We start from the raw sequence: 72,089 nt of genomic DNA, 5'->3' as shown, positions 1-72,089 counted from the left end.
ACTGGCTGAAAATGCTCTAACAAGTCTTGCCGCGAGCCACAATGTCTCTGCTGGAGGTAAATTCTCCATTCTAGCAGCGAGGCTGTCTAGAGGTCGGGCCAAAGACTACAGCAACCGTACCTCACTGTAAACATGATGACCCCCCCCAAAGAAATAATGGATTCTCCCGCTCTAGGCTGCCCAATAACGTGGGGAACTTTTTCTAATCTCCACACATCAGCCCAAAGGTACATATAAGACATTGTTTAATGTTGAAAATGGGTGGTATTCCCCTTTAAGCCATTCAATCTGGGAACGCATCCGTGTCATTTTTAGATTTCTTTGGGCTATTCAAAAATAGCAGATCTACAAGCTCAATCTGCTATTTTTTATACAATCTTGAAGATTTGTGCACATCTTTGAATATAGATATATTTAAAGCGAACATTTGTAAAATATTTTTATTCCAGGGACCCCCCCCCCCCCCCCAGAAGCAAATATTTATGTTAAAAACGTTCGCTGTAAAAATATATATTCAAAGATTTACACACATTTTCTAGATTTTTCAAAAATAGCAGATCTACAAGCTCGTAGCGCGGCACTTCTACAAGCTTGTAGATCTGCTATTTTTGAATAGCCCAAAGAAATCTAAAATGACAGAGATGCGTTCCCGGATTGAATGGGTTAACCACTTAAACCCTATACACTTAATTGACCGGGATCCCTCAGGGCTCGATATACCACGTCCGCTCCCTTCTCCCCCTCTGCACCATTATCTCTTCACTGAAAATATAGGTAGCTAGATCACTTCAATGATCTGCTGCTTTCTACAAATGTTTTGAGTCTATAAAAGTTGAGCGTACAGACTACAACAACTTCTGGTTCTTCAAGTTACTCAACACAGGGACACCCATGTACCCAAACACACACAAGCACAACACCAGAGGGAGCTCCACTGATCTCGTTCAGCCCAGATTCGGCACAAACATGGGGTTAAATTTGTTCTACTTCTATGCCACCAAAATGTGGAATGCCCTAGTGTGACTCCGCCATAAAAGAGCACCTAGTAAAGTTTAAGCTTAACACTGGAAATGAACGAACTGTTTACTGTACACATATGTTTTATGGCTATAGTGTTGATGTCTTGTATGTTATTGTATGTCTTTACATGTCTCGATGAATCGAATACACACAGGACCACAATAGAAACAAGCCCTTAGGGCTTTTTGTGTTATCCTTTGAGCACCCTTGTATAATCGTATCACTGTACAATTTGAAAACTGTTAATGAAGTATTCAATCAATCAATCAATTTGCCCCAGAACACTATGGGTTCACGTGGTTCGCACACTCTCTGCACACATTCAACTCAGTCCAAGCCGTCTCAAGTCAGAGAGAAAGACGGAGAGAGGTATTACAACATGCCTCCTGGCTCACCTTTATAGTGTGGGGACTTGAAACTCCAATCAGAGTCTAACATAACACCTAGGCTCGTTATTTCCTGTTTGATCGAGGGAGTCAGGTTGCCAAGTTTTTTTTTTGGTTGCTTTGGGGCCAACTAATACGATTTCTGTCTTCTTGATCCTCGTTTAATTTCAGAACGTTATTACTCATCATTGCACGTTACAGGCACTTAAGGCATCTGCATAATTTGGTTCAACGGATTCTGTACAAATGTGTTGACACGTTCTATAATAACATTCATCTGGCAAAAGCATGCTAATGAGAACAAAGAGCAGGAGAGCAAAGGCCCAACACCTTTTCTGTTGAATTGGGTCATTATCCCTGACACGATTCTCTCCAAGACTAATGAAAAATATCATGTATTGTTCCGGAACCAGTTAAGAACATTCTGAGATGCAAACCCAACTTAGTGATGGGTATTGGCAAGAACCTCACGATACGATACATATCACAATACTTGGGTCACAATACGATTGTATCACGATATATTGGGATGTGATACATATTGCGATACTGTGATATATATTGAGATGAATCACTGGCGAACTAGGTATAGCACAGCGACATCTAGAGGAGCGGAGTGTCAGGACCGGACTTCCACCATTGATTTCTATGCATTTTCTCCAAAAGTATCGCGATACTACGGCCTGGAGTATCGATACAGTATTGGGAAATAAAATGTCGCGATATATTGCCATATCGATTATATTATATTGATATCTCTACCCCAACTCTTGAGCAACGCTGCACTGCACACTAGTATGGCCTGTATGAGGCTGTTCGGGCGGATGGCGCCCAGACAGAGATTCCGTAAACCAGTGGTTTTCAAACCTTTTCATATCAAGGTCCATTATTTATTAGGCATTTGAGCCACGGACAACCGTTTGATGAGATTTAGACTCTCAGACCCAAAACTTACAATATTGTGTTGTCGTTGGATACGATTTTGTCCACCATGCTGTATTGATGTGGTGCCAGAGGAGAGATAACAGGCAAACGTTGATCAAAATGACAATTCTTTAATTAAGTAATGCAGATGTTTAACCCATTGAGGCCTGAGGTTCCGATTCTGCAAAATGTCTTCTAAATCCTAACAGTTTTCTGAAAAACGTATGTTTCTATATCAGTGGTTTTCAAACCTTTTCATGTCAAGGACTCCCAAAATGATATGAATTTGGCCGCGGACCCCCATCTCAAAATATTTTGTTCCAGGGACCCCCAGAAGCAAAGATTTGAGTTAATGTTTGCTTTAAAAGAATATATATATTCAAAGATTTGCACACATTTTCACGATTTTTCAAAAATAGCAGATCTACAAGCTCGTAGCACGGCACAATAGCAGATCTACAAGCTCGTAGCGCGGCACTCGTGCCGTGCTACGAGCTTGTAGATCTGCTATTTTTGAATAGCCAAAGTGTAAAATAATGCTGCATTATTTAGCTAGGGACCACCGTGACCTGGAACCCCCTCAAGGACCACTGGCGGTCCCCGGACCACTGGTTGAGAACCACTGCCGTAAATGAATAGATAGATGCTGCACTGAAATCAAGAAGAACCCGAACAGATACCTTATTAGCATCTATTAGCATCAGTGCCAAGTCTCACATTTCAGTCTCAGGTCATTTCTATAGAAGACGGTTCTCATTTAGAAAGTATTTTTTTGGTCGAAAACTACTTTTTCAGTAACTTGTACATGTACAGAATATTGCTTGGATAGGGAAGGTTTGATATGGGTCTATATTTGCATAGAATTACAATATGATAAGTGGGTGAAAATAAACTATGACTGCTGTGTTACTTAAAGAAGTAGTTCACCCAAAATATGACTTTTTTTCTATCAATTACACACCCCATGAAGCCTTGAATTCATGGAGATCTGTTTGTTTTTGTCGCATTCCTGAACCAGTAATTTCATGAGGGTTTCATGGGGTGTGTTATTGATAGAAAATATGTAATTTTTTGGGGTGACCTACTCCTTTAACCACTCAAACCCCAGCATCCGTACTGTGAGGAAAGCTTTTGCAGAAAGTAGCAGATCGACAAGCTCACAACACGTCGCTTTGTTGTGGACACAGAGGCCGCGAAATACACCTACATTTCGGACAGACGAGGCTGCCTTCTTCAGGGTTAAGAGATCTAGTGTGAGTGACATTAAATACATACATCACACCCATTGCAGATCAGCAGGGTGTGACCACCACTCAATGGTGGTCACACCCTGCTGATCGGTGGACAATTACAGGGTTGAGATGGAGAACAGGTGAACACTCAGATTCACATCAATTCAGATTCATAATGTCACATGAGATAATATCAAATACAATAAATGCATGTCTATACAATCAAATAGCTAGTGCGAAGAACCTTTAAAAGACATTTACAGAAAAGCCTAATCTATTTCTCATCAAGTATATGATCAAGGGCCGCCAAAGAATGAGAAGAACAAAGGCAAAGTTAAGACACATTCAAAGGATAGGAAAAAGGAAAGGTCTGATATCAAAGTCAATATTAAGACCCATATAGGTGACAACGTTTTAAGAAAATAAATCCTTTAAGAAAACATATTTATGAAGCCTCTAGTTTGCCGATATAATGCAATGAGGAAACGGGATGATTGTCTACACCTTATACTGCGGTGCGCCGCAATACAGACTTTGAGTTCCCGTTTAGTCATGGCCATACCAGGCCTTACCACACGGGCAGTTCAACAAGTAAATAACACCAGTGGTGGTACATGTAATCACACCTTTAAATAGGATATTTGCACACAAGAGCCACAGTCATAATTACCATTGGGGACACAACACAAGCATAACAGGTGGAAACGATAATGGGAGACCGACCATTCTTTTCTGACCATCTCTGGAATAGCTACTGTATGATCGGGGTTTTCATAATGTTCTGGATAGCGTTGTTAATCAGAATTTTGTTGTACTCCTGTTCATAATGTCCGACAGATGATTAAAGTCAGATGATTTGTGGCAGATTATTTTCACTCTACAGAACTGACTATAAGGTAACAGTTTTTTTAGGGGAACGGGGTGGCAACTATAGGCTGTTGCGATCAGTAGTTTATTTTGTACAGGTCGCTGTAAAGGCCATTATCATCACCTCGGGTTATCAACAAATCAAAAGAAATTCAAAGAATGCAAGTCAAAACTCACCTCGAGTTTTCCTTTGCACCCAGATAAACTCCAGTGTCTCCTTAGCCGCGAATGTGACCACATCAACCACAGCAACTGTGGTGGCCATGCACGTTTCATCCATGTTTGAGTTCCTTAAGCACGTAACCCTATACTGTATATTATGGTAAGTTGACCAGGGCTCTAGACTACGTTTGCTTCTTTTCCGCCCTCAACACCAACTCTCTGTGCTGAAAATAGCAGATCTACAAGCTCACAATACATCGCATTGTGATGCGTTATGACACGTTGTGGTGCTTCTGTGAGCTTGTAGATTGTCTATTTTTTTACTGAATGTTGTTCACATGTGGTTTGTTTTGACAATATTGTTGGTACCAGTTCAGCATGAGGTGGAAATTTAGCCGTGCTGACTTAGTCAGTTGCCACATAATATGCCTCAGAAAGTCATGCTTTTAGCTTGCAAATATTGGTCCGCTGCCATATAACCCCTATAGGGTAGATACAGCCGCTGACCAATCAATGTAAGCATATCACCCTCTCACTCATGGCAAACACAGACTGGGTATGTGATATATTATATATATACACACACACACACACACACATACATACGGTATACAAAACAACCCGATTCATATCTTTCATTTTCAAAATTGTATGCTGTGTCTTATCCCATTCAATCCGGGAACGCATCCGTGTCGTTTTCGATTTCTTTGGGCTATTCAAAAATAGCAGATCTACAAGCTCATAGCGCGGCACCGAGTGCTGCGCTATGAGCTTGTAGATCTGCTATTTTTGAAAAATCGTGAAAATGTGTGCAAATCTTTGAATATATATTTTGTTAAAGCCAACATTCGTAACTCAAATCTTTGCGTCTGGGGGGTCCCTGGAACAAAACATTTTGAGATGGGGGTCCGTGGCCAAATACATATCTAAAAATGATTTCTAAATCCTAACAGTATGTTGCTATATCAGTGGTGCTGCAACTTTTCCATGTCAAGGACCACCCAGAATGATAAATTTATTTTGAGACCCCCATCTCAAAATATGTTGTTCCAGGGACCCCCTGAAGCAAAGATCGGAGTAAAAAAATGTTCGCTTTAAAACATATATATTCAAAGATTTGCACAAATGTTCCACGATTTTTCAAAAATAGCAGATCTACAAGCTCATAGCGCGGCACCGAGTGCCGCGCTATGAGCTTGTAGATCTGCTATTTTTTAAATAGCCAAAGAAATCTTAAAATGACACAGATGTGTTCCCGGTCTTATATGGGTTAAGTATAAAATGATGTTTATGTTCCTTAAAAGCATAATTTCTTTCCTCCGTCGCCGCCCCCTAAACCAGAGATAAGCGCAGAACTGAAAACAGCTGCAACAGACGACGACAAATTTGGGACATGGTCATTTATCATTCATAGCACAGCGCCGGAGCAAAACAATTTCTCTCTCCCACTTTATCCTTTCAGTGAACTGCTATGATTACCATTCTCATTCAACACGCAGCTCGCTTTGAAGCAATAATTTCCTCATGAGAACCCCAATGTCCGGCCGTTCGGGGCATTCTGTGTATTGGATAAGCCTAGTTGTGGTTACAAATATTGACTCGGCGTTCTAGGGTAAATCGTATAAAAATGTAGCTGCGTTATGAACCACAATAAGTATCGTTTTGCACCTCTGGCTCTGTCTTTTGTTTATACCCTCTTGCTGCGGACACACATTCATTTCTGACCCATCATGCAAGCTGAGGATTTTTGCTGGCAGAGAGATTCTTTTGCTTTATGCTTGTTTTTCTGTTGTTGTTGTTGCAGTAATATAGAATGCTTACCAATGTGTTACTGTGGGTCATGTAAACAAAGTATTTAGTTAATACAAAATTATCAAATAAAAGAAGAAAATAAGGCATTGTTGAAAGCACAATGCACAAGCACGCACGCATGTGTGTGTGTGTGTGTGTGTGTGTGTGTGTGTGTGTGTGTGTGTGTGTGTGTGTGTGTGTGTGTGTGTGTGTGTGTGTGTGTGTCACACACACACACACACACACACACACACACACACACACAAAGGAACAAAAGGTTTCCAAGGCTGACTTCTCACTCCTGAACAATTCATCATGCACATGAATTAATCTCTCTTACTCATTAGGCAGAAATTAACCGTGTTACAAATTGCCTCACATATAGCCATTGCACAAGGTGCAATAATAAATCACTCCCTTACATACAAATGCCATCCACCTGAATTGACACTTTTGCCTCGTGCACTATAATACCTCACCTCGTTTAACTCCAGGCTATGCGCAATTAAAAAAGAGAGACACGCTAAAAATTCTTGTTTCACTGTTTACAGTGGAAAGGTTTTTCGCCAGTGTGAACACGCTGGTGTATCTTCAGATGATGTAACTGAGGGTGTGGTGCCTGGTGTTGAGTCGTTTTGATAGGCAGTCCCATAGGGTCCTTGGGGTACCAGGGGGTCCCCAGCGAAATGTGTTAGTACATTACAATCATTCTAACCACTTTATCCATTTATATGTTGGCTATTCAAAAATAGCAGATCCACAAGCTTGTCCATCTGCTATTTTATACATAATATATCTTCTCTTCTGGGGTCCCTGGTACAAAACCTTTTCAAATAGGGTCCGCGGCCAAATACATATCAATTGTGTGAATACGCTGGTGTTTCCTCAGATTATTTGAGTCACTGAAACTCTTGTCACACTGTTTGCAGAGGTAAGCTCTTTCATCAGTGTGGATACGCTGGTGTCTCTTCAGATCTCCTGACTGACCGAAACTCTTGTCACACTGTTTGCAGAGGTAAGGTCTTTCACCAGTGTGAACACGCTGGTGTCTCCGTAGATCTTCTAACACGCTGAAACTCTTTTCACACTCTTTACAGTGGAAAGGTTTTTCTCCAGTGTGAATTCTCTGGTGCATCTTTAGGCTACCCGACCTGGTGAAACTCTTGTCACACTGTTTGCAGTGGTAAGGTTTTTCTCCATTGTGAATTCTCTGGTGTATCTGTAGGTTACCCAACTCGCTGAAACTCTTGTCACAGTGTTTGCAGTGGTAAGGTCTTTCACCAGTGTGGTTACGCTGGTGTCTCACCGAAACTCTTGTCACACTGTTTGCAGAGGTAAGGTCTTTCACCAGTGTGAACACGCTGGTGTCTCCGTAGATCTTCTAACACGCTGAAACTCTTTTCACACTCTTTACAGTGGAAAGGTTTTTCTCCAGTGTGAATTCTCTGGTGCATCTTTAGGCTACCCGACCTGCTGAGACTCTTGTCACACTGTTTGCAGTGGTAAGGTTTTTCTCCAGTGTGGACATGATGCTGGTGTCTCTTCGGAGTTTGTAACCGACTGAATCTCTTGTCACACGTTTTACATATGTGGTGGTCTTTCCTGTGTAAGTCATCGGATGTATCTTTACTTCTTGCGGCTGAGTTAAGGTCTTGGCATGATCTTGGGTGGCCCGTGTGGTCTCCTTGTTCCTGGCTGGCTACAGAGCTGGACATTTGAACCTCTGCTGGTTCATTGTCAAAGCTGCTGTTTTCCATGTGTGATGTGGACGGAAATATATCTCTTCTTCTCTTCTCTTCTCTTGGAGATTCGTCCTTCTATATTCTCTCTTTTCTCTCCCTAGTTATCTATCGATACTGTATATCCCTGTCTTTCTCACCTAAAGTGTCTTAGTAGAGTAGGCCGAGTAGGCCTGTGGACATCACACCTCTTGGTTGTACTCAGACTAATGCCATGTCTAAAGACAGCTTCACATCTTATATAGGCAGCTCATGGTCTGATGTCAAATGCAACACAAACCGTTGCCAAGCATTCCTGCTTCAATGATTTATGCAGACACTGGTGCAATCAGGGTTGCCAGATCTGCTTATTATAATTTCCCCGCAAGATTTTATTTGAAAATAGCCGATCTACAAGCTTACAACGCGTCGCATCGCAACGCGTTGTAAGCTTGTAGATCTGCTATTTTCAAATAGCTGATGTATATGTTAAAGTGCTCATGTGGCCCATATTCGCTTCTTTTGTGCTGGTTTTCCTAGACCTGGTTGCTTGTTTCTCTCACAGAATCTGGCAACACTGGTTGCAATCAGTGTGGTGATTCCCAAATATTTGAATTTCAAGGCCACAGTCATAGTTCACTGGTGTTGAGTCGTTTTGATAGGCAGTCCCATAGGGTCCTTGGGGTACCAGGGGGTCCCCAGCAAAATTAGTTAATACACTACAATTGTAGGAAAGGCTTTTACATAATACAGGTTTGTTGGATAGGTCGCCATAGTTACGCGGTACTAGGTCCGACCACGTCACTGAATGCTTGGTACCCCATATGGAGCTAACGGACATATCCAAGTCCGATATCACGGAAACCTAACCCTTTGGGCATATTGGGACTCCATATACGGATATGACGGTCTCGTATTGACATCTCCAGGATGACACACGCACCGTAGCCAACGCTATAAAGGCAAGGGAATCTCAGAGTTGGTTCAGATCCCAGGATGATCCACAAATGATTCTCCTTCTCCCTCTACTGCCCAGGGTCATATTATCGGTTTAGTTTCCCGCTTGGATACCATCACAGGGTCTTGGGTCAGGTCTAAACAACCAGTCGAATACTTTTATAACAATCATTTTACCCACTTTATCCAGTTATACGTTGGCTATTCAAAAATAGCAGATCTACGAGCTTGTCCATCTGCTATTTTGTTTACATTTTGAAAAAAATATATACTTAAATCTTCTCTTCTGGGGGTCCCTGGTACGAAACCTTTTCAAATGGGGGTCCGTAGCCAAATACATATCAATTTGTCCTTGACTTGAAAAGGTTTGAGAACCATGTGCTAAAGAAGTGGAGAGACAGGGAGACCCCCTGTTACTGAACAAACACAGAATCAGAATATAGAGCTACAGCAGGGGTGCTCAACAGGCGGTCCATGAGCGGACCGCGGGACAACTCTCTGCGGACCCTGGGCAAATTATAGGTTTTTTAAAGAGATATATGTTTGGGGGATTCTTGGAGGGGGTGTGAAAAAGTATTTGAATTGTTGTTCTGTTGTTTTCATGTTTATTTTCATGTATGTTTTCATACTCTGCACCAGGCGAGGAAATCCCGGGGGGTACGGGGGGAGATTTGTCTCAGATTGGACGCCCACCAAGTCATCCTATACTACTTTAATTGAAACGACCTCCAAAATGTGTCCGGGGTTGCTCAACACACAGTCACTCCATTCGCCCCGAAACTTGCCACAGACTGTTGATCAGAGCTCTGGCTATAATATAGGCTTCTTTCCCCGCCTTCAGTGTACTTACATATTGTACGGTTAATATAAAACTACATTTCCTACAACATCTTAACATTTTAGCCACAGCAGCATTCCTTCTTTCTGGCCGCAGTATCCATATTATTCGATTAGATGATTACCATGATCAGTCATAACCATAAGGACTTTCCAATGCAGCTACCACTGCCAAATATGGACTGTGATGGACTGTGATATGATCGTTTATAATAATACAAATAAATGTTAAAATAATTAAAAATACTTATTTAATAAAACCTGAACCCACTTATGCATCGTAAGGCTGGGAGGGGATCCCATTTGATAAGCTTGGCTCGATTGACCGACTTAAACAAACAGACCTTTGCCTTATTCAAAAAATGATTTGTGAACCTTCAAGATTGGTATTTGAGTACCCCTGAGCTGCAGTATATAACACTTATTTTAATACCCTCCCTTCAGTCTTAGTGTGAACCAGACTTGAGTTTACAACTGTCCTTTGACCGCATTCTTCCGTCTATACAGAAGACCAATCTCCTCTTCACTAAAAAAGAGCCGATCTACAAGCTCAAGACGCATGGGATTGCGACGCGTTTTGAGCTTGTAAATCTGCATTTTTTTGGGGGGCAAAATTTTCCCTGCAGAAGAAATAGGCATATACTGGGGTTCAAGTGGTTAAGGATGGTCTGAGCCACAGTAATCCCCTGGAGTGTCTGTCTGTTCAATGATCTCAGTGCTTTAACCCATTAAGACCGGGAACGCATCTGTGTGTCATTTTTAGATTTCTTTGGGCTATTCAAAAAATAGCAGATATACTGCCGTGTCATGAGCTTGCAGATCTGCTATTTTTGAACATTTGTGCAAATCTCTGAATGTATATTTTTAAAGCGAACATTTGTAACTCAAATCTTTGCTTCTGGGGGTCGCTGGAACAAAACATTTTGAGATCGGCGGCCAAATACATATCTAAAAATGTGTTCTAAATCAGTATATGTTGCTACAGTAGATCAGTGGTGCTCCAACTTTTCCATGTCAATGACCCCCAAAATGATATGTATTTGGCCGCGGACCCCATCTCAAAATATATTGTTCCAGCCAGGGACCCCCCAGAGGCACAGATTAAAATGTTCACTTAAAAAAAAAAAAATGTCACGATTTCCCCCCAAAATAGCAGATCTACAATATGCTCTTTTTTAAAATAGCTTTCTCTGTCTTAATGGTTTAATGGGCTCTTCTCTCCACACCACATGTCCGCATGTCCTCCTTCCATTTCCCCAGGCCCCCCCAGCCCACACCAGGTCCCACCGGACCCCCAGAGCACTGCTGGAGGAAGAAGACGTCCTCAGGTTTCCTACTTAAGTAAAAGTAACAATACACTACTACCATGTAGGATTACTCTATTATGACGGTGATTCTCAACCTGTGGGGTTGAGGGGACCACTGGTGGGACGCGAGGGTATTGCAAGTGGACCCCGAAGTAATAGGCTCTATGCACAGCAGCCATATTGGGAATGAATTGGGCCCCTTCCTTACTTCCTTCACAGGTGTTACCAATGATACTAATTAAGGCTCTGTTCCATTTAGTGTAGCACAGTGGTTGTCTTATTTTCAAGGACCTGCATAACTCTGAGAGTGTACAAATGGAACCAAGTGGACCCTTACGGGTCCACTTGGTTCCATTTGTACAGTTACAGAGGCCATTTGGGAACCAAAATTTGGAATATGGAGTGTTTCCAGTGAGTCAACAACATGCACAATGTTTATGTTTATGTTTATTTATTTATTTGATATGGACATCACAAATTACATTGGACGGAACCAGATGCATTGCTTACAGTGTATATAGCACGAGTGCTAATTTTCAACACCTGTCCACAGGAAGCTTTTCTAAAATACAGTAACACCAATCTAAAACCCAATCAAGTACAAAAAAAATAATTATATAAGTATATATATACACATATATACACACCCTAGTATGCATACACATATATACACACACTCACATGTACTAATAATTAACACAATCAAAATCAATATCATACCCACTACATTAACTAAACAAAAGAAGACATAATCATTCAAATAACCAATCAGTAACTATACATGTGAGCACAGTTGATTTGATTTCAACCATAATTTGAGCCCTCTGTTAAACACATTACCATCCGTCTCTAGTTTTAGAACCGTAGGCAAAGAGTTCCAAAGGTTTACCCCCTTTACTGAGAAGGCAGACTGCCCGAATGTGTTCTTGCTTATAGGCACAGTACAGTCACCATGTGTTGATGCTCGTGTAGTTGCTCTGCCAGAGCTCTGACGCCTATTAACCAGTCCAGAAAACAGAGGTGAAACATGATTATGTAAGCATTTAAAAACCAATTTGATAGTACAAAAAACCACAAAATTTTCAAAAGTAAAAAGGTTGTGTTTTCTTAAAATACCACAGTGGTGCCATCTCATCGGTTTCTGATCCATGACTTTTATAGCCTGTTTGTATATTGATGTTATTGGTTTTAAGACAGTTTGAGAAGATTGTGACCATGATGTAATGCAGTATGACAAGTGTGAAAAAATCATAGCATGCATGTACAGCTGTGCAGTTTTACATGATAAGTCCCTTCTAATATGACGAAAACAGTTTAAGTTCGGTTTAACCTTCTTGCATATATGCTTTACCTGTCTGTCGAATTTTAAGTGTTTATCCAAAATAATTCCCAAATATTTTATTTCACTCGTTTCAGCAATAATTTCATTTTGGATTTGTACCTCAAAGGCATCTGTAACAGGCCTGTTACGTATTGAGATGCACATTGAGACTGTTTTCTTGACATTTAAGGTTAATTGTGACAACTCAAGCCACTTTGAAATGTTCTGCAATTCCTGTGTCAGGTGCGCAGCTGCCAGGCTGGCTGTTTTAGCGGACACATAGATGACAGTATCATCTGCATACATCTGGCAGCTAACACCTGGACAGGTTTTTGGAAGGTCGTTAATGTACATTGTAAACAACAGTGGTCCAAGTACCGATCCTTGGGGCACTCCCATGCTGTTAGGAAGCAATGGTAATATCAGCACCCTGACCAGAATGGAACGGAACCTTCATTAGTATCATTGGTAACACCTGTGAAGGAAGTGAGAAGAGGCCCAATTTCTCTCCAATATGGCCGCTGTGCATAGAGCCTATAGGCAAAACACTGAGATTTGAATGATAATATAACATTAATATTATGGTATTTCTTTCTTTAGAACCTTGAGAAATGATGTGATACCAATAAATAGGAATACTGTGTTAATTCCATTGATCCTATGGCCGGAACACAATTTGATTGATTGATCATTGAACTGAACATGCTCTGAAAAAGCACGCGAACACTTTTGAGATTTTCAAGCGGAACATACAGTAAAAGTACTCAGTATGCAGAATGTTGCATTTAACTTTTTCTTTTGTCAAAATGTTTCAAAATAGCAGATCTACAAGCTCTCAACGCATTGTGAGCTTGTAGATCGCCTATTTTCAAATAGCCAACGTATAAAATATCTAAAACAGCAAAGTCACTAGTAAGTAAAAGTTTTCAAACAATCGTGGTGGAGTAAAAAAAGCTTTTCCTCTGAGATGTAGAGGAGTAGAGGTATAAAACACTCGGGTGGTGCAGAGGGTATAAAGTACCTGCTGCCCACCTCCACGGAACGGAGTCTGGGGGTTTGAATCCACCGTGGTGTGCCTCCGGCTTTGTCGAGCGTCTATTACCAACACAATTGTTCCCGTGTTCGTGGGAGGGAAGCGGGCGGGGAGGGTGATATTAGTCACTGCTGCACATACGCCTATACCGAGGGGGGGGGGGGGGGCACCTGTCAGCAGGGAGTGTTGGGTGGGAGGAGTAGGACGAAGGCTCTATCTGTCCTCACGGCACTGGCAGTTGACTTAGTGTAGTGGTTTTCAACCCTTTTCATATCAAGGTGACAAGGTATTTATGCTGCATTTGAACCCACGGAACCACCGTTTGATGAGATTCTCAGACCCAAAACGCTGGATATTTTGTTATCGTCGGATAAGATTTTGTCCACGATTGATGTTGGTACCATTAGGAGAGATAACAGGCAAACGTTGATCAAAATAACAATTCTTCTACATTCTCTAATTAGGTACACTTCTTGTAAATTAAGCAATGCAGATGTTTAACGATAATTTAACTCTCGAGAGCGTAAAATGAAACCAAATGGACCCGCAAGGGTCCATTTGGTTTCTTTTTGTTTTGTTTTAAAGATCTACGTATAAGGGTCCATTTGGTGACCAACTCTCCATCATTTTGCTGGGGACCACCTGGAACCCCCTCAAGGACCACTGGTGGTCCCCGGACCACTGGCTGAGAACCACTGAGTTTAGTAGGATACAACAGCAGTGACAGAGGGGAGGAATCACCTGGCATAACGACTACATTGGGGGAGAAAAAGGGGCATAAAGAATACAAAACTGGAAACACTCTAGTTAGTAAAAGAAAAAGTCACTAAAAATTGTACTCAAGTACGGTACTTGAGTAAATGTACTTAGTTACTTCACACCGAAGTCCCACGATTCCCCCCCCCCCAGCCCACTCCCACAGGACCCCGAGAGCTGTGTTAATACCCCAGTGAGCTTCCAACTGTGTGCACACAGAGATCATCGGCTATTTGAACCTTTCCAGCTGATCCTCTCTCCCCGTATGAAAGAAACAGAGTAAAGACAAGTCATGTGTGCTGCTGCTGTGCGCGTTGATGAGCTCCCACGTGGATTAGAATATGCATATACCTCGTTTTAGATGTGATAAGGAGATGTCATAGTTAGGTCAGGGTCGCCTACACCTTCTCGCGCGGCGCGGGGGCTTCTTCTCGTGACGAACAGTCACTGCTCAAACTGGGAGTGGCGTTCCGTTCAGCAAGCACGACATGCAGCGCTAAGGAGAGAGAGACAGAGATATAGCAGAGTGTGAGTGCGTGGTGGTGTTTACAGAGTTGGAATGGAGGTCGAATGATCACATACAACCGTATGATTTTCTTTTATTGGTTGATTGAATATTTTATTAACATGATTATTAGCAGTACAGGTAGTACAGTCGAAGGTTATGCTAAATGTGCTCCATTGTACAAAATGTATCAGTAATACATACGATACAATACAAAACAATACGCACTACAAAACATATGTAATATGATTCAAATGTTTGTTATTGTTTTTCATTATGTATGTATTGTATTTGATATGCTGTTATCAGGGCGTCCTTGAAAAAGAGAGCTTGCTCTCAATGGGCTTCCCTGAATAAATAAAGGAAAAAGAAAGAAAGAACGATATCGGAATAAAGCTCAGTAGAATCATATGGTATATTTATAGAGAAAGAAGGGGAGGGGGCGGGCAGAGGATTCTAATATCAAGGTGTTCAACGAGTTAAACTATGTTCACTTGTATTTTGAGGACAGGAATTCTTCGAAAACTCAAAACTAACCTATGGTTTTGAGTTTGGGTAGAGGGAGTCGAGAACCTCTGTCTTTTGGTACATTTTTTGGGTGGCAGCATAGTAGTAATGAATTTTTACCCATGTTTGAGCCAAGTTTTTGGGGAACGAGGTCAGATCTCTCTGGTGTTATGCCCATGGGCATCACTCACTCTAGAGAAGTAGTTTTGACAGGTATCTGGGCACTGATCCTCTGAGATTCTTGAAGACCAGACCCATTGAGCGATGTTGCACTCTGCTCCGTCTGGGAATTGGCTCAAGGTAGAAGACAAAGTGTGCCGGACTGGTAGAGTGCTTTTAGAGCACTGGTATTCAATGTGGGGTCTGGGGACCCCTCCAGGGGTCATTGGGGGGTTTCGAGGGGGGTCCATCGCTAAATGATTGATAGTTATAGGAACCAAATGGACCCTTATAGGCCTTTAAGTCTGAGAGTGTACAACGGGTCAAATTTGGTTCCGTTTGTACACACTCATAGTTAAATAAAAAATACTGATGATTTTACATTGTAGATTGGAGTCTCAGAGATAAAAACAATCGTACCAACGGGGGTCCGTGGCCTGATCAAACTGGGGGTCCTTGAAAAAAGAAAAAAAAGGGTTAGGAATCACTGCAAAACACTGTTTTAGAGTCAAAGTGGGTCTTGTGGGCACAGGTACAAAGGATGGAGCAGAACCGGGCGTCTTATGGCTGCTCAGGGATTGAATAAAGGCCAGTTAATTTGCTGCACGGCACGTTTTGTTATATCGTTTCAGGCAAATCCCTCATATATCGTCGGAGCAGCCGGCAACGGTCGTTTTATATCCTTCCATTTCCTCCACCTTTCAGATCGTTTTAAGCTCCTCCATGTCGCGAGGGTGTTTCTTTTCCCTCTCTTTTTGAATCTCTCTCTGGCTTTTTTTTTTTTGATTTCAAGCTGAAAGCCACATTATCCATAAATCAAAGGCAATGGGAGGAAAGAGACGAGGGGAAGTGAAGGACATTCAGATCCTTTCAGAGTTCCCAACGCTTCAGAGAGCGAAATAAACAGGAAATTAAAATGGAATTCGTAAGCAGATGAATTCCAGGTTGCAGGTTTTTTTTCTTTTAAAGGACTGTCTGTAAGCAGGTTCTCTTGTAAAGTGCTTATTCTGGCCTCAAACTCAGTGCTATTGGGAGAATATCCTCTCCCTTATTAAATTCCCCAGTACGGTGTCAGAAATCATATTGTTTGAAAACTGCCTAGCGCTTATGGCTATAGTTTCATTTCATTCATGTGTTCTATCCCTAGACGGGAAGAAGGTTTTAAAAGCTTCTGGCTGTTTAGGACTAGCATCGGGAAAATGTGTGTTGTTTGGCTCAACATGTAACATCTTTGCCACTTAAACCCCATACACTTTGTTTACCGGTGTTCCAACATACATATATATATATGTCACAGAATGATTGGAAAACCAGTCAGATTGAAAAAGGTGCTTCACTCGTTTTCACCCACGGAGGCGTGCCGTCTGAAGGGGACGTGAGCCACCAGAGGTGAGCGAGTCGCCGTGCCAAGCGTTGCGAAGTCACCTTCAGCCGACTCAACGTTGTCCGAGTTATGTCCCAATAGAGACAAAATCGTAGGTCATTGTGCCCCCCTAGTCTCGGTACCTCCGAGACGTCGGTGAACTCGAAGAAAACGAGCACTCCTCTTTTTTCAATCTGGCTGGTTTTCCACTCATATTGTAACATAAGGTATATATGTCGCTGCCAAAAACAGCCCATGTACTGTACAATGATCACCTATTTTTAACCACATTTTCACCTATTGTCAGCTATTGTTAATCTATTTTCGGTCAACGTTCGCCTATTACAACATGCTCAGAAGAGGGATGCTATGCTAGGGTTCATGTGGTTATACCAGTAGAGTTTTCCGCCAATTTGGCAAAAGAGGCCTTCTTGGAATTAAAGCAGAGTAACCGGATGATTTAGACCACATAGAGTATAGTCGCAAACACTGAATACAATATAAATACCTTTCCTCTCAAGTGCGGAAAGTTTCAAGAGGGTGGCAAAGAGCTGGCTGAGACATATCGTGACGGTAATACTCAGCTTCATGACTCTTTTGACTCCTGTGCAGAGGAGGAAGGCAAACATGAGTCATGGAATTAATAACAGCCTCTTCAAAGACGCTAATTAAAACTACGCCTGCTTCTTGCACGGGCACCACACACTTCATGCTGACACAGGAATATTACAGATACATATCCCTCTTACTGTACATGTATATTATGCAAGTATGAATTGAAAATATGTGTGTGCAAAAACATACACAATTTACTTGGAATTGCATCATGCTCCCAGTAACTAGTTTATTATCTTTTTTAGGTAATGTTTCTATTTCATGCAAATGTGAAAAAGAAAGGCAGTCAGTGATGACAGGGTGGACATAAAGTGTACCACAATTTAAGACAATAGCTAACCAGTGGTGGAAAAAGTACTCACATGCGTCGCGATGCGACGCGTTGAGAGCTTGTAGATCTGCTATTTTCAAACAGCCTATGTATAAAATAGGGCTGAAGTGGTTAATGTATGTTTTAGAATATAATAATTTATACCTGCCAAGTAGCTAGTAGTTTTCAAATAATTGTAGTGGAGTAAAAGTACAATATTTGCCTCTGAGATGTAGTGGAGTAGAAGTAAAAGTATTGAAAATGGGAAATACTCCACTAAAGTAAAAATCCCTCAAAAGTGTACTTTTAAGTACAGTACTTGAGTAAATGTACTTAGTTACTTTACACCACTGACAATAGCTAACATGTTACATGTATGCTTACATGTATATAAACATGTTCATACTGTGTGTGTGTGTTTCAGCCAATAGCGAATGGAAATTTGGGCACTTCACAAGTACATTGTAGACGTGCTGCTCACAATGCATAAATCAATATCCAGCCTTCGTTTTCTTGATTTGATGCTTGAATAAACAGGCTGCATCTCAATCGGAACAACTGTCAAAGAGTTGAGCAGAAAAAAAAAGAAGATGAAGCAATTTCTGGCACTTGCGGTTCTTTGAAAGAATCTTTTAACCCTTTAAGACCGGGAACGCATGTCTGTCATTGTAAGATTTCTTTGGCTATTCAAAAAATAGCAGATATACAAGCTCATAGCGCGGCACCGAGTGCCGCGCTATGAGCTTGTAGATCTGCTATTTTTTTTTAAATCGTGAAAATGTGAATATATATTTTTTAAGACATTTAGAAGACATTTGTAGAATCCCCCAGAAGCAAAGATTTCAGTTATAAATGTTCGCTTTAAAAATCCATACATCCAAAGATTTTCACAAATGTTTCACGATTTAAAAAAATATACAAGCTCATAGCGCGGCACTCGGTGCCGCGCTATGAGCTTGTATATCTGCTGTTTTTGAATAGCCAAATAAATCGTAAAATTACACAGATGCGTTCCCGGTCTTAATGGGTTAAATGCCAACTAGAAGGCCATCAAAGACCACGGCACACTAAAGTGAGGGCGGGAACAGAGAATAATGCTTTCCTTTTAAGTGGAAGCTCCTGCAATTGAGCCTCAGGCGCAGGAGTCCATAAATCCCGGCATTAATTATTAACCCAAATTTGTTTTAATGTGCCAAAAGTAACCCCGGCGGACAAGCTAATGCAACGAGCGGGAAACCAGAAGAGACGATAAAGTGACCAGTGTGGCCGGAGTTGGCCCCCCTCCATGTCGAGGGCGGTCTGGAGTGCAGGAAAACATCAAACACGGACCCTTCCGTTCAGACGCTTTCGAGGCCACCGCAGGAGCCATATTAGTGGCTAAATAATATAATAGAGAATTCCACTCACTTAAAGGTGGAAATATGCTCCTAGATTGAGCCCAAGTGGACATAATTGATGAATACCTTGGAGGCACGCCAGCACATGAAAGGAAGGATCAAGCCCTGCAGGCTTTTAAAACGAGGTGCAGGGTAATGCAAGTAATTCCAAAGCGCACAGAAAGCCCACTTGTGTAAATCAGTGATTTTACAATACGGCTACATCATAATTACAGTGTATTGTCGCTGTCAGGCAGAAACGCTGTATGTCTAAAACCTAACATTTTCAGGGAATTGGACAAAAGCACCATGTGTTCCAATGGATCCAATGTGGTCATTATTCCTTCATTTCCTTGGTTAAATATTTAATAAAAACCCACAGGCAGACTTAACCACCTTCAACCTGGCCTCCCATATTTTGGGCATGTCATTATATTCAAAGGTTTTCAAAAATACCAAACATAGTAGAGCTACAAGCTCACCACGCACCACGATGCAATGCGTTGTGAGCTTGTAGACCGGCTGTTTTCACTACTTATGCTCATATGACAAATACATTTATTATTTTCATTTATGAAAAAAAATGTTTGATTATGTCAATATAAGGTTTATGCCCGACAGTGATATGCTTCTTTTCGTTTTTGGATTTGACCCTCATGTGGACTACATCACTCACTAGCACAGGGGTCTTCAACGTTTTCAGGCCAAGGACCCCCTAGCTGAGAGAGAGACCCCCTCTATATCATATAAAATTGTGTTTCAGATTCAACATTTTTTGTTTACGTGGTCTGCTCTTTTTTTCCCACATCACCTATTCCTCTTTGCCAGAAATAGCCGATCGACAAGCTCACAACGCCTCGCAGCGCGAGGCGTTGTGAGCTTGTAGAGCTGCTATTTTTTGGCTAAAGTTCTCCTCAGAAAAGGGATGCTAGGGTTCAAGTGGTTAAGGTAAAATAAAAAATCATATCACACAAAGATTTGAAGGACCCCATGTAGTAACTCTGAGGACCACCTAGGGGTCCCGGACCCCCTGTTGAAGACCCCTGCAAAAGCACATGACTATAAGTCCACATGAACATTGCAGTGCCGTACCTCATGTACTTAACCTGCTGCTATCTTCTGGCACCTTATGTCTAACCTCATGTACAGACCTACTGCTTTTTTGCACCTTATGTCTAACCTCATGTATAGACCTGCTGCTTTTTTGCACCTTATGTGTAACCTCATGTACAGACCCACTGCTATTTGGCACCTTATGTCTAACCTCATGTACAGACCTGCTGCTTTTTTCCACCTTATGTCTAACCTCATGTATAGACCTGCTGCTTTTTTGCACCTTATGTCTAAACTCATGTACAGACCCACTGCTATTTGGCACCTTATGTCTAACCTCATGTGCAGACTTGCTGCTTTTTAATGCCATATTTCTCAGATTAATTCCCAACGCATTCTTACTCCCAAGATGGCAAACGGGTGACTTCTTGTGACGGACGTCCCAAGAAGTTTGACTGGAAGGCGGGGCAATTACAGCACATGTTGACTATGGGGGATAGGAGTTACGATGTCGGTCCCTATCGGGGATCGGGACATTAACTCGAACGATGAGTCGGCTTAAGCGGATTTTGCAGCGCTAGGCGTAGCGACTCGCTCGCCTGGCGGCTCGCTCAGCGGTGCCTCTCGTGGCTCAAGTCCGCTTTAGACGGCACGCCTCCGTCGTTTTAACTGTTTTTTCGGCGGACCCTTTTACGTCTTGGGTTTGAGAATGGCACTTCCACATTCCTGGAGTGTGGAAGTGCCCGGGACTGCACCGTTTGACTGGAAGGGTACCTGGAAGGCTACCCCCTTCCCTTCCACATGTTTGACTGGAAGGGTACCTGGAAGGCTACCCCCTTCCCTTCCACATGTTTGACTGGAAGGGTACCCCCTTCCAGTCAACCGTTTGGTCACATTTGTCCGAAGAAGTCACGACATGCATTTTGGGGAGTGAGAGTGTGTTGTAATTTCCTATGTTTTTCTCCCTGCTCTCTCTCTCTTTGTCCCCACCATTTCTTTCCTGAAAACTACCAATGATGGAACTTGCACAAAAACAATTTCAGGCACTTCTTCACAACTGTAAAACCTATGATGTGACAATAAAATGATTTTTTTATTCTGCAATGCCGTATGAGACAATTCTAAATAATGAGCTTCCTTCAGGGTCAGTCATCTTGTTATCACCACCGTGGCCGCCCGCAAGCACAGGGAGAGATTATGTTTTGGCCCATGTCTGTTGTTTATCTGTCCAGTGCTAATCTGCACAAACCGCTGACCGCCGGACCAATTCTCTCCAGGTCGTCCTCAGACGACCCAAATCAGCCCAAATCAGTGCCAACTTTCTTGTGCACAGCACTGCCAGTAGGCAAACAAAGTAGACCCATAGATTTGTTTTTGGTGTTAATTGTTAAATGAAACATGCTCTGAGAACGCACTGATTGGCTACCATGTGAAGTGGTCAGACGGGTGGGTTCTGATGGTCGGGCAGTGGTGGAAAGTAACTAAGTACATTTACTTAAGTACTGTACTTAAGTAAAATGTTGAGGTATAGGTACTTTACTTGAGTATTTCCAATTTCCAATACTTTTACTTCTACTCCACTTCATTTCAGAGGCACATATTGTACTTTTACTCCACTACAATTATTTGAAAACTTTAGTTACTAGTTACTTTTCAGACATAAATTATGATATTATAAAACATACATTAACCTCTTTAGCCCTATTTTATACCTAGGCTATTTGAAAATAGACCATCTACAAGCTCGTAGATCTGCTATTTTCAAATATTTTAGCACTTTTACTTTTTGTACTTTAAGTATATTTTGATGCCAATACTTTTGTACTTTTACTCAAGTAAATTTTGAATTCTGGACTTTTACTTGTAACTGAGTATTTATATATTGCAGTATTGGTACTTTTACTTAAGTAAAACATTTGAGTACTTTTTCCACCGCTGTGGGCGGGCTCTGGGAATGCAAACGCTTTCAGGATTTTCAAAATGGGACCGAGGCAGATATGGTGAAATGAACCGCATCTCTATAGTTTCTACATTACAGATACTACTGTACTTCTGAAGCCCAAAAAGATTATATAAGGAGCAATATGAAGCGGTTTTCTCCTTTTCATCCTATAGAATAAAATAAATAAATAATAATAACACGATTCACTGCAGATATGCTCCTTTTTTCCAATAATAATAATAGAAAGTCATTAAACTTCTGCTGTCACAATATAAGAGCGTGAGAATATGTCAGCTTGCTAGTGTATCGTCTCTGTCGGGTGGAAACCTCATACAGTATGTCCAAAACTTTTCAGGAATCAAAACACAAACATTTTTAATATGGAGATGGGAGGTTTCTGCACGACAGCGATGACATGTGAAACAGCCGATTTGGAAGGTACTGCATAGATTGTTGATCTGCAAACGATGCACAATCCATGTGAAGTCATAGTGATCGCCTGCAGCACATCATTATGCAGATGCGGGACATGCAGACGCAATGTGCTTGAAGTGGTTTGCATTCATTTGAGCGACCAGCATTGTTTCATACCAGTGACTGACTATACTATACAAGACATCAGAACGTCTCCTTCATTAGACAGCTGGAGTGTGTGTGTGTGTGTGTGTGTGTGTGTGCGTGTGCGTGTGTGTGTTATTACTATACTTGTGCGGGCCACATGTGTCCACAACTACAGTAGAATTTCAGAAGTAGACAAGTACAAGGGTTTGGACATACTCAGTTCCATTGGAGGGAGGGATATCCCCCCAACTTTTGGGAAGAAGAAAAAAGAAAAAGAAGAAACCTCCGACATCTACACTTCATGGAGTACATTTTTTGTACCGAATTAACTGAATTAATGTAACAAAAACACCCAAAAAAGTAACAAACCCGCGCGCACATGCACGGAATGCATGCACGCGCGCGCCCTTGGGTTCTAAAATGCCCTCTGCGTCCTTGGAGCTATGCCTGCATGTATAATAGTTGCACGCCGGTGTAATACAGGTATATGCAACAAAAACAGCAGATCAACAAGCTCACAACGTGTCACAGCACCAGGCCTAGAATTGCCTCATTTTAGGGCAAAGCCCTTTTGTGTTGTTCGTTTTTTTAACCCTAAAAACTAAACAACAAAAAAAAACTATGATATTAAGTACTCATAAATAATCATTTCAACTTAAGGGTTAGAGTCTTGTCAACCAAATACACTGGTGTCTGAAAACTGAATGGACAGGAAAGAGGCAGTTACAGGGCGGTCAGGGCATTACGGCCACTTTGGCCTCAGGGCCATAAAACTGTCTGAAGGGCAGGAGGCCAAACTGAGGGGCCTTCATGGCCTCTGTGAAATTCATGCCCTGCGCAGCACAATGCATTGTGAGCTTGTAGATCTGCTATGTTCAGCGTGTGACTCCGGTGTGCAACTACAAAAGCATAAGGCAGGCCTCAGGGTTATGTTTAAAAATGGCTAAATAAAACATTTCGAAAATTTGCTGTCCTACATTTTGATATCCTCACGAGTATAGTAATGCCAGCAGTGGTGGAAGAAGTATTCAGATATTTTACTTAAGTAAAAGTAGCAATACCACAATATAAAAATAAATAAGTAAAATAAGTAAAAGGCCTGTGTTCAAAATGTTACTTGAGGAAAAGTACAAGATATATTGGCATCAAAATATACTTAAAGTACCAAAAGTAAAAGTACTAATGTTTGAAATTCTACGAGCTCACAACATGTCGTGATGTGGCGTGTTGTGAGCTTGTAGACCTATGTATAAAATAGGGCTAAAGTGGTTAATGTATATTTTATAATATAGTAATTTATATCTTTTTTCTTCTACAATATTTGCCTCTGAGATGTAGTGGAGTAAAAGTAAAAGTATTGCATTTTTGAAATACTCTAGTAAAGTAAAAAGTAACTCAAAATTCAAAATTGTACTTAAGTACATGTACTTAGCTACTTTCCACCACTGAACACCAGCGTGCGTGCGTGGGTTTGTGCGTGCGCGTGGTGCGTGTGATGGATGTTTATGGGCTCAATTCAGTGCCAATATTATGTTGTACTTGTAAAAAGATTTTGTATTTGTAAACAAATTTTGTATTTGTAAAAAAAATATTTGTATTCGTAAAAATAATTTGTACTCGTAAAAAAAAAAATTGTATTCGTAAATAAAAGATTTGTATTCGTAAAAAAAAAATTATATTCGTAAAAATAATTTGTACTCGTAAAAAAAATATTTGTATTCGTAAATAAAAGATTTGTATTCGTAAAAAAAATATTTGTATTCGTAAAAAAAGGTTTTGTATTTGTAAGCAAAATATTTTTATTCGTAAGATAAAAATGTGTCCATAAAAAAAAATATTTTAAACTTTTTTGCTATATATATTTTTTTGTGTGTTTGTAACATGTGTTAAACATGTTGTAATTGTAGAATTATATTTACAATGAACATTGTGACCAGAAAAAAACAACAGTTTGCTCGCTCGAAGATCTGTTTGCTCTCTCTCAGATCTGTTTGCTCTCTCTCAGATCTGTATTTTTGGCACTCTGCACTTCCGGGTATGAGCCAATCACGTGAGGCCTTTTCCACTACCCAATCATAAAGCTCCATAGGTCTCCATGGCAACATGGCAAACGGGGTTGCCATGTTGCAACCCCAAGAATTTTAGCTGCAACATAATTCCATTGCTCAGGAAATAAACAACGGATTACAATAATATAACATTCCCTATAATCACTAACATGTAGGTGATACCTATGTCTATCAAATATGGTTTTATTGAAAGGTAATCAAAGGCTAGATCGAGTTTAAAAAGCAAACAGGTAATGTCAGGGCGCCTCAGTGCGGCTGCAGAGTTTGATTGAGTGTTAGACTAGGACACTCATTATCCCACATGCCATATGTCAAAATGACCGGCTTCACCGGGAATCGTGCGTGTGTATTTTGCTAAGAGATTGGTTACATAGTTTAATTGATATTAATTTATTAGTGCATTAAATTTCCCCATCCACTTTAATGGGAAAATGAAAAAACTCGATTTCAAGTATTTTTTTCTCAGAAACTGTAAGGGCTAGAGTTACAAGGCTTGGAGGGGAGGTTCATAATTTAGTCCGAAATTATCCAAAAACAAAAGTACACCAGTCGGCCTCATGGTGGCGCTATAAAAGCACCCTTTACGTTTTGGCCTTTAACTTTTGAACCGTAGGTCGTAAAATAAAAATATTATATTCCTTGGGTCATGACACAACTCCCCGTATAGGCCACGCCCATTTGCGTCAGGATAGATTTTCCGCCATTTTGAATTTTCTTCAAAACACACTTTTAGCTCCTCCTCCCACATTTTGTCCAAATTTCACAGAAATCGGTGCACATGATCTCTGGACCCATACAATAAACACCTCCAAACGGAATTTCATTCAATAAATGAAAATGAAAATTAGCGGGAGGGATTTTTACAAAAAAGGCCAAAACTCACGTCCGGTCAATCCCAAATTTGAATCACATGTCAAGGGTAGTTTACTCAACGAATCCCTAAAAGCATTCCCACTTTGATCCATAGGGGGCGCCACAAATGCACAAAATGTAACCGTTTGATGCAAAAACATGATTCTTTTTGGACCAATCCACTCCATTTAAGCTACACATGATCTCTGATGACATGTGACAATGTAATTGGCTTGCACAATTAGTGGGAGGGGCCTACAAAAAATGTAAAAGCCTGTGACTTAATTTGGACTAATAACTATTTTTTATTTTATAATTCAAAAACTTGTATTATTTAATTGATATTTATTGTTAATTAAATCTATTGAAAGATTGTTTAGGAGATATTTGACAGTTCCTGGGAGGATTCTACCTGGCTTTTGTTGTGTACTATTAATATAATAATAATGATAATTTCTCTACACTTCTAATAGCCTACATGACTCATATATGCTATTTAATGGTAATAGAAGAAATATGCCTACATATATGAGACACACAGGGCTAAATGCGTATTTGATGTGGCCTGTGTCAAATACATAAATGTGAATGAATACATATTTCTTCTATTACCATTAAATAGCATATATGAGTCATGTAGGCTATTAGAAGTGTAGAAAAATATGTAGGCCATATGTATATGCCAGCGCTGTAGTCTAGTTTTTGGCAGGATGTGATTCCCTCCAACACACATATATACAGTATCTAATAATAATAATAACAATAAAATAATAAAGCATCACTCTTGCACTCTTAAATGGTAATAATAAATGTTCTGCATTGAAAATTACAAGCTGATGAACATGTGCTCTCTATTATTCTAGTCTCACTCTGCAGCCGCACTGAGGCGCCCGGACATTACGGACAAAATATGTGGGAGGAGCTAAAAGTGTGTTTTGAAGAAGAAAAAAAAATGGCGGAAAATCTATACTGACGCAAATGGGCGTGGCCTATATGGGGAGTTGCGTCATGACCCAAGGAATCTAGGGAAAAAATATTTTTATTTTACGACCTACGGTTCAAAAGTTAAAGGCCAAAACGTAAAGGGGGCTTTTATAGCGCCACCATGAGGCCGACTGGTGTAATTTTGTTTTTGGATAATTTCTGACTAAATTATGAACCTCCCCTCCAAGTCTTGTAACTCTAGCCCTTACAGTTTCTGAGAAAAAAATACTTGAAATCGAGTTTTTTCATTTTCCCTTTAAAGTGGATGGGGAAATTTAATGCACTAATACATTAATATCAATTAAACTATGTAACCTATCTCTTAGCAAAATACACGCGCACGATTCCCGGTGAAGCCGGTCATTTTGACATATGGCATGTGGGATAATGAGTGTCCTAGTCTCACACTCAATCAAACTCTGCAGCCGCACTGAGGCGCCCTGACATTACCTGTTTGCTTTCTAAACTCGATCTAGCCTTTGATTGCCTTTCAATAAAACCATATTTGATAGACATAGGTATCACCTACATGTTACTGATTATAGGGAATGTTATATTATTGTAATCCGTTGTTTATTTCCTGAGCAATTGAATTATGTTGCAGCTAAAACTCTTGGGGTTGCAACATGGCAACCCCGTTTGCCATGTTGCCATGGAGACCTATGGAGCTTTATGATTGGGTAGTGGAAAAGGCCTCACGTGATTGGCTCATACCCGGAAGTGCAGAGTGCCAAAAATACAGATCTGAGAGAGAGCAAACAGATCTGAGAGAGAGCAAACAGATCTTCGAGTGAGCAAACTGTTGTTTTTTTCTGGTCACAATGTTCATTGTAAATATAATTATACAATTACAACATGTTTAACACATGTTACAAACACACAAAAAAATATATATAGCAAAAAAGTTTAAAATATTTTTTTTTATGGACACATTTTTATCTTACGAATAAAAATATTTTGCTTACAAATACAAAACTTTTTTTTACGAATACAAATATTTTTTTTACGAATACAAATCTTTTATTTACGAATACAAATCTTTTTTTTACGAGTACAAATTATTTTTACGAATACAAATATTTTGTTTACGAATACAAATATTTTATTTACGAATACAAATCTTTTTTTTACGAGTACAAATTATTTTTACGAATACAAATATTTTTTTTACAAATACAAAATTTGTTTACAAATACAAAATCTTTTTACAAGTACAACATAATATTGGCACTGAATTGAGCCCATAGATGTTGAAGGCTTGTCTTATTAGTGCTCAACTCCTGTGCCGAGCCATAGATTGACAGAAAGAAGGAAAAAAAGTGTCCACACATGCTGAGCCATAAACACAGTGGCAGTGATAAATATCTGTTGTCACTTCCAACATGACTCACTTCCACCTGATGCCCCAGCCGCCACACAGCCCACAGAGCAACCATATAGTGTGAAATCTTTATCAGATTACACTTAATAGATGCACTTTAAATGCTAGCTTGAATCACCACAGAGTAGCCTACCTACCGCACGACTGAAATGGACTGTGATTGAACACCCAGCCGTGCTTTAACACACACATCTATATCAGTGGTGGGAAAAGTACTCAAATTTTTTACTTAAGTGAAAGTATCAATACTGCAATGTAGAAATACTCTGTTACGTAAAAGTCCTGTATTCATAATGTACTTGAGTAAAAGTACAAAAGTATTGGTATCAAAATGTACTTAAAGTACCAAAAGTAGTAAGTACTCATTATGTAGAATGTCCCATTTCACAAGTTGTATGTATGTATAAATAAATCTTTTGAAAATAGCAGATCTACAAGCTCACAATGCGTCGTGATGCGACGCATTGTGAGCTTGTAGATCTGCTATTTTCAAATGGCCGAAATGTATATAGGGCTGAAGTGGTCAATGTATATGTTGTATTAATAACGAAAATCTAGGCCTACCTAGTTTTCTAATAATTATAGTGCAGTAAAAGTAAAAGTACTGAAAATTGCAAATACTCCAGTAAAGTAAAAAATACTTCAAAATTAGTACAGTACAGTAGTTGAGTAAATGTACTTAGTTACTTTCCACCACTGGCCTTTACCTGTAGCTATACTGCGAGGGGCAACTGGGTTGACTTTTAGTCAGACGTGTGCATGATGAATTCAATGTCCAGAGTGCTTGTATCATTTTGGTATATGGCAACCCATGTATTAAACATAATGCCTTCATAAGATGCACAAAAAACTTAAACAAAAAGCATTCAATGCCAACCTGCATGGCAGCATGATCACGGTCAAACACTGTGTGGCCTTTCCCATTGCACACCTGGGGCTCATCACCCACTGCCAAGTATAAATGAGTAACACATCCCCTGTGGTGGTTGTCATGGTGATTAACAATGCCACAACTCTGCACCATGAGTTAGATTAAAACTAAATAAACAGAAGGCATATGGCAAGTCCATTTTTCCGCGTTTTATTTTTTTTCCATTAATCAGTGCTATTGAACACCCTTTACGTCTGTGTGTTGATGAAAAAAATATTGAACCAATGAAAAGTATTAAAAAGCGCTTCTGAGAAAACCAGCTAACTCCATTGGATCCTCAAACTTTCTGCTAAACCAGCTAAGTCCACCAAAGGGGGGTGGAGTTAGCTGGTTTTGCTGACTCCAGGCTCCACCCCCTTTTGACCTCCAACCTCATTGTGAGCTTGGAGGTCCATTCAGCTGTTCTTATCAATGATGAACAAAACCTCCTAACTCCACTTTTTGTTTTGTTTTTGTCATTTCCTGAAAAATGAACATTTTGGAGTTAGCTGGTTGCTGCCGGAAGGCAGAGATATGTTGGTTTTTACTTTTCACTATTTGAGCATAGTCATTGTAACCTCAGTGCGTGTGTGCGCGCGTGTGTGCGCGCGTGCGTGCATGCGTGCGTGTGTGTGTGTGCGTGTGCACGTGCACGTAGAATTGGTCAGGTCCACAGTTGAATTACAAGAACATTAAAGTTGGCCCTTGAATGATTCTACAGAATACTTAATGGTATTCCTTTGGAAAATCTTAATTATGTCTGAAGCCAGCGGCCTTATTAAGCTGCCATATAGAAGTAGCATGTGCCAATGCAAGATAAGTTGACCAGAAATGTTTCTGGCCAGTTCTCTTATAATAGCCTATAAAATAGGGTCATTTTCGTTAGATGAGATCCCACAAAATTAGTTTGGGTCCAAAAGGCAATTTATTTGGGAGATGTGTGGAGCTCGGGGGGAAAGGTTTGACAAATAGTGTTTTATATGAGATATGGCTTTTCTGTTCCAACTTCTGAGGGGCCTAATTCAGTTATATCACAACATCACTTCCAGTGATGGAGGAAGTAAGAATTTTTTTTACTTAAATAAAAGTATCAATACCAGATATACAATAGCAGATCTACAAGCTCATAGTGCCGCACTATGAGCTTGTAGATCTGCTATTTTTGAAAATTCTTGAACATTTGGATTAAAAGCTCACAAGCTTGTTGTAGATCGGCTATTTTCACTAGGAGTCTATGATCATGATTATATGTCATGCTACTGTATATTGTCTGTCTGTTTGGAGCTTATTAGTAACAACATACTTTACAGCTATAGAACATTTCTTGAGGGAATGGAGATGGAACGACATTCACTGGTCACTGTTCACATGCTCGGACACAACATCCAAAGATACCAAATACAGAAAAAACACTGATTCAACTTTCAAGATTAAAAAAGGTTCAAGCCTATTTAATATACCGCGTAATAAAGGACCGTCCTCACCCAGGAGCACTTTAACTAAATAGTTCACAAACTGTTATTAGTCGTTATAGTTATAGTGGTGTGGACTCTGCCATCCACTTTAAGTGGGAACGATTTAGAAAACAATGCAGTATATTTATACTGTAGTTATAGTGCTTGGCGTGGATGGCCCTTAATCCATTGAGACCGGGAAAGCATCCGTGTCATTTTAGATTTCTTTGGGCTATTCAAAAATAGTAGATCTACAAGCTCATAGCGCGGCACCGAGTGCCGCGCTATGAGCTTGTAGATCTGCTATTTTTGAAAAATCTTTGAATGTATATATTTTTTCAAAGTGAACATTTTTAACTCCAATATTTGCTTCTGGGGGTCCCTGGAACAAAACATTTTGAGATGGGCCAAATACATATCATTTTTGGGGTCCTTGACATGGAGAAAGTTGGAGCACCACTGAGCAACCAAACAACAAAAATTATGTATTTGGCCGCAGACCCCCATCTCAAAATATTTACCCCCCAGAAGCAAAGATTTGAGTTACAATGTTTGCTGTAAAAGAATATATTCAAATATTTGCAAAAATAGCAGATCTACAAGCTCATTGCGCTGCACCAAGTGTCGCGCAATGAGCTTGTAGATCTGCTATTTTTGAATAGCCAAAGAAATCTAAAATGACACAGATGCGTTCCCGGATTGAATGGGTTAAGACAAGCTATTATGGCTCATAGCATTTATAAAATATACATAAACAAATATATAATAGTTGTGGAGTCTCGCTCCAGTCCCGCCGGTCAGGTGAGTTTTCCTACAGTGGGAGGAGCCAGAGTGAGGAGCCTAGGGTCCAGCACCTCAGACAGCCCCGTTGCCCAGGGCAACTGGTTGAGGGGCGGTACGTGCCACTCTGCATCCCCAATCAGTTGGAAGTGGTGACACCTGCGTGCGGGGCAATCAGGACCACTCACTCCTGACTCTCCCTGGGGAAAGCAATATATACACTCCACTCATTTTTCAGTGTTATTATGGGTGCGTTCGGAAATACAGCACTGAGCACACTGGCCAATACAAACTAATAGGCGAATAGGCGAGTGCGCTCCGGTGCGCAATTTCCGAATGCACCCTATATATCAATGTTGTGTTGGAATACAAGGCTCATGTTCTGTCAGGACAACACATAAATAGATAAAGACAACTCATAAAGGATAAGATATATTTATTGAATATAAAATGAGCAATATATTTATTATGGTTTGGCGATGAATTTGGATCTGCTTTTAGGTACTCTGATAAAGCGCATTTCCCAACCAGGGACTCAGAATCCCCCATACATAAACAGCAGATCCAAAACAACAGGTGGTATTATGGGGTGGTGGAGGGTGAGCAGCAATTTTAGCAAGAGCAATGGACAGCAGTGCCGCAGCAGCAACAGTGTGTGTGCAGCAAAAGCAAGCAGAATGAGAAGTGCAACCTTCCAGCTTAAATAGAGCGGTCTGAGAATGAAATGAGTGTGAGTGGATGAGTATGTGGAGCTGACGTGGTCCAATGGTAGGCCACCAACAACTGCACTGAGTTCCCTGACAGAACTTGCTCTGCGCCTGTCTGTGACAGGCGCGACGCTCATTTGTGTTTCTTCTATTTCGTAGGCAACGTACGAGCGTTCATGAAGCCTGCACTGTTTCGCCTTAAAAACCTACTAAACCCTGACGTGGGAAGAACCTAAGTTTGTTTTTGCCTGGCAGGCAACCCCCCCCCCCCTATGAACATTGTTAAGTTTTCCTTTAATAAATTGAGCTTTAAAGCCTTAAAGGGGTAGTTCACCCCCAAAATAACTTTTTTTCTATTGATTACTGACCATCTGGAGCCTTGAATTCATAGATATTTTTTTGTTTTTGTCACATTCCTAAGCCAATAATTTGATTATAATAAATGTGTCCCCATTGATTCCGGTAGGAGACACAAATGCATTTGTGTCTCCTACCGGAATCAATGGGGCTAAATTTATTATAATCAAATAATAAAGGAAGGAATGCGACAAAAACAAAAAAATATCCATGAATTCAAGGCTCCATGGGGTGAGTAATCAATAGAAAAAAAGTTATTTGGGGGGTGAACTACCCCTTTAACTGTTTCTGTTTTCTGTGCCGGGTTGGGGTCAGACTCCGCATAGTACATCCTAAAAACTATAGGAGCAGCTGGTGTACCACACAGAGATGCTCTCTGTGGTGCAGTGAGTGGTAGAAGGTCACCAACAGCTTGGGTTGCCAGGTTGGCCGGGTGTCCCTTGTCTCTAAGAAAAATGAGGGACGCCCAGAAAAACAAAAAAAATCTTGCTGTGTATATTATGTAGAGTTTTTGTACATTAACCACTTGAACCTCAGCATCCGTATTCTGGGGGGGGGGACATTAGCCAAAAACAGCAGATCTACGGATCTAACAGATTTGGTGACAGAAAAGTACGGAGACTCAGGTCCCGTTTATTCAAGACTAGAGGGTTAACAACCTGTATTGTAGTATGTATGAGCCGTTTGAACTGTAAGATATGTGTCATTGATTGATTCCCAGGACCACAATGGAAATAAGCTGCTGGCTTTTTTTTTATCCTTTTGACGTTTTCCTGTGTACATTGATTTGTTCTGTGCATATTGTCAATAAATCCATCAATCAATCAATCAATCAAAGGGACATGTCTTTTAGTTTCCAAATACGGGACGGTTCCGTGTTTCAAGGAATGGTTGTCGACCCTCTATCAACAGCTGCTTGGGCAGGTCCACTTTCCTGAGTGACCGCAGGACACAGTCACTGCTGTGTCTCCTTAACGAAGGAGGCGGTGTTGAGTGTCGATGAGTGATCCTCCGATATGTGTGAATGCCCGAGAATTTAAAACTGGCCACGCTCTCCTCCACGGCGTGTCTCCATTGATTCGCACAGGAGACGTAATCACCCCTGTTCCCAACTGAAATCAATCATGACCTCTGTCAGAGGAGTTTAAGGCTCTTGCACACTGAGTCGTCTTTCAAGGTTTGGGATCAGGTTCGATTTGCTGTGTTTTTCCGCATCCATCATCTTGTCTGTTACTGTATGTCGCAGGGTTTTGAGGCTGTACACCCTTTAATAGCCTATATCCGTGAAAGGCTAGCCTAGAGCGCACACTTTCCCGACACACTGGCACAATTTGGAATGCCAATTAAACTCTTGAAAAAAAAAAAAAAAAGTGTCATTATCATCACATTTATTTAAACTCAGGAGTACAGTAGAGGGGGCAAGCCCTCATTTTCAATGTAGCCGAGGTTACAACAATCCAAATGCATTACAGATTGACAAGGAATGTGAATCATAGTACAATTACAAATAATAATAATAATAATAATAATTTTAAAGGAATAGTTCACCCCCCCAAAAATGTCCTATCGATTAGTCACCCCATGGATACAGTACTTGAATTCATGGATACTAAGCCAATAATTTGACAATTTGATAAAATGACCAGCGGACAGGTAGGCAGTGGTTCCGGTAGGAGACACAAAGGAGACTCTTTGTGTCTCCTACCGGAACCACTGCCGGTCATAAAATCATTGGCTTAGGAATGCGACAAAAAACAAAACAATATCCATGAATTCAAAGTCTCCATGGGGTGACTAATCAATAGAAAAAAAGTCATTTTGGGGGTGAACTATCCCTTTAAACAGTACATGAAACAAGTCAACTTAAAAAAAAAAATGTAATCAAAACAGGTGCAATTACGGTTAAAAGGTGTTCACCATTGCTCTGAACTGACTAAATGATGGCAAGGAGCTAATTTTCTAAAGAAGCTCATTCCAGGAGGAAGTTGGGCCGCTGACAGAGAAAGCTGCCTTAGTTGCCAAGCTCTGTCTGAGCATGAGGAACCTTGAGCATTAAAAAGAAATCACTGGAGCGGGTCTGATAAGTGCTGTGTTGTTCTGTTCCAGCATGCATGGAACAAATATAAGCAGGGAGGCTTTCCAGCAATGGCTTTAAATTAAAAAAAACAGGTACCAGTGTTTATCCCGCCTCTCAGTCAGAGAGGGGATAAACCTCATGAGTTCTCATCATCACACCTCTCAAGTGCACAGTGGTGCGTGCCATAAATATCACCAGTAATCCACCTTGGAGTAGACCTGTGTATTATGTATGTATGTATGTATGTATCTGTCTGTCTGTCTGCCTGTCTTTCTGTACTGCCAGCCACTGTACATTAATGTATAAACCGATTCAATCCGGCAACGCATCTACAGTATATGTCTTTTAAAATTTTAGCTATAACCATTATTTTATACTTTGGCTATTCAAAAATAGCAGATATACAAGCTCATGAAAAAACAGATCCAACCGCTATATAATAGATCTGCTATTTTTGAAAAATCGTGAAAATGTGTGCAAAACTTTTAATATATATATTTTTTAAAGCGAAGAACATTTAGTTCCAGGGACCTCCAGAAGCAACGATTTGAGTTGTTCGCTTTAAATATATATATATATATATATATTCAAAGATTTGCACACATTTTCATGATTTTTCAAAAATAGCAGACCTATCTATACAAGCTCATAGCGCAGCACTTGGTGCCGCGCTATGAGCTTGTATATCTGCTATTTTTAAGATAAAGAAGATAAAGTGGTTACACAGATGCGTTGGAGCGATGTGTCAACATGGCCGCCACATTGGTTAGAGTTAACTACGCCTCTGAGTACATGTATTAGGAGGGATAATGTCTATGCAGGAGGTCTCTCCACAATCAAAAACCATCATAACGATCGATCGATTTTCAAGTGGTTTGTTTGTTACAAATGCCAGACACGTAGTTGTGTTATGATCAAGGATACTTGGTTAAATAAAAAATGTGGGGTTTCATACCAAAACACCATGCCTTATGTGGATCCTAACAGTAATGGTTATAAAACAGACATTTTTAGTATTTATACGATTCAGGCAACAGGTGCAGTGAAGTTATGCCAATATGGCAGCAATGCTGACAAAAATCCAGGGGCAGTGTTGCCAGATGTTGCGAGAGAAACAAGCAACCAAGTCTCGAAAAACAAGCCCAAAAGAAGCGACTAGGCGACATGAGCAGAGCACACACATGCGCATGCACATGCACACACACACACACACACACACACACACACACGCACACGCACACGCACACGCACACACGCATACGCACACGCACACACACACACACACACATACACACACACACACACACACACACACACACACACACACACACGCATCAAAATGTGTTAATAGCATAAATATCAGTTTGACACCTTTAAACCTATTTATCAGCTATTTGTAAAATAGCTCTACAAGCTCACAATGAGTCGCATCACTTGAGCTTGTACATCGACTATTGTCAAAAAAAACTCTTGACAAAAAATGTTAAGACAAAATTGGGCGGTCCCTGGCACAAAAAATATTAAGATGGGTGTCCTTGGTCCAATACATGTGGGTGGGGGTCCTTGACATGTTTGAGAAAGACTGATTTAAACAACATTAGGAAGCAAGCCCAAAAAAAACACAACCTGTAACAACCAATATTTACAAGGGACATTACAGGAAAACAAGCCCAACAAAGTCGCTTATAATAAGGAGACTTGGCAACAGTGTACTGCAGTGGCCAATGCAGTCTCTAAGTATATTATGTCTCGGGGTGGACATAGCATCCTCAGTGGATGATGTGCTGTCCATGGCATTCCCTGGCTCCGTCAAACAGTTCAACTGGACACAAATCGTCCAGGCTTTTCTGACGGCTGGCTGTTTTGGCAGCGGAACAATGGTAGCTGTCTTTAAGCGTGTGGGGATAGTGGCTATAGTGACAGAGACAGGCTGACAACGCCCAGGCAGGCTGATCAGCACAGTCACAATGAGAACACGGCCAAGCTATAGTCCGTCAGGGCCTGCTGCTTTCCTGGCATTCACACAGCCACGCATGGGCTTTACGTCATGTGTGCATGCAGTGAGACACACTGTGTCATTATGCTGTTGGTGGAGCTCTCTTTTTTGGCCCGTATAGCGAAGCCTGGGGGTTAGCCGTGTGTGCTAGTGCGTGTGCGCGTGTGTGTGTGTGTGTGTGTGTGTGTGTGTGTGTGTGTGTGTGTGTGTGTGTGTGTGTGTGTGTGTGGACTAGGGTTGCCCAGAGAGCGGCGAAACCTGCAGAGAGGACAGACGTGTGTGTGTGAGTGTGTGTGTGTGTGTGTGTGTGTGTGTCTAACCCTAACCCGTATATGGAGATCCCTGATGTCATTAGTATACTATATATATGATACCATATGATGTAGAATCCTGATATATTGGCATGCCCATATATGGACATATCGGTCGGATCGGCGGTTCTGGACAACTGCATATCCGAACAATTCGGCGGAGGGCACCGCACTCCCTCGAGTCCTTGCCGATGCGTCAGCCGAGTTCGATGTCAGTCGGTCCCATATATGCACTATATAAGCACCATATACTATGACCATATATGACCATAATATGTTTATACCGGTTGGATCTGTGCCTCTGGACCAGTGGTTTTCAATCTCTTTCATGTCAAGGACCCCGAAAATGATATGTATTTGGCCGCGGACCCCCATTACTCAAAATATTTTGTTCCAGGGACCCCCAGAAGCAAAGATTTGAGTTAAAAATATATTCAAAGATTTGCACAAATTTTCACGATTTTTCAAGTGTAGCTCATAGCTCATGAGCTACACTTGAAAGCTCATAGCTCATAGCTCATAGCTCATAGCTCATAGCTCATAGCTCATAGTGCCGCGCTATGAGCTTGTAGATCTGCTATTTTTGAATAGCCAAAGTATAAAATATGGATAAAGGGGTTAAAATGATCTTTCTGGGGACCCCCCCTCAAGGACCCCCGGGGGTCCCCGGACCCCACTTTGAGAACCAATGCTCTGGACAACCGGATCTCCATACTGTATATATGAGCATACCAGGTTTGTTTATGGTTATGTCAGAGTCAGAGTGACGCGGCCGTGGTCCTGCCTATATATGGGCGTATCGGTTTTCTTTATGGTTATGTCAGTGTGACGTCAGAGGGCCGCCCGCCCGCCGGTCCCTCCCGCCGGTCCCTCCCTTAAGACAATTTCGATAGGATTTGGGATTTGTTGATGAAATCTCGGGTTCTCAGGCAGCACTAATGATGATTCATTTAATTTGTGCTCTGCACAGATGTGCCAACTGTTGGTTGTTTTGGCACATATCCACCAAGGTCTGCCTGAGAGGAACGTTGATTGACTACCTTTCATAAATGGCAGAAAGGAAGGGGGGGTGGGGGGGGTTGTCTTTACAGTACAGAAACAACATGCAGACCACATTGTTGTTGCTGTCGTCGGGCAGAAACCTTGTATCTCCATAATTCAACCTTTTTTGGGGTCAATCAATGCCCTACTTCAGTGGTTCTCAACCTGTGGGGGGGGACTTTTAAGACCTTTCTGATAACAAAAAAAACCTAATACCTAAAAAAAAAGATTACTGTATCAAAAGTAATCAACAAACTATACTATACAACATTGGCCAAATTGTCAAATAATATAAGAAAGAGGCACATTTTTGGAAAATAGTAGATCTACAAGCTCATAACACCTCGCAACGCGAGGTATTGTGAGCTTGTAGATCTGCTATTTTCACAATATTTATCTGTGGAACGGAGTCAAACAAAATGGGGGGTCTCCAGTTCAAATATTTTGGGGGTCACGGCCTGAAAAGGTTGAGAACCACTGCCCTATACTTCATCATACTACAGCGTCACATAGAAGTAGCAAAAATATCCGATCTACAAGCTCCAAATACAAGCTAGCAACGTGTAGATCAGCTATTGTTTCTACGTGAGACACCAGCGCACAACTAGATACAAATCAGGAGTTAATATGGCTTACTAAATAGTAGATCTACATTTTCGGTGTGAGACACTGGCGCATAAACTAACTATAAATCAGGCGTTAACTACGTGAACGTGTTCTCCCCGTGTCCCCTAGGTACCCTCACAAAAAAATCCAGGTCTCTATACTGCCTCCCCCTGGTCAGCCGGGGCGCCTGATGGAGGGGAAAGGAACTGGATGGAATAACGTGTTCCTTCCACGCGCTACAGTACGTCCTACTCCCCCCTGTCAGGTGATAAGAAGCGGCCTGCTCACTCCTCATGCATTGAAGGAAGCATGAGCTCAGTTCGGGGCTCCCTCTCTGGCAGAGGGAGAGTAGCGCCCAGGATTACAGTTTATACACATTGGCACTGGGAGAAAAATGGGTTACAAAAATCGTGGGATAAAAATTATAAAGAAAAAAGAAACTATGTGAACCATAGTGTGCCTATGCTGGGGGGGGGCGTACATTCAGCGAAAATAGCAGATCTACAAGATGCGACACATTGTGAGCTTGGAGATCGGCTATTTTCGCTATACAAAAATTACGTGAAAGTGAGAGTGAGAGTGGTCCAGTGTGTCTGTGGGTTTTATAAATATTTAACCAACCAAGAGCTTGTGCCTAAATAATAACTACATTGGATCCACTGGAACGCAGGTTATTTTTTTTCCCTGTTTCCTGAAAAGTAACATTATTGTACATGCGAGGTTTCCAAACCCGACAGTGATGATATTATGCTAAATAGGGAAAAAGGGATTTTCTCCTGAAGAAGAAGAATTCCCCCCAGTCCCATTTTCACGTTTCCTTTACATGAATGCCATCAAGCGGTATGGAGGAAGTGTGGCGTAATACTCCTCCTATAATCTCACAGCCGTGGAATGAGAATGAAAAAGGAGGGGGTGGGGGGGCGGGGGGTAGAAACGAAACACAAGTACACTCTCCCGCTTGCAAATAAGCCACTTTGTTTGCTGAAGACACGCCAAGTGGCAAGAGAGGAGGAAGGAAAAAAAGAAGATGGAAAAAAAAACTGCTGCTATCTATGCCGTCTCAAGGGGCTAGTTAATTTTAGAAAGATAATCTCCTCAGCAATACGCTGAGGGATTAAGACATTAAATAAAAAAATCCTAGCATGGGGAGATGATAAGGCTGTCACGGAGACGTAGCGCATCGCAAGGAATAGAGAGAAGTACGTTAGTTTGATGCTAATCAGCGAGCGGATCGGGGTACAAAAAAAAAACACCCGGTTGTTTTATGACACGTCTGCTTACATTGCCTCCACCACTTTTTTTTCTCTCCATTAAACGTGAATGATGATAGCCATTATAGCAGTGCATCTCTGGATATTATCACTGTCTCCCAAGGCGCTGCTCAACTCAGTGCTATTTCAACACCATACCTAGAGGAGGAGAGAAGGGGATGGCAGACAGAAACATAAGGGAGGAGGAGGAGGTTCTGTCAATGCCTTCCTTTCCTTTCCATCCATGTCATTTGCATATATACGCTGGATAAAACTATAATCCTCATGTGAGTGGAGTGGAGGGTTGGTTCTCTCCACCTGAGGCCCTTCCTTCCCTGCCAGAACCCAATGCAATCCTCTTCTTATTAAAAGGCTGCTCGGTGACACTCACCTTGCCAGGGAGAACAAGACACAATATCGCCCCGTCCAGCAGGGAGAGGACACTCCAGCCCACAATGTGTGCCTACAGTGTCCTGTAGAGAGAACAGAGATATGTGGGGACTGTGTGGGGCTGCAGCAGCATGGCTTTGCACTGCAACACTAAGCAGATCCGCTTTCTTTTTTTAACAATGTCTGAGATTGGAAGCCCACCAAAACAAAAACAAAAACAAACAGCCTGGTGCAAGTGAATATAACAACAACAGTGGTGGAGCGTGACTAAGCAGTGGTGGAAGAGGTACTCGGATGTTTTTACTTAAGTAGAAGTAGCGATACCACAATGTAAAAATACTCTGTTACACAAGTAAAAGGCCTGTGGTTCAAAATGTTACTTGTGTAAAAGTACAAAAGTATTGGCATCAAAATGTACTCGAAGTACCAAAAGTAAAGGTGCTAAAATGTTTGAAAATAGCAGATCTACAAGCTCACAAGCTATTTTCAAATAGCCTATGTATAAAATAGGGCTAAAGTGGTTAATGTATGTTTTATAATATGATAATTTATATCTGCAAAGTAACTAGTAACTAAAGTTTTCAAATAATTGTAGTGGAGTAAAAGAACAATATTTTCCTCTGAGATGTAGTGGAGTAGAAGTAAAAGTACTGGAAATTGGACATACTGTACTCTAGTAAAGTAAAAAAAAATCCTCAAATCTTTACCTAAGTACAGTGCTTGAGTAAATGTACTTAGTAGTTACTTTACACCACTGTAACTGAGTACATTTACTCAAGTACTGTTCTTAAGCAAAAAAAAATGGTACTTTGCTTGAGTATGTCTATTTGTTTTCAATAGTTTATACTTCTACTCCACTACATCTCAAAGGCAGCAAATATTGTACTTTTTCTATTTAGGTCAAAACCTTGTGGGAGTGAAGCAAGTAAGACTTTAAGGCCACCTGCTTGTATCCTGGCCGGGCGGGCACGGTCTTCACATGCCAGGGAGTGGGATCCATCCTGCTGTTTCACAGCTGTGCTTGAACCCCAACACACATAATAATAGTGGTGAATGGAAAAAGGAAAAAAGGTTACGTCAACCTGACGCAAGAGCCTGACTTTTGGGGATGGTGGAATGATCCTCTTGTCAGACGGCTTTGTGTGAATTTACAAGACTCGGGGGGGAGATGTTAAAGAAAATAAATAATCAGCTTTGAAAAAGATCCCGTAACACCAACCCCGACCCCCTTACAGTGGAGACTATAACCCGCTCCCTCTCCCAGGCTCCATTCTGAACACGATAGGGCAACGTTTTACATTGGCAGAGAGGTAAGCCATATTTGGTCATGCGGAAGCTGCTTAAAGAGGAGACTCCGTGGGTGGGCCGGGCTGATGATGATAAGACGACTGCTGGGATTGGGTATAGAAGGTGGAGAGGGTGGAGGCTGGAGGGGTTCGGGGGGGGTATGGGGGCGGGGCGGTGGTGCAGTGTGAGAAGAGAAGAGATGACAGAAATCTGCCAAGAGAGAGGATCCCACCAACACACTGTTCCACACTGTTACTGCCGCTATACAAGAATCTCTTATGTAAAGTCCTATCAGCGGGGGTTGTCTTGCTGCTTGAGCAAAAAGCCCATGACCTACACATAACATGTCAAAAACTGCCGTTCACTTTCAAGCATAATTTCTTTTTATGGTAATGTCTGCCCCTGGAGGGGTCGCAGGTTGGCTGTCTTCCTCCCCCGCCCACCCCGAAGGCTCATAGGATACAGACTCTGTCCATGGGGGTATCCAATGGATTGCAGCCTCATTATCTATACAGGGCTCCGCTATGGCTCTGGGAGCCAGCTATTCACACCGCGTTTGACTGTGTCAGACTCACACACATACCACCGTCGTCCTTGGCAGGAGATTGGAGAGAGGGAGAGCGAGGGGGAGGGGGGGAGGGGGAGAGAGAGAGAGAGAGAGAGAGAGAGAGAGAGAGAGAGAGAGAGAGAGAGAGAGGCCTCAAATAGAGAAGACAAAAAATGACAATGACAAATGGTTTGACAAAGAATAAAAATCTCAGAAAGAATAAAAATACAGTAAAAGGAGGGAAGAAAATATGGACTAACACCAGCTACTGTACTCCTTATTGAGGAATACATAAAAGCAACTTGGAACACTCTAAAAAACACTTTTTCAATCTCTTTGGTCCAGTAGAGAAGAATAAACTACAAGATGTACTACGTTTAGAGTGAACCATAAAAGACTCAGAACCGGACAGCTTTCCAAAATGAAACAAAAAAACTACGGGATAAAATCACTAGAAACTAAGAAGGCCTGTGGTGGTGTTAATGGCATCCTAAATTAAACCAGACAATTTGGAGGTACTGCAAAGTGCCCCAACGTAAGTCATGGATTGATTGCAGCTGTCATGATACAAGGAATCCACTTTAGGTAAAATAGCATTTCTACCGCATACAGTTCAACTTTTCACATTTGCGGCACCCCGTAAGGTCAGAAGAGAAAGCAATTTTGTCAGTGCACTCTATAGAGCCCCTCAACAACTTTTGTCGCTGTCTAGAGGCGCCTCAGTAACTAATTTGGGGTCAATCGGATGATGCGTTCATGATTTTTTGCCTTATTTTTGTAAACTTTGGAAGCAAGTTATATCTAAACAGTATGCAATATCAAAAAGCATACGACACATTTGGCTGCAAAGATCATGTGCACCAACGTTTGTGAGGCGATGCATTGTGAGCTTGTGAGATTTTAATACATTTGACAACTTGAAATAGGACATTCTACCTAATGAGTACTTTTACTTTTGGTACTTTAAGTACATTTTGATGCCAATACTTTTGCACTTTCACTAAAATACATTTTGAATTCCGGACTTGTACTTGTAACAGAGTATTTCTATATTCTATAAAACATTTGAGTACTTTTTCCATCACTGCAAAAAAAGTGTATTTTGGAGGAACAGACTTGCGTCCGGGAAGGGAATAATGTTCTTGTTAAGTTAACTTTGGGAGAAATTATTAGATTATTGGATGTGACCCCTGCTAGGGGGTGGGAGATCTATGGCTAGATAATAATTTTGAAGAAGGGCCTTTCATATTTTGAGGGAGCCCTCTCACCCGGCTTAACGACCTTTTAAATGTCTTTCCTTCGATCCCACAAAAGGCTAAGCAGCATTAAGAGCATTACACCCAGGTTCCATGAATAGCATGTCCTGAAGCTGTCCGCCTCCTTAATTCTTCAAACATGGCACTGCAGGCCACTTGGCAGGTTGAATACTGTGGTTGCGCGGTTGCGGTGGCAGAGATGTTTTTTTTTTAAAAAGCAGTTGAAGCACTTTATCTGTCGCTGCCTTGACGACCTTGCAGGATTATGCAACGGCTAAAATGTAACTAAAATGTAACTTAGATAGCATGTTATGTAGACAGATGCCAGGTCATTGTTGACCTGGCATCCTAGAGTGTGTATAGTTTCAATGTAGGCTGATGATACTGTAGGTTCTTGGTTTACATATGTAATTAGTTATTATTAAATTATTGGTTTACTTATGTATTACTTTATTATTAGATTACTATTTTTATGCATTTGATGTATTATGTGTATTATGTGTATTATGATGTATTATCTTGTGTCCTTGCTTACTGTAAATCGCTCTGGATTAAATGCCTAAACTGTAAACTGTTATCTGGTTTGACGATGCTGCTTTTTCCCCACAAGAACGTGATCCCATGTGTTGGATTGTATACGTTTATTTATTTAAGCCATTTGTTTATGCTTTTATGATTATTGTATGGTTTGGATGGCCCTTTCTGTTTAATATATAATGGGCCCTATTTTTGCCAGTGCCTTACCCATTATCCCTTAACTTCTTTGCCAACTTTTTTGCTATTTTTAAAAACTTTAAACTTCAAATAGACAATCTACACTACAAGCTCACAACCTGTCGATGTAGATCAGCTATAGTTGACCTATTTGAAAATGTTTTTAAAAATGGTAAAAAATGTCAAAGAAGTTTAGGGATAATGGGTAAGGCACGGGTGAAAATAGGGCCCTATGTGTTTTATGGGTGAGTGATTTTTTAACCCATTAAGACCTGGGACGCATTTGTGTCATTTTTAGATTTGAGCTAAAAGGCATTATTTTACACTTTGGCTATTCAAAAATAGCAGATATACAAGCTCATAGCGAGACACCGAGTGCCGCGCTACGAACTTGTAGATCTGCTATTTTTGAAAAATCGTGAAAATGTGTGCAAATCTTGGAATATATATTGTTTTAAAGCGAACATTTTTAACTCAAATCTTTGCTTCTGGGGGTCCCTGGAACAACATATTTTGAGATGGGGGTCCGTGGGAAAATACATATAATTTTGGGGTTCCTTGACATGAAAAAGTTTGAGCACCAGTGATATAGAAACATACGTTTTTCAGAATACTGTTGGGATTTATGAGACATTTGTAGAATCGGCTTCAGGTCTTAATGAGTTCAGTGAGCTCACCAAGACAAATTCCAATCAACCATGTTGATAGACAGCGACAAAGTATAGAACCTTGAAATGTTAAGACTACTGTTAAAATGATTGGCTCGTATTATGACAAAATGTCTGGGAGAATGTGTGCATGAATAACTATAACTGGTATCTTCTCATTTATAAATCCATCCTTGGGACTGCTGCCTAGTTATCTATCCACTTACATGTCAAATGAACAGTGTGGCTATAACCTATACCTCATCACTATCTCTGTCCCCTCAGTCCATATACAGAGCTTATTGGTACAAAGGCCTTCTCCTACTCTTCCCCCTCAACCTGGGACTTGCTACAGCAGGAACTGAAGCTGTCCAGCCTGAACCAACTATGTGGCCCTTATAGGCAGTGGTAGAAAAAGTACTCATATTTTTTTAGTAAAAGTATCAATACTCCAATGTAGTAATGCTCTATTACAAGTAAAAATCCGGAATTAAACATGTACTTCAGTAAAAGTATTGGTATCAAAATGTGCTTAAAGTACCGAAAGTAGAAAGTACTTTTCAAATGGTGAGCTTGTATATCGGCTATTTTCAAATGGCCAAAATGTGGGCTGAAGTGGTTAATATAATATAGTGGGTAATATATGTTTTGTAATAGTAATCAAAATAACTAGTAACAAAAGTTTTCAAATAATTGTAGTGGAGTAAAAGCATAATATTTGCCTCCGAGATGTAGTGGAGTATAAATAAAAATAAACTGACAATTGGAAATACTCCAGTAAAGTAAAAAATCACACCCAGTGTGAAGTGGGCGGTGTGGTCACAATGGTCATCACAGTGATGGAAGTTCACTTAAAGAAAAGTAATATTGTGGACCAACCATTGTACACCCCTAACTTAAAAAAAAACATAAATGTGTTTTTTTTGCATGTGCATAGTCCTATTTATAGGGCTATGCACATGTGTCATGTTTCACTAGCCAATCACAGTCCTGAATAGACTGTGATTGGCCAATCACGGTGCAGGGTTAGGGGGGTACACTGGTGGCCAATCACAGCGCAGGATTGGGGGGTGCAAATATCCAAACCTCACATATAGGGGCGGTTTCACCGCCCAAAAATACCTCAAAATTGTACTTAAGTACAGAAATTCAGTAAATGTACTTAGTTACTTTCCACCACTGCCTATAGGGCAAGAGCCTATCTACTGTTTCTGTAGCGTGAGGCGGCTTGATGTCCAAGTACCCCCCCCCCAGCCATTTTTACATGAACCACTTGAACCCTAGCATCTCTGTTCTGAGGAACATTGTTGTGTGCTTGTAGATCGGCTATTTTCGGCAAACAGGTTCGGTGTAAAGGGGAAAAGGAGCAGACCAAGTACAAGTTTTCTAAGTATTGAGGGTTTAAGTGGTTAACTGTCTGAAATGAACAGAACACATGAATTTACACAACACGTATGATATGAAGCTATCTATGAAATCTATGAAAAAGTTTAATCTGCCACACAATTGTATGCAATGTAGTGACTAGTGGGGGGTCCCTGCTTCATCACTCTCTCAGCTAGGGGGTCCTTGGGCTGAAAAATATTGAAGACCCCTGGTCAAGTAACGACTTTAAGCTGCCCCACCCGTTGTCAAAGTAACTGGTGTGCCCCGTCTGTCTGTCTGTCTGTCTGCCTGCGTCCCTTTTATGCCCATATATGGAAATCCCTGGGGGGTCCGAGGGATCCTCAGAGTTACTACAGGGGGTCCGCCAAATCAGCCCAAACGTTTGCTCTAAATTTGGAGCTCATCCGCGTAAATCTAGTATAGTAATCAATGATTAGGCTTCTCTGATTGGCCAATCCAAACCCATCGGCGTGGCTGATTGGCCGGGCATAGCATGACGTTTGTGTCACCGTACCATTATAAGTAGTAGCTCGGGCAATAGAACTCCTTTTTCAGATCAAGATTCACGTCCGGCTGAGGTTGAGCTAGTTAGTGTCTTCCAAGATGTTTCGGAAACTTTTATTTGTATTACTTCTGCTCCTCGCTTTGTATGGCGCTCCTTCCAACGCCCAGAAGAAAGACTCTTTGCTGTCGGACAAGGTGGGTCAGATGATGAAGTGGGCCTCCACGAAGTCCCCCATCAGGATGAACGGAGACATGTTCAATCGCTTCGTCGCAGCGTCCCCCAGAAACTACTCGGTGATCATCATGTTCACGGCCGTGCGGCAGCAGGCCCAGTGCGGGATATGCAGGGAGGCTCTCAAAGAGTTCCGCGTGCTGGCCAACGCTTGGCGATACTCCTCCGCCTTCACGAACAAAGTGTTCTTTGCGACCGTGGACGTCGACGAAGCTTCGGATGTCTTCTTTGAAGTGTTGAAGTTGGATTCCGTTCCAACACTCCTCCATTTCCCCTCCGAAGGGAAACCCGATCCCTGTGATCTGAACAGAGGCTTTAGCGCCGAACGTCTGTCTGGATGGGTGGCGGCCCAGACCGATGTACACATCCACGTGACTCGCGCCGCCGACTACACGCGACCGTTTCTCGTGGGCTTTGTCTTGGCTATAGCTGGTGGAATTGCCTACGTTCAACGCCACAACTTATTGTTTCTTCTCAACAGGAATGCCTGGGCGTTCACCGCACTGTTCTGTGTCCTACTGATGACCTCGGGGCAGATCTGGAACCATATCAGAGGACCGGCCTTTGCGCACAGGAGCCGTAACGGCAGAGAACAGACTTTCATCCATCCCAGCACGCAGGCTCAGTTCGGGGCCGAGACCTACATGGTCGGGTTCTTCAACGCTGCTGCCACCGTGGGAATGGTGCTGCTGTGTGAGGCTGCTAAAGGCGGCTCGGATGTCGGGATGAGGAAGGCAATGTGTTTCACAGGTTATGTCATGGTGATGCTTTCCTTCGGTTGTCTGTTGTCCATTTTCAGAGCAAAGCACTAAATACCCCTGCAGCTTCCCGATGTGTTAGAATCAACCAGCAGTCATCCAGCCAGAGGAGGTTATCAATCGACAGGTGGTTCTCTAAATTGCTGTCAAAACCCAAGGATAGCCATGGGTAGCCTGTCGTATATCATTTTCTAAGCTTTCACCTTAATTGATTGAACCAAGCAGCAGTATGAGGCATAGTCAAGAGCCATACTGAGGCATCATCTTAAAATAAATAAACATAAGTTAATAAATAAAAAGCACAAGGGCTGCCAGTCATGTAATACTGAAATCAATTCAGAGGGTATAGAGAAGGGCCAATTTGCTACCCGATAACCTTAATAGCAAGTACTGTATTAACACATTCAGTGCCATTGACGTCGCCGACGTCATGTTTTTATAAGCCCAGGGTGCCAATGACGTCGCCAACGTTTTTTTTTTTTTTTAATGTTCAGAACCCAAGATATCATGATTTGAAGATTTGCTGCTCCATTTACTTCTTGTTTAACATCTTACTGAAAAAGGCTGTATCTCGCTTCCTAAGCACTTTTTTTTACAATGTATTTTTGGCTCTGGCACTCAGAGCCAAACTGCCAGAAATAAGTCAGGCACTGAATGAGTTAAGTATACCTGGTTCTCACCTTAGCACCTCCTCCACCACCTTAGCACCACCTTAGTCCTAGTCCCTCCTCCTCATGCCCACACCTGCTGTGTTATGATTATGAGGGGGAGGGCATGTTTTTACTATGTCACTAAAGCGCTGTTTTTCTATTGGCACGTTTGACCCTCAAGGTTTCAGCCTCCAGGAAGAAACTCAAAGTAGTCAGAGAAGACATAAAACACCATAAAAACACCACCAGGGGGCTTAATAAAGTTCTATCAACCTCATAGACACATGAAAAACAGAAAAAGTGCAAAACCATGGCACCACCTCTTTAACAGTGTGTTTGAGGGAACACTTAACAGTGTCTTTGAGGGAACACTTAACAGTGTCTTTCAGGGAACACTTAACAGTGTCTTTGAGGGAACACTTCACAGTGTCTTTGAGGGAACACTTAACAGTGTCTTTGAGGGAACACTTAACAGTGTATTTGAGGGAACACTTAACATTGTCTTTGAGGGAACACTTAACATTGTCTTTGAGGGAACACTTAACAGTGTCTTTGAGGGAACACTTAACATTGTCTTTGAGGGAACACTTAACATTGTCTTTGAGGGAACACTTAACATTGTCTTTGAGGGAACATTTAACAGTGTCTTTGAGGGAACACTTATAATTGTCTTTGAGGGAACACTTAACAGTGTCTTTGAGGGAACACTTAACATTGTCTTTGAGGGAACACTTAACAGTGTCTATGAGGGAACACTTAACAGTGTCTTTGAGGGAACACTTAACAGTGTCTTTGAGGGAACACTTAACATTGTCTTTGAGGGAACACTTAACATTGTCTTTGAGGGAACACTTAACAGTGTCTTTGAGGGAACACTTAACAGTGTGTTTGAGGGAACACTTAACAGTGTCTTTGAGGGAACACTTCACATTTAGCCTTTATTAAAGTGAATCTCACAACTTCTCTTCTATTTTCACTATTTGAAACAGGGCTTATGTTGTTATTTCATAAATGCACGTTTTCCCTTTTCACCACTGGCTTACACTGTACCTTACATGAAAAGAATACCCAAAAGGGTCCATTCAGTTCCATTTGTACACGTTCATGGGGTCAATTCAAGTACTTAGTTATACTGGCATAATACTTCACATGAAAAAAGTTGCTACAGTAACCTTGGTTATTTTAGTGTTTATTCATGAAATTTTAAACAGGACAGTAACGTTAAACTGAGCAAATATCTAAAGTGCTCAAACGTCATCAACTAGGCCTCTCTCCTTTATTCCCTCTACACCAAATCTTTGAAAATAGCCGATCTACAAGCTCATGCCATGTTGCGAAGCATTGTGAGCTTGTAGATCGGCTTGTACATTTGCCTATTGTGTGCTCCAGAATAGGGACTCGAGGGTTCATGTGGTTATAGTATTGCCTAATTTCTCTTTTATCAAAATGCAAAAGAAAAGAGAAATATTTGAATAAAAAATTTGCTCCTTGGAACACAGGTCTCCGCCAGTGAAGGTAGCTTAGTGTGGGCAAGTTAGTGTGGGCCAGTGAAGGTAGGTTAGTGTGGGCAAGTTAGTGTGGGCCAGTGAAGGTAGGTTAGTGTGGGCCAGTTAGTGTGGGCCAGTGAAGGTAGCTTAGTGTGGGCAAGTTAGTGTGGGCCAGTGAAGGTAGGTTAGTGTGGGCCAGTGAAGGTAGCTTAGTGTGGGCCAGTTAGTGTGGGCCAGTGAAGATAGCTAGTGTGGGCCAGTGAAGGTAGCTTAGTGTGGGTCAGTGAAGGTAGCTTAGTGTGGGTCAGTGAAGGTTGCTTAGTGTGGGCCAGTGAAGGTAGCTTAGTGTGGGCCAGTGCAGGTAGCTTAGTTTGGGTCAGTGAAGGTAGCTTAGTGTGGGCCAGTGAAGGTAGCTTAGTGTGGGCCAGTGAAGGTAGCTTAGTGTGGGCCAGTGAAGGTAGCTTAGTGTGGGCCAGTTAGTGTGGGCCAGTGAAGGTAGCTTAGTGTGGGTCAGTGAAGGTAGCTTAGTGTGGGCCAGTGAAGGTAGCTTAGTGTGGGCCAGTGAAGGTAGCTTAGTGTGGGCCAGTGAAGGTAGCTTAGTGTGGGTCAGTGAAGGTAACTTAGTGTGGGCCAGTGAAGTTAGCTTAGTGTGGGCCATATAGTGTGGACCAGTGAAGGTAGCTAGTGTGGGCCAGTGAAGGTAGCTTAGTGTGGGTCAGTGAAGGTTGCTTAGTGTGGGCCAGTGAAGGTAGCTTAGTGTGGGTCAGTGAAGGTAGGTTAGTGTGGGCCAGTGAAGGTAGCTTAGTGTGGGCCAGTGAAGGTAGCTTAGTGTGGGTCAGTGAAGGTAGCTTAGTGTGGGCCAGTGAAGGTAGCTTAGTGTGGGCCAGTGCAGGTAGCTTAGTGTGGGTCAGTGAAGGTAGCTTAGTGTGGGCCAGTGAAGGTAGCTTAGTGTGGGCCAGTGAAGGTAGCTTAGTGTGGGCCAGTGCAGGTAGCTTAGTGTGGGTCAGTGAAGGTAGCTTAGTGTGGGTCAGTGCAGGTAGCTTAGTGTGGGTCAGTGAAGGTAGCTTAGTGTGGGCCAGTGAAGGTAGCTTAGTGTGGGTCAGTGAAGGTAGCTTAGTGTGGGTCAGTGCAGGTAGCTTAGTGTGGGTCAGTGCAGGTAGCTTAGTGTGGGCCAGTGAAGGTAGCTTAGTGTGGGCCAGTGAAGGTAGCTTAGTGTGGGTCAGTGAAGGTAGCTTAGTGTGGGTCAGTGAAGGTAGCTTAGTGTGGGCCAGTGAAGGTAGCTTAGTGTGGGCCAGTGCAGGTAGCTTAGTGTGGGCCAGTGCAGGCAGCTTAGTGTGGGCCATTGAAGGTAGCTTAGTGTGGGCCAGTGAAGGTAGCTTACTGTGGGCCAGTGAAGGTAGCTTAGTGTGGGCCAGTGAAGGTAGCTTAGTGTGGGCCAGTGAAGGTAGCTTAGTGTGGGCCAGTGAAAGTAGCTTAGTGTGGGCCAGTTAGGTGTGGGCCAGTGAAGGTAGCTAGTGTGGGCCAGTGAAGGTAGCTTAGTGTGGGTCAGTGAAGGTAGCTTAGTATGGGCCAGTGAAGGTAGCTTAGTGTGGGTCAGTGAAGGTAGCTTAGTGTGGGCCAGTGAAGGTAGCTTAGTGTGGGCCAGTGAAGGTAGCTTAGTGTGGGCCAGTGAAAGTAGCTTAGTGTGGGCCAGTTAGGTGTGGGCCAGTGAAGGTAGCTTAGTATGGGCCAGTGAAGGTAGCTTAGTGTGGGTCAGTGAAGGTAGCTTAGTGTGGGCCAGTGAAGGTAGCTTAGTGTGGGCCAGTGAAGGTAGCTTAGTGTGGGCCAGTGAAGGTAGCTTAGTGTGGGCCAGTGAAGGTAGCTTAGTGTGGGCCAGTGAAGGTAGCTTAGTGTGGGCCAGTGAAGGTAGCTTAGTGTGGGTCAGTGAAGGTAGCTTAGTGTGGGCCAGTTAGGTGTGGGCCAGTGAAGGTAGCTTAGTGTGGGCCAGTGAAGGTAGCTTAGTGTGGGCCAGTTAGGTGTGGGCCAGTGAAGGTAGCTAGTGTGGGCCAGTGAAGGTAGCTTAGTGTGGGTCAGTGAAGGTAGCTTAGTGTGGGTCAGTGAAGGTTGCTTAGTGTGGGCCAGTGAAGGTAGCTTAGTGTGGGTCAGTGAAGGTAGGTTAGTGTGGGCCAGTGAAGGTAGCTTAGTGTGGGTCAGTGAAGGTATCTTAGTGTGGGTCAGTGAAGGTAGCTTAGTGTGGGCCAGTGAAGGTAGCTTAGTGTGGGCCAGTGAAGGTAGCTTAGTGTGGGCCAGTGAAGGTAGCTTAGTGTGGGTCAGTGAAGGTAGCTTAGTGTGGGCCAGTGAAGGTAGCTTAGTGTGGGCCAGTGAAGGTAGCTTAGTTTGGGTCAGTGAAGGTAGCTTAGTGTGGGCCAGTGAAGGTAGCTTAGTGTGGGCCAGTGAAGGTAGCTTAGTGTGGGTCAGTGAAGGTAACTTAGTGTGGGCCAGTGAAGGTAGCTTAGTGTGGGCCATATAGTGTGGACCAGTGAAGGTAGCTAGTGTGGGCCAGTGAAGGTAGCTTAGTGTGGGTCAGTGAAGGTAGCTTAGTGTGGGCTAGTGCAGGTAGCTTAGTGTGGGTCAGTGAAGGTAGCTTACTGTGGGCCAGTGAAGGTAGCTTAGTGTGGGCTAGTGAAGGTAGCTTAGTGTGGGCCAGTGAAGGTAGCTTACTGTGGGCCAGTGAAGGTAGCTTAGTGTGGGCCAGTGAAGGTAGCTTAGTGTGGGCCAGTGAAGGTAGCTTAGTGTGGGCCAGTGAAGGTAGCTTAGTGTGGGCCAGTGAAAGTAGCTTAGTGTGGGCCAGTTAGGTGTGGGTCAGTGAAGGTAGCTTAGTATGGGACAGTGAAGGTAGCTTAGTGTGGGCCAGTGAAGGTAGCTTAGTGTGGGCCAGTGAAGGTAGCTTAGTGTGGGCCAGTGAAGGTAGCTTAGTGTGGGCCAGTGAAGGTAGCTTAGTGTTGGCCAGTGAAGGTAGCTTAGTGTGGGCCAGTGAAGGTAGCTTAGTGTGGGTCAGTGAAGGTAGCTTAGTGTGGGCCAGTTAGGTTTGGGCCAGTGAAGGTAGCTTAGTGTGGGCCAGTGAAGGTAGCTTAGTGTGGGCCAGTTAGGTGTGGGCCAGTGAAGGTAGCTTAGTGTGGGCCAGTTAGGTTTGGGCCAGTGAAGGTAGCTTAGTGTGGGCCAGTGAAGGTAGCTTAGTATGGGCCAGTGAAGGTAGCTTAGTGTGGGTCAGTGAAGGTAGCTTAGTGTGGGCCAGTGAAGGTAGCTTAGTGTGGGCCAGTGAAGGTAGCTTAGTGTGGGCCAGTGAAGGTAGCTTAGTGTGGGCCAGTGAAGGTAGCTTAGTGTGGGCCAGTGAAGGTAGCTTAGTGTGGGCCAGTGAAGGTAGCTTAGTGTGGGCCAGTGAAGGTAGCTTAGTGTGGGCCAGTGAAGGTAGCTTAGTGTGGGCCAGTTAGTGTGGGCCAGTGAAGGTAGCTTAGTTTGGGTCAGTGAAGGTAGCTTAGTGTGGGCCAGTGAAGGTAGCTTAGTGTGGGCCAGTGAAGGTAGCTTAGTTTGGGTCAGTGAAGGTAGCTTAGTGTGGGCCAGTGAAGGTAGCTTAGTGTGGGCCAGTGAAGGTAGCTTAGTGTGGGTCAGTGAAGGTAACTTAGTGTGGGCCAGTGAAGGTAGCTTAGTGTGGGCCATATAGTGTGGACCAGTGAAGGTAGCTAGTGTGGGCCAGTGAAGGTAGCTTAGTGTGGGTCAGTGAAGGTAGCTTAGTGTGGGCTAGTGCAGGTAGCTTAGTGTGGGTCAGTGAAGGTAGCTTACTGTGGGCCAGTGAAGGTAGCTTAGTGTGGGCTAGTGAAGGTAGCTTAGTGTGGGCCAGTGAAGGTAGCTTACTGTGGGCCAGTGAAGGTAGCTTAGTGTGGGCCAGTGAAGGTAGCTTAGTGTGGGCCAGTGAAGGTAGCTTAGTGTGGGCCAGTGAAGGTAGCTTAGTGTGGGCCAGTGAAAGTAGCTTAGTGTGGGCCAGTTAGGTGTGGGTCAGTGAAGGTAGCTTAGTATGGGACAGTGAAGGTAGCTTAGTGTGGGCCAGTGAAGGTAGCTTAGTGTGGGCCAGTGAAGGTAGCTTAGTGTGGGCCAGTGAAGGTAGCTTAGTGTGGGCCAGTGAAGGTAGCTTAGTGTTGGCCAGTGAAGGTAGCTTAGTGTGGGCCAGTGAAGGTAGCTTAGTGTGGGTCAGTGAAGGTAGCTTAGTGTGGGCCAGTTAGGTTTGGGCCAGTGAAGGTAGCTTAGTGTGGGCCAGTGAAGGTAGCTTAGTGTGGGCCAGTTAGGTGTGGGCCAGTGAAGGTAGCTTAGTGTGGGCCAGTTAGGTTTGGGCCAGTGAAGGTAGCTTAGTGTGGGCCAGTGAAGGTAGCTTAGTATGGGCCAGTGAAGGTAGCTTAGTGTGGGTCAGTGAAGGTAGCTTAGTGTGGGACAGTGAAGGTAGCTTAGTGTGGGCCAGTGAAGGTAGCTTAGTGTGGGCCAGTGAAGGTAGCTTAGTGTGGGCCAGTGAAGGTAGCTTAGTGTGGGCCAGTGAAGGTAGCTTAGTGTGGGCCAGTGAAGGTAGCTTAGTGTAGGCCAGTGAAGGTAGCTTAGTGTGGGCCAGTTAGGTGTGGGCCAGTGAAGGTAGCTTAGTGTGGGTCAGTGAAGGTAGCTTAGTGTGGGCCAGTGAAGGTAGCTTAGTGTGGGCCAGTGAAGGTAGCTTAGTGTGGGCCAGTTAGGTTTGGGCCAGTGAAGGTAGCTTAGTGTGGGTCAGTGAAGGTAGCTTAGTGTGGGCCAGTGAAGGTAGCTTAGTGTGGGCCAGTGAAGGTAGCTTAGTGTGGGCCAGTTAGGTGTGGGCCAGTGAAGGTAGCTTAGTGTGGGTCAGTGAAGGAAGCTTAGTGTGGGCCAGTGAAGGTAACTTAGTGTGGGTCAGTGAAGGTAGCTTAGTGTGGGTCAGTGAAGGTAGCTTAGTGTGGGTCAGTGAAGGTAGCTTAGTATGGGCCAGTGAAGGTAGCTTAGTGTGGGTCAGTGAAGGTAGCTTAGTGTGGGCCAGTGAAGGTAGCTTAGTGTGGGCCAGTGAAGGTAGCTTAGTGTGGGCCAGTGAAGGTAGCTTAGTGTGGGTCAGTGAAGGTAGCTTAGTGTGGGCCAGTGAAGGTAGCTTAGTGTGGGCCAGTGAAGGTAGCTTAGTGTGGGCCAGTGAAGGTAGCTTAGTGTGGGCCAGTGAAGGTAGCACACTAAAAGAGAGAGGTACATGTACAAGCTCACAGCGGCGTGTCAAGGCTTGTTAAAACTAGCAAAGCAGAGAAAACATCTGTGATGACAAAACTATTTTTAATGATAATAAAAAACAATTTTTATTCATTTTCACTGTCAAGGAGGAAGGAACAGGAACGGCAGGAAACACATCTGGATGCTCTTCTGGAGGGGCTTTGTTCTCATACTTGAGGAGGACAGAAGTCTTCTTGTACATGAGGACAGACAGACAGACGGTCTTCTTGTACATGAGGACATACAGGAGACAGATGTCTTCTTGTACATGAGGACAGACAGACAGATGTCTTCTGGTACATGAGGACAGACAGACAGATGTCTTCTGGTACATGAGGACAGACAGACAGATGTCTTCTGGTACATGAGGAGGACAGATGTCTTACTGCAGAACTAATGGACGGAAACAGAGACATATAATGTGAACAGATATTATGAGATAGTTAGTATGTAGGTCAATCTACTGGCAATGTTGCAGCGGGTCCTGGTCGGTCTCAGGCCCAATGGACAGACATATAATATGAACAGAATGGACACATCTTAATACAGAAGCAATGGATACAAACACTAAGGATACAATGATATGAACAGACTGGAGCTACAGCAATCCAGCTGGTCGACTGAACCTCAGGTTTCTGGAAAAACTAAAACATTTTAGGAGAATTATTGTTATTGTACATAAACCATTCCTCTGTTCATGAGAACAGAAACCATTCCTCTGTTCATGAGAACAACAGAAACCATTCCTCTGTTCATGAGAACAACATAAACCATTCCTCTGTTCATGAACAGAAACCATTCCTCTGTTCATGAACAGAAACCATTCCTCTGTTCATGAGAACAACATAAACCATTCCTCTGTTCATGAACAGAAACCATTCCTCTGTTCATGAACAGAAACCATTCCTCTGTTCATGAGAACAACAGAAACCATTCCTCTGTTCATGAGAACAACAGAAACCATTCCTCTGTTCATGAACAGAAACCATTCCTCTGTTCATGAACAGAAACCATTCCTCTGTTCATGAGAACAACAGAAACCATTCCTCTGTTCATGTGAACAACAGAAACCATTCCTCTGTTCATGTGAACAACAGAAACCATTCCTCTGTTCATGAGAACAACAGAAACCATTCCTTTGTTCATGAACAGAAACCATTCCTCTGTTCATGAACAGAAACCATTCCTCTGTTCATGAACAGAAACCATTCCTCTGTTCATGAGAACAACAGAAACCATTCCTCTGTTCATGTGAACAACAGAAACCATTCCTCTGTTCATGTGAACAACAGAAACCATTCCTCTGTTCATGAACAGAAACCATTCCTCTGTTCATGAACAGAAACTATTCCTCTGTTCATGAACAGAAACCATTCCTCTGTTCATGAACAGAAACTATTCCTCTGTTCATGAACAGAAACTCTTCCTCTGTTCATGAACAGAAACTCTTCCTCTGTTCATGTGAAAAGAAACCATTCCTCTGTTCATGAACAGAAACTATTCCTCTGTTCATGAACAGAAACCATTCCTCTGTTCATGAACAGAAACTATTCTTCTGTTCATGAACAGAAACCATTCTTCTGTTCATGAACAGAAACCATTCCTCTGTTCATGAACAGAAACTCTTCCTCTGTTCATGAACAGAAACCATTCCTCTGTTCATGAACAGAAACTATTCTTCTGTTCATGAACAGAAACCATTCCTCTGTTCATGAACAGAAACCATTCCTCTGTTCATGAACAGAAACCATTCTTCTGTTCATGAACAGAAACCATTCCTCTGTTCATGAACAGAAACTATTCTTCTGTTCATGAACAGAAACTATTCCTCTGTTCATGAACAGAAACTCTTCCTCTGTTCATGAACAGAAACTATTCCTCTCTTCATAATCCTAACCATAACCTACAAATTATGGTTAGGATTATGTTACCCTAACCATGGGGGGGGCATTTAACAGTTCAGTGCGTCTTTATTGCTCAACCTTTTCTCCATTTGTATTGTTTGTACGTTTTTTATTATTATACATTTGTGTTTGCCTTTGATCTACGTTCACACTGACAACACATATCTGATGTTTTTTGTTTATTCTTGGATTCAGATCAGCAACAAAATAAATAGAAATAAAACCTGTCTTACCTGTGTGTGTGATAAAACCTGTCTTACCTGTGTGTGTGATAAAACCTGTCTTACCTATGTGTGTGATAAAACCTGTCTTACCTGTGTGTGTGATAAAACCTGTCTTACCTGTGTGTGTGATAAAACCTGTCTTACCTGTGTGTGTGATAAAACCTGTCTTACCACACTTAGTGCAGCAGTTAAGCTCATTATATGGAAGGTATTGTGCATTTTAGGAAAGAAGCATGAAACTTTCAGCATATCATCTACATACCCCAAGGTTTGATATCAGACGTGGAAGCACTTTCAGATTGACCTCTGGTGACCTTGAGTGGTCAATGACCTCAGAATTGCATTTTTGGCACTTTTTGACCCATTTTTCTCCATTATAATAATATATGCTTGATAAAATGTCAGTTTTATTCTAATAAATGAAAAATGAAACCTAATAGTCACTCTACAGAAATGGTGATTATTACTATTATGATAGTTCTGTTATGACATGTTATAACATTAAAAACATCGATTTTGTAACCCTCATTTTTCACCCGGTGCCAATTTTCTAAGTGATCCTGGGCATTATACTCCCCTCACCAGCCCAATGCTCTTAAACCTCCTATCAGATGGCAGTAGTTCAAGGATATGGTGGGAGATAATATGGTACCATTTCTGTCAGAAACCTGTCTACGACTACCAGTGACATCGATGGGGAATCCAAGCTAATATAAACTGCAGGCTTTATATTCCTGGAAAGTTTGCATGCTATAATAGAAGCCATTGTTCTCGCATTAATAAAGAAATAAATGAAAAAAAATGAAAGGCAACTGTCCACAGCCCTCCTCTGAGACACAGAATGAGTAGATAAAAATGGTACCATAATGAGCATGAGTGAGTACACTTGGAACCATAATCTAACACTCAATGGTCTTTTTCACTCTCTTCATCTTCTCTCTCCTTATTCCCTTCAGCCTCCTCATCTTCGTTGTCTTCATCTTAGACCATGACAAAATTCAGACTTCTGCTTCAGTAAGGTTATTGCTGCTCAAGTGGTCAGACATGAGTTCGTTAGGGATTAAGGGTCTTGCTTATGTACACCCGACATATTGTCAGGGCTGGGAATCGAACCTGGTACCTTCTATTTCCCAGGTGGCCTCTCTACAACTATGGCCCCCCTTCTTCTTAATGGGTTGTAGTGGACCTCTCCTCCTTCACACTTACATGACCTGCAGATGAACATGCAGTATACTGTGTGCAGAATCATATTTGTCTGTCAATACAATGCGAAGAAGAACTCTGCACCGGTATCTTTTAGGTCACTGTGCGTGGCATCAAGTTCCCCAAGCACTGTATTGAGACTAGTCATGGTACTTTCTAGGAGTACTTTAAGCACATACCTTGCCCTTCTCACAGGGTAGGAGACAGTATCACATCCAAACAGGTTCTTGGAGGAGGACAAGCATCCGATAAGCACAGTGTATTTTGTCTAGGATTTACCATTGAGAATGAAGGCGATGCCACCGCAAGCAATGCTTTTATCCCAGAAATGTTCATCAATGTTCCACTGCAACCAAGGAATGACATCAGAGTGCCAGTGGGCATCATGCGGGGATCGATGATGGTAAATGGACTGCATTTAAATAGCACCTTACTAGTCTTCCTGACTCTTCAAAGCACTTTACAATGTACTTCACATTCACCCATACATTCACACACCAATGGTAGAGGAAACACAAATACAATACCCCTACCTGCTCATTGGGAGCAGGTAGGGGTTCAGTGTCTTGCTCAAAGACAGGAGGAGCCAGGGATGGAACCTGGAATCTTTGGATTCCAAGACGGCCGCTCTACCTCATGAGCCACTGCCACCCCGCATGATGACAGACTTATATCGCACATCCAGTCACTCAAATGGATTATACATGTCATGACGCTTGAGGTCCAGTGTGGGGTTCATACTGAATGGCAAAGCTTTTCAGTGGTTTCTCAAGGTGTACAAGGGTTGTGAGCACAGGATCCAGGTGAGAAGGTGGAGAATCGATACATGGACATGGATCCAGATAAATTGCTTCTTTTTTTTGGCAAGATTAATTTCTGGACATTCAAAAATAGACTTAGTCTCTAAGAGCACCTTTCTAAATTGACTACCAGCTAAAACAAGACTTTTTCCTGGTCTTGGGCCTAATTATTACATACTTTATGCAAATTGTGCAAATGAGGAAAGGTTGCATGACTTCACCATGATAATAGATGAATTTCTGCACATCACAAACATGGGCTTTGACTCTTAAGTCACCTTTCTAAGTTAACTGGACGCAAAATGTTAGTCGCAAAATGTTAGCTATTACCAGGTAATTTGCTCATTAAGCGATAAAATTGCTGATTATGCTTATTACTCAAATTGCCCAATATGCAACTTTTAGGAATCAAGCTTAAACTCATCTGCTAAGCCTATATATGACATTTTAATCATAAAGGTTTACAGGAAACAACATTTCTGGTTTTAACATGGGTTTGACAGCCCAAAATGTGTACAGCCTCTGACAAGTCTCAGAGGTCAATTGAGAAATGCTTCCACGTCTGAAAACAGACTTCATGACATATAGAAACACTGTAGGAAGTTTCATGCTTCTTTCATAAAAAGCACAATACCTTCCATATATGAGCTTATCTTCTCACTAGAACCCTGAACGCTCACCATATACTGCCCCCAAAACCAAAACCAACATGAGATGAATAGCACCTTTGAATAGCATTGTACCTATATTGCACTTTGAATGCATTAGCACTTTCTTTCTTGTTTTTCTTTATTTTACTGCTGCTCTCTCTCTCCTAGATGTTTTTAATGTTATAACAATGTCATAACAGAACTATCATAATAGTAATAATCACCATTTCTGTAGAGTGACTATTAGGTTTCATTTTTCATTTATTAGAACAAAACTGACATTTTAACAAGCATATATTATTATAATGGAGAAAAATGGGGCAAAAAGTGCTAAAAATGCAATTCTGAGGTCAATGACCACTCAAGGTCACCAGAGGTCAATCTGAAAGTGCTTCCACGTCTGATATCAAACCTTGGGGTATGTAGATGATATGCTGAAAGTTTCATGCTTCTTTCCTAAAATGCACAATTGGTTTGCTTAACTGCTGCACTAACTAAAACATGTGTTACCAGGACACTGGATCTACACACATGTTGTTACTTTGTTGCTACCATAGCAACTGTAGCCGAGAGAGGAATAGGCTCTATGCACAACAACCATATTGTTAAGAAATCGGGCCTCTTCCTTACTTCCTTCACAGGTGTTACCAATGATACTAATGAAGGCTCTGTTCCATTCTGGTTGTTACAATGATACTAATGAAGGCTCTGTTCCATTCTGGTTGTTACAATGATACTAATGAAGGCTCTGTTCCATTCTGGTCGTTACCATGACACTAATGAAGGCTCTGTTCCATTCTGGTTGTTACAATGATACTAATGATGGCCCTGTTCCATTCTGGTTGTTACAATGACACTAATGAAGGCTCTGTTCCATTCTGGTTGTTACAATGATACTAATGAAGGCTCTGTTCCATTCTGGTTGTTACAATGATACTAATGAAGGCTCTGTTCCATTCTGGTTGTTACAATGATACTAATGAAGGCTCTGTTCCATTCTGGTTGTTACAATGACACTAATGAAGGCTCTGTTCCATTCTGGTTGTTACAACTAGAAGTTCGGGCCGCTGCGCGGCCCTCACATCTAGCGTGACGCGTCGTACACTTCGCATCGCAGATCCACCTTACAGCCACCTCACAGTGTGAGCGAGAGTATTGCGTGAAAGTAGGGCAAAGTCGTTTATAATTGTGGGACATGGCAACACTGTGGTGAAAAGTAAGGCAAATTCGCTTATAATCAGAGGACATGTCAACACTGAGTGTCCTGTGCTCCCCTCTGTCTCTGTCCCTGTGTGTTTGTCCCCCTGTCTGTCCAATAAGGTTCGGTCCCACATAAAATTGCCTAGTTGGGTTCCACCTAGGGCCCAGGTAGAACCCACCTAAAGCCCACATCGGCAACCCAGTTGGGACCCACCTCGGTCCCACATATAATTTCCTAGGTGGGGCCCACCTAAGGCCCAGGTAGAACCCACGTATAGCCCACACGGGAAAGCCCAAGTGGGCCCATATAGTTCAGCCCACCTTGAAACCATATGGGTCCCATGTCAGCCCCACATAAATTGCCAAATTGGGGCCCACCTAGGGCCCAGGTAGTACCCACTAAAAGCCCACATGGGCAAACCCAGTTAGGACCCACCTCAGTCCCACATAGAATTGCCTAGGTGGGACCCACCTAAGGCCCAGATAGAACCCACTTATATCCCACATGGGCATCCTAGTTGGGACCCAAGTGGATCCCGCTGACATTGCCGACATGGGGCCCATATGGTTTAGCCCACCTTGAAACCATATGGGACGCAATGGGCGTGCTGGCTGGGTAGGCTGGCGTGAAAGTGTATAATATTTAGAGAAATTGAAAGTTTCAAATAGGGAAGTAGTAGTAGAAGTAGTGAATTAGCAAACTGGAGATTTAGTGATTTAGACAGAATGTTTCCTTTAGCCTCATTGTGTGCTAATGCACGCAACTGTTAAGGCAGGTTTAGTTTTTGTTGTCTCATAACATCCTTTGTCCGTAAACAACATAGGCGACCCGTCTGTGCCTTGACTTCACCCGGCCCCCCGCCCCTTTGCCTGCAGTGTGTGTGTCTCTCTCTCACACACACACACACACACACACACACACACACACACACACACACACACACACACACACACACACACACACACACACACACACACACACACACACACACACACACACACACACACACACACACACACAACACGGAGAAGTTCTACAGAGTTGGAATGAATTACGGTGGAAACACACCAGACTTTTTTCACGCACACACGCACACACGCATATACGCACACACGCACATACGCACTTTTAGATCCAGTCCTATTTTAAAGCCTGCGTATGCGGGACTCACGTATCCGCTAGCCTGGTGTAGCCGCTATCATTGATATCAATTGGATCTAAACAAACGCACTCTACGCGCCACGCATACGCGCGCTTTGAAAAGTCTGGTGTAGATCGGCCGTTAATAAGATAATATAACAGCGTATCCGCGCGCCTGGTGTAGCCGGTATCATTGATAATCACTTGGATGTAAACAAACGCGCTGTGCGCACCACGCATACGCTCGCTATGAAAAGTCTGGTGTAGATCGATCGGCCGTGTTGTGCCCCCCCCCCCCACCCCCCGAGTATTTTTTTCTCTCCGTGTCTGTGTCTCTCTCTTTTGTAAATCGAATGCTGAAATTGCCATTTGAATGTAGTTTAAAAAAAAAGATATATATTTTTTAATGTAATTTTAATTTTATTATAGTATTATAATTTTTTTCCTGACCTACCAATGCGAAAACAAATGCTTTCATCATGTTTCCCCCTATAAACGTCACTTGAAAGTTACGTTTTAGAAACTTTAATAGTTATCACAACAGCGAACGCTGAAAATCAGCTGTGCAGCCTGTGCTTCTCCTGTCTGTCTGTCTGTGCAGTCATTGCGCACAGCTGTGTGTCGTTCCTTCATCATCTCTCTCTCCCCCTCCCTCCCTCCCTCCCTCTCTCGCGCTCTCTCTCTCTCTCACACACACACACACACACACACACACACACACACACACACACACACACACACACACACACACACACACACACACACACACACACACACACACACACACACACACACACACACATGCTCTCCTTGTCTCTCTCTCTCCCCCTCCCCCTCCCTCTCTCTCTCTCTCTCTCCCCCTCCCCCTCCCTCTCTCTCTCTCCCCCTCCCCCTCCCTCTCTCTCTCTCCCCCTCCCCCTCTCTCCCCCTCCCCCTCCCTCTCTCTCTCCCTCCCCCTCCCTCTCTCTCTCTCTCTCTCTCTCTCTCTCTCTCTCTCTCTCCCTCTCTGTCTGTGCAGTCATAGCGCGCCTCTCTGTCTGTGCAGTCATTGCGCACAGCTGTGTGTCGTTCCTTCATCATCTCTCTCTCCCCCTCCCTCCCTCCCTCTCTCCCTCCCTCCCTCCCTCTCTCTCTCTCTCTCTCACACACACACACACACACACACACACACACACACACACACACACACACACACACACACACACACACACACACACACATGCTCTCCTTGTCTCTCTCTCTCCCCCTCCCTCCCTCCCTCCCTCCCTCACTCTCTCTCTCGAGTCTCCCTCTCTGTCGCTGTCTTGCACGTTCCTCTCCCCTCTCTCTCTCTCTCTCTCCCTCTCCGTGCTCACTATCTCGCAGATGATTGGCTGTTCAAAACGGAACACCCGGAAGTAAATTGCGAGATGAAATATAGAGCACTTTATGATTATTATAAAAGGAGACACATGTGAAGGTGGAAAATAAAATAGAAGTACTTCTATACTTTTGCATGAGCGATTTTTGTAGCAAGTTGGGAGAGAAGTGGAGCAGTGCTTTGGCCGTGAGTAGTACCTAAGAGGTTGAGGTTCCAAAAGGGACACCTCTCCATTTGTGTTGTGAGATGATACTAATGAAGGCCCTGTTCTCTTTCGTGGTCGAGACTGGCTCTCCACTAAATATTATTCAATATTTACGGGAACTGTCCCCCCGGGGGCAGTGCTCGTGGATACTCTTTAAGACACACCACATATGGTGGCCCTGCCCTGATTTGCAATCAGTGGGGTATTTAAGCCCCACCCAGGCAGAGCCACTTTGATTCTTTGATTTCCACGAGTGCAGACGCATTGTGGGCTCAGTATTAAGACGAAAACAGTACAGAACGGGTGTTTGGCAGCGTGGTCCACTTACCTTTTGGTAGAGAGCAGGTCTTGCGAGGCTCCTCTCAGGACGCTTCGCTGTCATATTTCACACCAAAAGTACATTCCTGGCGAAGCGGCGTGCAACCTGGTTCCGAATCTGACCTAGTCGGAGGGCGGATCAGGGCTGCTGCTGTTCTGCTCGAGTGACCAAGTGGGAAGCCGTCTGTCGGCCGAACGCTTGGTCGCCGGCATCGCCATCGCCGCGGCTGCAGCCTGGTTCCGAATCTGACACAGTCGGAGGGCGGACCGGGACGGCCGCTGGTTTGCTGGAGCGATCAAGTGGGCCAACCCCGTGTAGCGGTTGAGTGCTTGGATCGCCGGCAACGCCGCCACGGCGCGGTGCCGGACCGTAGAACCCGAGCGAGGCTGACCTAGTCGGCGGACCTCCGGGCCATCTACTACCGGTGGTCATCACCGCCGCGGTCCGAAAAGCCCTCGGCGGAGCCAAAAAAACAACAAACAAACAGTGGCAGCGTGACTCTGTTACTTCCGCGTTGACGCAGCACGCTGTGCAAGGCGTAGGGGGAGGGGCCTAGGTGCGTCCTAGAAGAGGGCTGCACTGTGCCCCACAGGTCACAAGAGGGCAGCGTGGCGCTAGGTCAGGAGTTCTACTGGCCGTCACTCCTCTCGTTGCAATGCACTGACTTGTTTGAGTATATGAATATACAAATAAATACTTTCACGGTATAAGTGAAAAAATAAAAAAGAAAGAGACACTTGGCTCTGCTCATTAGAGTAGGTGTATTAATATACGAATATATAAATGGGCGAATATTAGGTATATGAGTATACAAATATTCGAGTATTGTTATATGAGTATATAGATATACAAATAAATACGTTCACGAATACATACCGATATATTATATATATTAGGGTATAGATTCGTTTACATAGAAAGCAAACATGGCCAGCCCAACGCCCCACGTCTGTCTGGGCTGTGGGATAAGGATGCCCTTGGAGGACGGCCACGATAAATGTATGCTTTGCTTGGGGATGGATCATGCGCGCACGGGCAGTCTGGACCCCTCTGCGTGCATGAATTGTTTTACCCTGCCGGTTAGAGTGAGGGAGGCCAGGGCTCAGTCGTTTTCTCTCCGACCCATGAACACTGCCTTAGGGCAGCTGCATCCGGCCATACGGCGTAAGATTGCAGTTGGGGACGACCAGTTGCCTAGGCCACCTCCGGTGGCCGCAATAACAGCCCCGCCCCCCCGACCCATGGACACTGCCTTAGGGCAGCTGTATCCGGCCAAACGGCGTAAGATTGAAGTTGGGGACGACCAGTTGCCTATGCCGCCCCCTGGGGCCATAATAACAGTCCCGCCCCCTCCAGAGCGCCCGGCTGCTACCTTGTCGGTAGGGCAGGAGGAGGCGTCTCTAGAGGAGACCTCAGAGGATGACGACGTTGACGTCCTGGGGTTCGACTCTGGGGAGGAAGACCTCCCCCCCGGTCAGGGGGAGGAGGATGGAGCACAGGCGGAGGAGGAGCTAGAGCAGCTCCCCGCCTTGGTCCACGAGCTCATCGCTCGGGCTGCTCGGGCGTTGGACATAGAGCTGCCGGCAGAGCAAACACGAAGGGCCTCCCGGTTCGACGACGAAGCGGGGGACCAGCCGCGCCACCCCACCACACCGTTACTCTCTGATGTGGAGGACCTGGTACTCCAGCAGTTTGAGAAACCGACTAGCCTCCCGCGTTGGTCGGGTCTGGCTAGACGGCTGGCGTGCGTGGAGGGTCGGGAGAGGATGGGCTGTGGCCCGCCTCCTCCCATGGATCAGGCCTTGGGGGCATTGGTCACCCCCTCCACTTCAGTTCTGGGGAGGCCCAGCTGCCCAAGCAGAAACACAAGGGCTATGGATTCCATGCTTACCAGGATACACAGTGTTTTGGCAGTCCAGGGCCAGCTGGTTAACACAGGGGCTATCCTGGCCCTGTACCAGCGCCATCTGGTCGGCCAGCTGGACAGTGGAACCCCCGGCCTGGCCACCGAGTTAAAGCAGGTGGCTTCACTTTTGGCAAAGCTGGCTAGGGAGCAGGCAGTGGCGTCGGGCAAGGCCCTGGCCTCGCTTTGGGCGGCGAGGCGCCACCTCTGGCTGTCCCAGTCGCAGCTACAGTCAGAGGATCGGAACTGTCTGCTTAAGTTACCAGTGGTGCCATCGGCCATGTTCGGGCCAACGGCGACTACAATGCTCCAGCAGGCCCAGGAGGCCCGCCGGTGTGCCCAGGAGATGTCAAAGGTCCTCCGCCACGGGCACCGTGGCTCCGCGGCTCCTCGGTCTACACCAACCCGGCCGACTTATGCGGCTCCAGACGACCTAAGGGTCCAGCTGGACGCCTCTCGGCGGGGCAAGGCTGGGCGCGGCCAGCGCTCGGGACGGGGCCGGGGCCGTAAGCCCCGCAAGCCCCCGTCGCGGTCCTGACAGTGGGGGGGGCTTAGCCCCCTCTTGCCGTTCCCTGGAACAGAGGTTGTTCTGGGGGACGATTGGGGCGGACCCCTGGGTGGTCTCCACCATGACCCAGGGGTATCGGCTGCAGTTCCTGCGTCCGCCCCCACGGACACGGTCGGTCACCGTCACAGCGGTGCCAGTTGCGCAGCACAGAGAGCTTCTGGCTGCGGAGATCAACACTCTCCTGGTGAAGAGGGCCATCAGAGAAGTGCCGCGGGCCACTCAGCAGGCTGGGTTCTCTTCCCACTACTTCCTCATCCCCAAGAAGGATGGGAGGTTGAGACCAGTGTTGGACCTGCGGAGACTCAACAAATTCTTGAGACCCCTGCGCTGCAGGATGCTGACGGTGCCGAGGGTCCGACAGGCCATCCTCCCAGGCGATTGGTTCGCCACAATCGACCTGAAGGATGCTTACTTCCAAATCCCAATACGGGAGGGGCACAGACGATACCTCAGGTTCGCCTTCAATGGCAGAACCTTCGAGTTCTGTGTCCTCCCATTTGGCTTATCGCTGGCCCCTCGCACGTTTACGAGGTGCATGGACGCAGCCCTGGGACCTCTGCGGGGAGAGGGTCTTCGCATCCTGAATTATCTGGACGACTGGCTGGTGTGTGCCAGCTCGGAGGTGCAGTGCCGCAGCGACATGGCTCGGCTCCTGCAACATCTAGGGCACCTGGGCCTGCGCCTCAACAGGGAGAAGAGCAGGCTCCAGCCGTCTCAATCCACGGAGTTCCTGGGCATGTGCTTGGATGCCAGGGCAGGAACCTTGTCCCTTACGCCGGTGAGACAGGCCGCCCTCAGGGCTTGCTTGTCTCAGTTTCGGCTGGGGGTCAGGGTGACCTGGAGGCTGTGCCTCCGCCTTATGGGGCTGATGGCAGCCACAGTGCACGTCGTGCCCCTGGCTCTCCTGAATATGCGGCCAGTGCAGCGTTGCCTCCTGGGCCTGGGCCTTTGCCCGCAGAGGGACCGGCGGGTCATGGTGTTGGTGACACGCAGGCTGCGATCGGCCCTTCTTTGGTGGGAGCAGCCGACCACTCTGGCAAGGGGCAACACGCTGGGGCCGGTACTGCGCCGCCAGGTGGTGTCCTCCGACGCCTCCCTGGTAGGCTGGGGAGCCGTCCACGAGGGCGAAGGTGTGAGCGGCCTTTGGCAGGCACCGTGGTTGACGCAGCACATCAACCTCCTGGAACTGCGGGCGATATATCTGGCGCTTCTACGCTTCCAGCGGGTACTGAGAGACCGCCATGTCCTGGTGAGGACAGACAGCACGGTGGCAGCGGCATATGTCAACAGGCAGGGAGGCCTGGGCTCCCCTCGCCTTTGCAGACTGGCACGGGCAATATGGGAGTGGGCGCACCCCCGGTTCAAGTCCCTGAGGGCGATGTACGTGCCGGGTGTGGAAAACGTCGCCGCGGATCGTCTCTCCCGAGGGGGACCCCTCACCTCGGAGTGGAGGCTGCACCCGCAGGTGGTGCACGAGATCTGGAGCCGGTACGGCACCGCCGTGGCCGATCTCTTCGCCTCCAGAGAGACGACGCATTGCCCTCTCTTCTTTTCTATGGAGAGGGACGATCCTCCCCTGGGCACAGATGCGATGGCACACCAGTGGCCGCAGGGTCTCCTTTACGCCTTCCCTCCCTTTGTCCTCCTACACCCACTCCTTCAGAGGATTCAGGCCGAGGAGGTGAGCCTCATCCTGGTGGCCCCCAATTGGCCCCAGATGTTCTGGTTCTCGGCGATTGCACCCCTTCTCCGAGGTCAGCCTTGGGAGCTCCCGGTGCGCAGGGACCTCCTGTCTCAAGCCCACGAGACTCTCTTTCATCCCTTTCCCCAGGGACTCAGGCTCTGGGCTTGGCCCCTGAGAGGGCCGAGTTTCTAGCCATGGGGTTGCCCCCGTCAGTAGTTGCTACCTTGCTGGCAGCCCGGGCTCCATCGACGAGGGCAGCGTATGCCTATCGATGGGGAGCGTTCCGCTCATGGTGCGATGCGAGGGGGTTGGATCCCCTCGCTTGTGTGGCCCAGGACATCCTCCCGTTTTTCCAGGGAATGTTGGAGGCAGGCAGGTCTCCTACGACTGTGAGGGGAATGGTGGCAGCCATAAAGGCAAGCCGTGTCGGACCACGGAAACTGACAGTGGATTGTTGCAACCTTATTGACCAGTTTCTTAGGGGGGCTCGTAGGGACCATCCCTTGCGGGGTAGGCCGGCAGCCCCCCCTTGGGATCTGGAAGTGGTACTGGCGGCCTTGCGGCACGGGCCATTCGAGCCACTGGAAACAGTAGGGCTGCAGTGGCTCTCCCTCAAGACGGCATTCTTGCTGGCGATGGTGTCCGCAAGAAGAATAGGGGAGCTGCATGCCCTGTCGGTGCATGAGGAGTGCTGCCGCTTCTTGCCGGACGACGCGGGGGTGGTACTGCGGACCAACCCTGCATTCCACCCTAAGGTCTGGTCAAAGTCCCGAGCCGGTCAGTCCTTTGAACTGCACCCCTTCAACCCTCCGCAGGGAAGCGGTGAAGCGGGGTCGGGCGGGCGGTCCTTATTGTGCCCTGTCAGGGCCCTGAGGACTTACTGTCGGCGGACACAGGCCCACAGGACAACAGACCAGCTTTTTGTCTGTTATAGGCATAGCAGCCTTGGGGAACCACTCTCTAAGGCTAGGCTCTCGCATTGGGTGGTGGAAACAATCCAAGAGGCATACAGACAGGCAGGCAAGCCAGTCCCGACGGGAGTTCGGGCACACTCGACACGGGGCCTCGCTACCTCATGGGCTCTATGGCGAGGTGCCTCTTTGTCCGAAATTTGTACGGCGGCCTCTTGGTCGGCGCCCTCCACATTCGCCAGGTTCTACTGCATGAACGTGGCAGCCAGCACCCCCTTCACGGAGCGAGTGCTGGGCTCCAGGCGGTAGAACAGTTCTTACTCACCGTGCCTCCGAGACCCTGGCTCCCGTAGGACGGACCGGGCTCGGAGTGATGTCGTGCATAGTAAGCTAGCCCTGCGTCTTGCGGGCTAGGTGGCTAATCAGTTGACTGGCCTGTCGCCAGCTGGGCCTAGGTAGCGTCTTGCGCCTAGGCCACGAGCCTTCTTTTTTGACTGGCCTTAGCGTCTGGCGGGGCCAGCTGGGCCTAGGTAGCGTCTTGCGCCTAGGCCACGAGCATTACATACTTTTGGATGATAGGATTTTGGAGCACGCCTTGGGCTGATACTGCGGGCTTAAACTGCTTCTGGCTGCCGCGGGGCGGCTGGGTCTGCTTATTTCCTCGCGGTGTGTCTTAGAGAGTTCCCGTAAATATTGAATAATATTTAGTGGAGAGCCAGTCTCGACCACGAAAGAGAACGGCGGGTTACATCCTATGTAACCCTGGTTCTCTGAGTGGAGAGACTGGCTCTCCACGAATCAGCCGCTCCGAAATTCGTGTCAATCAAAGTTAATCAAAGTGGCTCTGCCTGGGTGGGGCTTAAATACCCCACTGATTGCAAATCAGGGCAGGGCCACCATATGTGGTGTGTCTTAAAGAGTATCCACGAGCACTGCCCCCGGGGGGACAGTTCCCGTAAATATTGAATAATATTTAGTGGAGAGCCAGTCTCTCCACTCAGAGAACCAGGGTTACATAGGATGTAACCCGCCGTTCCATTCTGGTTGTTACAATGACACTAATGAAGGCTCTGTTCCATTCTGGTTGTTACAATGACACTAATGAAGGCTCAGTTCCATTCTGGTTGTTACAATGATACTAATGAAGGCTCTGTTCCATTCTGGTTGTTACAACTAGAACTTCGGCCGCGCTGCGCGCGGCCTCAGCTCTATCGCCCGCGCCCACATAGCACCTGCGCCCACACAGCGATATGTGCGCCCGCCCTGCACCCCTCCTCCTCCCCCAATGTGCAGTATTGAGAGCCCTGACGTCACAACATTTGGAGTGATGGCCACTGCACTCTGGTTGATTGGAATACACCTAGGGCCCAGGTACAGCTGAGATGAGAGAGGAGATGTGTATGTTAGACACAATATGACTCTGAGCAGGCATCACAGTGTTTAAATTGCATCTGGTGAAGAAGAGACTTTATTTTCCTATGTAGGTAGTATTGTGTAAATACTGTATGTACAGTACAGTACAGTACAGTACAGTACGTACTGTACTGTACTGTACTGTACTGTACTGTACTGTACTGTACTGTACTGTACGGTCTGTATTGTACTGTACTGTCCTGTACCTCTACCTGTACTGTACTGTACTGTACGTACTGTACTGTACTGTACTGTACTGTACTGTACTGTACTGTACTGTACGTTCTGTACTGTAATGTACTGTACTGTACGGTCTGTACTGTACTGTACTGTACTGTACTGTACGGTCTGTACTGTACTGTACTGTACGGTCTGTACTGTACTATACTTTACTGTACTGTACTGTACTGTTACTGTACTGTACTGTACAGTCTGTACTGTAATGTACTGTACTGTACGGTCTGTACTGTACTGTACTGTACTGTACGGTCTGTACGGTCTGTACTGTACTGTACTGTACGGTCTGTACTGTACTGTACTGTACGGTCTGTACTGTACTGTACTGTACTGTACTGTACTGTACTGTACTGTACTGTATGGTCTTTACTGTACTGTACTGTACGGTCTGTACTGTACTGTACTGTACTGTACGGTCTGTACTGTAATGTACTGTACTGTACTGTACTGTATGGTCTGTACTGTACTGTACTGTACTGTACTGTACTGTACTGTACTGTACTTTACTGTACGGTCTGTACTGTACTGTACTGTACGGTCTGTACTGTACTTTACTGTACGTACGTACTGTACTGTACGGTCTGTACTGTACTGTACGTACTGTACTGTACTGTACGGTACGGTACGGTACGGTACGGTACTGTACTGTACTGTACTGTACTGTACGGTCTGTACTGTACTGTACTGTACTGTACTGTACTGTACTGTACTGTACGGTCTGTACTGTACTGTACTGTACTGTACTGTACTGTACTGTACTGTATGGTCTGTACTGTACTGTACTGTACTGTACGGTCTGTACCAAGGCCAGAGCACAAGATTCCATAACAACAGATAGTGCTCTGTTATCTGCTACCGCTGCTGAAAAACATGAATGGCTTTGTGTAGACGCTACCACACCATCCCCTACCGCTGCTGAGGGGGAGGGGGGCGCCACACCCCCCCCTACCAAGGATGGTGGAACATCCATAACAAATGAACTCTCTGATAACTCGGAAACAAAAACAAAGGACAGCGCAACTGCTGATAACAGCCTAACTCCACAGAAGGAGATTGCCATGGAGGAGTCGACTGCTGATGACAGCCTGGAGGAGATTGTCGACTCTGATGACAGCCTGGAGGAGATTGTCGACTCTGCAGCCACGGTCTGCAGAGGGTCACGCTGGGTCACGCTAGAAGAGGGATGGCCTCTCGATGAGGAAGATCAACCAACTCTATCACCTTCCTCCTCCTCATCATCATCTTTTTCCCTGTCCCCAATACCCCTTCTGGAGTTCACCAGTAGCATGAACGACTTGATTAAAGAGGGGACTAGAATCACCCCCCAAATCAAACGCCAGGCCCCACAACCATCAACCGTGCCCTGCCCCCCACCCATCCCCCCTCGACGGTTGACGCCGGAGCGACGGTTGACGCTGTTGGCACTAGCGATACAGAGGCGCAAGATCAGGAACGAAGAACGTCAAGAACAGCGCAAGAACAAGAACGTCCTGTCGGCTTCCCTACGTCTAGAGAATACATTTGACTGCTGAGATAGGCAGGGTCCATTATGCATAGCCAAAATCATGTCTGGGCCCAAGGCTATTTCAGTTAGCCTTGTAGAAAACAAGGTTTACAATATTCCCACTGTTATCTCAAATAGAGCCTCCGGGACAAGGAGTGACTTTAAACACTCTGCAAATATAGCAAATTTAACACGCATTCCCTGTAGAGGCAACAGCCAGATAGTTGAATGCCTGAAGCTAAACCTGGCCC

The 72,089-nt window shown here is 44.1% G+C and overlaps 1 protein-coding gene across 1 annotated transcript; it reads left to right on the top strand.

Annotated features, from left to right (window-relative positions):
• Positions 1 to 46,307: 46,307 nt before the first annotated feature.
• Positions 46,308 to 47,252, top strand: LOC308097451 (dolichyl-diphosphooligosaccharide--protein glycosyltransferase subunit MAGT1-like; the record flags this gene model as incomplete). The annotated part of the gene is made up of 1 exon (XM_080445210.1): positions 46,308 to 47,252. The coding sequence occupies one exon, from the start codon at positions 46,308 to 46,310 to the stop codon at positions 47,250 to 47,252; it is 945 nt and encodes a 314-aa protein (XP_080301336.1).
• Between the last annotated feature and the right edge of the window lie 24,837 nt (positions 47,253 to 72,089).

This window comes from Gymnoscopelus braueri, assembly GCF_963280865.1.
Source record: "Gymnoscopelus braueri genome assembly, chromosome: 12".
Classification (NCBI taxonomy): domain Eukaryota; kingdom Metazoa; phylum Chordata; class Actinopteri; order Myctophiformes; family Myctophidae; genus Gymnoscopelus; species Gymnoscopelus braueri.
This window is presented reverse-complemented; position numbering and strand designations above follow the sequence as displayed.